This window comes from Ranitomeya variabilis, chromosome 3 (assembly GCF_051348905.1).
Source record: "Ranitomeya variabilis isolate aRanVar5 chromosome 3, aRanVar5.hap1, whole genome shotgun sequence".
Classification (NCBI taxonomy): domain Eukaryota; kingdom Metazoa; phylum Chordata; class Amphibia; order Anura; family Dendrobatidae; genus Ranitomeya; species Ranitomeya variabilis.
Window position 1 is genome coordinate 104,621,975 of NC_135234.1, and position 72,089 is coordinate 104,694,063.

The 72,089-nt window shown below is 43.5% G+C and overlaps 1 protein-coding gene across 1 annotated transcript; it reads right to left on the reverse strand.

Annotated features, from left to right (window-relative positions):
- Nucleotides 1-21,139: 21,139 nt before the first annotated feature.
- Nucleotides 21,140-50,959, reverse strand: PRPF8 (pre-mRNA processing factor 8). The gene is made up of 43 exons (XM_077294465.1): nt 50,827-50,959; nt 48,902-49,012; nt 48,629-48,797; nt 48,351-48,515; nt 46,534-46,752; nt 46,230-46,442; nt 46,018-46,143; nt 45,828-45,933; nt 44,959-45,149; nt 44,763-44,882; nt 44,487-44,676; nt 43,462-43,581; nt 43,223-43,357; nt 43,008-43,137; nt 41,778-41,974; nt 41,439-41,645; nt 41,201-41,364; nt 40,974-41,100; nt 40,133-40,325; nt 39,578-39,765; nt 39,213-39,451; nt 38,986-39,132; nt 38,694-38,904; nt 38,480-38,596; nt 31,805-32,052; nt 31,521-31,700; nt 31,305-31,440; nt 31,052-31,221; nt 30,735-30,864; nt 29,559-29,705; nt 28,615-28,775; nt 28,183-28,374; nt 27,835-28,072; nt 27,615-27,743; nt 27,377-27,490; nt 27,076-27,249; nt 26,748-26,941; nt 26,294-26,533; nt 25,252-25,393; nt 23,934-24,074; nt 23,702-23,841; nt 22,057-22,259; nt 21,140-21,951 (listed from the first exon to the last, which is right to left on the reverse strand). Exons 2-43 carry the CDS (start codon nt 48,999-49,001, stop codon nt 21,797-21,799), a joined length of 7,008 nt encoding a protein of 2,335 aa, XP_077150580.1. The 5' UTR covers nt 49,002-49,012; nt 50,827-50,959; the 3' UTR covers nt 21,140-21,796.
- Between the last annotated feature and the right edge of the window lie 21,130 nt (nt 50,960-72,089).

The window sequence follows — 72,089 nt, forward strand, 5'->3', positions numbered from 1 at the left end:
GCCACGTATATAAGTGCCACGTATGTAAGTGCCACGTGCCACGTATTTAAGTGCCACGTATGTAAGTGCCACATATACAAGTGCCACATATGTAAGTGCCACGTGCCACGTATTTAAGTGCCACGTATGTAAGTGCCACATATGTAAGTGCCACGTATGTAAGTGCCACGTGCCACGTATGTAAGTGCCACATATGTAAGTGTCACGTATGTAAGTGCCACGTATATAAGTGCCACGTATGCAAGTGCCACGTATATAAGTGCCACGTATGTAAATGCCACGTGCCACATATTTAAGTGCCACGTATGTAAGTGCCACATATGTAAGTGCCACGTATGTAAGTGCCACGTGCCACGTATTTAAGTGCCACGTAAGTGCCACATATGTAAGTGCCACGTATGTAAGTGCCACGTGCCACGTATGTAAGTGCCACGTATGTAAGTGTCACGTATGTAAGTGTCACGTATGTAAGTGCCACGTATATAAGTGCCACGTATGCAAGTGCCACGTATATAAGTGCCACGTATTTAAGTGCCACGTATTTAAGTGCCACGTGACACGTATTTCAGTGCCACGGATTTAAGTGCCACCTATGTAAGTGCCACGTATTTCAGTGCCACGTATTTAAGTGCCACGTATGTAAGTGCCACGTATTTCAGTGCCACGTATTTCTGTCATGTTTAGGGTTAGGGTTAGGCCCTAACCCTACCCCTAGCTATTTCTATTTATAGTGGGTTTTCTTGTGGATTTTGATGATTGGCAGCTGTCACACACTTCTCAGCATGCGTTTTAAAAACACAAACGCATGAAAAAACGCATGTAAACGCGGCAAAACGCCGCTTTTTTTTCCACATGCAAAAACGCATGCGTCTAAAAAACGCAGCGTTTTACCACGTTTACATGCGTTTTTTCACACATGCGGTTTTTAAAAAAACGCATGCAGATAAAAACGCAAGTGTGAAACCAGCCTAAGCCCCTCTCTTCCCACTCCCGTGTAGCGGTGGGATATGGGGTAATAAGGGGTTAATGTCACCTTGCTATTGTAATTAAGCCGGGTTAATAACGGAGAGGCGTCAATAAGACGCCTATCCATTATTAATCCAATACTAAAAAAGGGTTAATAAAACACACACACATTAGGAAAAAGTATTTTATTATTCTTCATTTAACTATACTTACCATACTTCAGCGCCTGCAAAAAACGTAACATAATAAACCGTATACTCCCTGTCCACCGTAGTCCAAATAATGAGTGTCCCACGACGACCTCCCCTATAGAACAGAGACATCGGGTGATGTCACTGCTCTATAGGACCCTCAGTGACACACTGACAGGAGACAATGGCTCCTGCAGTGCATTACTGAGGTTACTATAGTTCACTGGTCTCACTTTATGGCAAAAAGCTGCGTGGGAACTTTCTCATACAGCATGCCATAAAGTGAGACTAGGGACTATTTTCTCACAGGGGCGTAGGAATACATTGTGGGGAATACATTGTGGAAGGATACCTTCCTCCCCTCATTGTCTTCCTGGAGCCCCTGGAGAGTGGTTGCATCAGCAGATGCTCCTGTTCTCCACGGGAGATCGTCGTGGGACACTCGTTTTAACCCCTTCCCGACCCATGACGCCACGTAGGCGTCATGAAAACCCGTGCCAATCCGACCCATGACGCCTATGTGGCATCATGGAATGATCGCGTCCCTGCAGATCGGGTGAAGGGGTTAACTCCTATTTTACCCGATCTGCAGGGAGAGGGGGAGTGGTACTTCAGCCCAGGGGGGGTGGCTTCACCCCCCCGTGGCTACGAACGCTCTGATTGGCTGTTGAAAGTGAAACTGCCAATCAGAGCGATTTGTAATATTTCACCTAAAAAACTGGTGAAATATTACAATCCAGCCATGGCCGATGCTGCAATATCATCGGCCATGGCTGGAAATACTGAAGTGCCCCCCCCCCACGCCCACCGATCGCCCCCCCCGTCCTCCGTTATGGGGTCCGGTCCCCTCCGTCCGCCTGCCGGCTCCCCCGTCCTCCTGTCCGCTCCCTCCTTGCTCAGACCCACCCCCCCTGTGCTCCGTTCCCCCCCCCCGTGCTCCGATCCACCCCCCCACCACCCCCTCATACTTACCGATCCTCCCGGTGTCCGGCCGTCTCCTCGCTGGGCGCCGCCATCTTGGAAAATGGCGGGCGCATGCTCAGTGCGCCCGCCGAATCTGCCAGTCGGCAGATTCCTTACAGGTACATTTTGATCGCTGTGGTAGGTTCTATCACAGCGATCAAAATAAAAAAAAAAAAAATAACCCCCCCCCCTTTATCACCCCCATAGGGACAATAATAAAATAAAGAATTTTTTATTTTTTTTTCCACTAGGGTTAGGGTTAGAATTAGGGTTAGAACTAGGGGTAGGGTTAGGGGTAGGGTTAGGGTTACAGGTAGGGTTAGGGGTAGGGTTATGGCATGTGCACACAGAGCGGATCGGCCGCGGATCCGCAGCGGATCGGCAGCGGATCGGCCGCGGATCCGCAGCGGATCGGCAGCGGATCCGCCGCGGATTGGCAGCGGATCGGCAGCAGATCCGCAGCGGATCGGCCGCGGATCCGCAGCGGATCCGCAGCGGATCGGCCGCGGATCCGCAGCGGATCGACAGCGGATTGGCCGCGGATCCGCCGCGGATCCGCAGCGGATCGGCCGCGGATCCGCAGCGGATTGGCCGCGGATCCGCAGCGGATTGGCCGCGGATCCGCAGCGGATTGGCCGCTGCGAATTCGAAGCAGTTTTCCATCAGGTTTACAGTACCATGTACACCTAAGAAAAACCAAATCCGCTGTGCCCATGGTGCGGAAAATTCCGTGCAGAAACGCTGCGTTGTATTTTCCGCAGCATGTCAATTCTTTGTGCGGATTCCGCAGCGTTTTACACCTGTTCCTCAATAGGAATCCGCAGGTGAAATCCGCACAAAAAAACACTGGAAATCTGCTGTAAATCCGCAGGTAAAACGCAGTGCCTTTTACCTGCAGATTTTTCAAAAATCGTGCGGAAAAATCTCACACGAATCCGCAACGTGGGCACATAGCCTTAGGGTTAGGGTTGGAATTAGAGTTAGGGTTGGAATTAGGGCTAGGGTTTGAAATAGGGTTAAGATTAGGCTTGTGGTTAGGGTTACGGATAGGGTTAGGGGTGTGTTGGGGTTACAGTTGTGGTTAGGGTTGGGATTAGGGCTACGGTTGGGATTAGGGTTAGGATTAGGGTTGGAATTAGGGTTACGGGTGTGTTGCGGTTAGGGTTGTGGTTAGGGGTGTGTTGTGGTTAGGGTTGTGATTAGGGTTATGGCTACAGTTGGGATTAGGATTAGGGGTGTGTTGGGGTTAGTGTTGAAGTTAGAATTGAGGGGTTTCCACTGTTTAGGCACATCAGGGGTCTCCAAACGCAACATGGCGCCACCATTGATTCCAGCCAATCTTGCATTCAAAAAGTCAAATGGTGCTCCCTCCCTTCCAAGCCCCGACGTGCGCCCAAACAGTGGTTTACCCCCACATTTGGGGTACCAGCGTACTCAGGACAAACTGGGCAACAACTGTTGGGGTCCAATTTCTCCTGTTACCCTTGCAAAAATAAAAAATTACTTGCTAAAACATAATTTTTGAGGAAAGAACAATTATTTTTTATTTTCACGGCTCTGCGTTATAAACTTCTGTGAAGCACTTGGGGGTTGAAAGTGCTCACCACACATCTAGATAAGTTCCTTCGGGGGTCTAGTTTCCAAAATGGGGTCACTTGTGGGGTGTTTCTACTGTTTAGGCACATCAGGGGCTCTGCAAATGCAATGTGACGCCCGCAGACCATTCCATCAAAGTCTGCATTTCAAATGTCACTACTTCCCTTCCGAGCCCTGACGTGCGCCCAAACAGTGGTTTACCCCCACATATGGGGTATCAGCATACTCACAACAAACTGGGCAACAAATATTGGGGTCCAAATTCTCCTGTTACCCTTGTGAAAATAAAAAATTGCTTGCTAAAACATCTTTTTTGAGGAAAGAAAAATGATTTTTTATTTTCACGGCTCTGCGTTGTAAACTTCTGTGAAGCACTTGGGGGTTGAACGTGCTCACCACACATCTAGATAAGTTCCTTGGGGGGTCTAGTTTCCAAAATGGGGTCACTTGTGGGGGGTTTCTACTGTTTAGGCATATCAGGGGCTCTGCAAACGTAACATGATGCCCGCAGACCATTCCATCAAAGTCTGCATTCCAAAACGTCACTACTTCCCTTCCGAGCCCCGGCATGTGCCCAAACAGTGGTTTACCCCCACATATGGGGTATCAGAGCGTACTCAGGAGAAACTGGACAACAACTTTTGGGGTCCAATTTCTCCTGTTACTCTTGCAAAAATAAAAAATTCTGGGCTAAAAAAATATTTTTGACGAAAGGAAACACATTTATTATTTTCACGGCTCTGCGTTATAAACTTCTGTGAAGCATTTGGGGGTTCAAAGTGCTCACCACACATCTAGATAAGTTCCCTTGGGGGTCTAGTTTCCAAAATGGAGTCAATTGTGGGGAGTTCCTACTGTTTAGGCACATCAGGGGCTCTGCAAACGCAACCTGATGCCCGCAGAGCATTCCATCAAAGTCTGCATTTCAAAACGTCACTACTTCCCTTCCGAACCCCGACGTGTGCCAAAACAGTGGTTTACCCCCACATATGGGGTATCAGCGTACTCAGCAGAAACTGGACAACAACTTTTGGGGTCCAATTTCTCCTGTTACTCTTGCAAAAATAAAAAAATTCTGGGCTAAAAAATATTTTTGAGGAAAGGAAACACATTTTTTATTTTCACGGCTCTGCGTTATAAACTTCTGTGAAGCACTTGGGGGTTCAAAGTGCTCACCACACATCTAGATTAGTTCCTTGGGAGGTCTAGTTTCCAAAATGGGGTCACTTGTGCGGGAGCTCCAATGTTTAGGCACACAGGGGCTCTCCAAACGCGACATGGTGTCCGCTAATGATTGGAGCTAATTTTCCATTCAAAAAGCCAAATGGCGTGCCTTCCCTTCCGAGCCCTGCTGTGCGCCCAAACAGTGGTTTACCCCCACATATGGGGAATCACCGTACTCAGGACAAACTGGACAACAAAATTTGGGGTCCAATTTCTCCTATTACCCTTGGGAAAATAAAAAATTCTGGGCTAAAAATCATTTTTGAGGAAAGAAAAATTATTTTTTTATTTTCACGGCTCTGCGTTATAAACTTCTGTGAAGCACCTGGGGGTTATAAGTGCTCACTATGCATCTAGATTAGTTCCTTGGGGGGTCTAGTTTCCAAAATGGGGTCACTTGTAGGGGAGCTCCAATGTTTAGGCACACAGGGGCTCTCCAAACGCGACATGGTGTCCGCTAACGATTGGAGCTAATTTTCCATTCAAAAAGTCAAATGGCACGCCTCCCCTTCCGAGCCTTGCCGTGCACCCAAAAAGTGGTTTACCCCCACATATGAGGTATCGGCATACTCAGGAGAAATTGCCCAACAAATTTTAGGATCCATTTTATCCTGTTGCCCATGTGAAAATGAAAGAATTGAGGCTAAAAGAAATTTTGTGTGAAAAAAAAGTACTTTTTCATTTTTGCGGATCAGTTTGTGAAGCACCTGGGGGTTTAAAGTGCTCACTATGCCTCTAGATGAGTTCCTTGGGGGGTCTAGTTTCCAAAATGGGGTCACTTGTGGAGGAGCTCCAATGTTTAGGCACACAGGGGCTTTCCAAACGCGACATGGTGTCCGCTAACGATGGAGATAATTTTTCATTCAAAAAGTCAAATGGCGCTCCTTCCCTTCCGAGCCTTACCATGTGCCCAAACAGTGGTTTACCCCCACATGTGAGGTATTGGTGTACTCAGGAGAAATTGCCCAACAAAATTTAGGATCCATTTTATCCTGTTGCCCATGTGAAAATGAAAAAATTGAGACTAAAATAATTTTTTTGTGAAAAAAAAGTACTTTTTCATTTTTACGGATCAATTTGTGAAGCACCTGGGGGTTTAAAGTGCTCACTATGCTTCTAGATAAGTTCCTTGGGGGGTCTAGTTTCCAAAATGGGGTCACTTGTGGGGGAGCTCCAATGTTTAGGCACACGGGGGCTCTCCAAACGTGACATGGTGTCCGCTAAAGATTGGAGCCAATTTTTCATTCAAAAAGTCAAATGGCGCTCCTTCCCTTCCGAGCCCTGCCGTGCGCCCAAACAGTGGTTTACCCCCACATATGAGGTATCAGCGTACTCAGGACAAATTGGACAACAACGTCCGTGGTCCAGTTTCTCCTTTTACCGCTGGGAAAATAAAAAAATTGTTGCTAAAAGATCATTTTTGTGACTAAAAAGTTAAATGTTCATTTTTTACTTCCATGTTGCTTCTGCTGCTGTGAAACACCTGAAGGGTTAATAAACTTCTTGAATGTGGTTTTGAGCACCTTGAGGGGTGCAGTTTTTAGAATGGTGTCACTTTTGGGTATTTTCAGCCATATAGAACCCTCAAAATGACTTCAAATGTGAGGTGGTCCCTAAAAAAAATGGTTTTGTAAATTTTGTTGTAAAAATGAGAAATCACTGGTCAAATTTTAACCCTTATAACTTCCTAGCAAAAAAAAAAATTGTGCTGATGTAAAGTAGACATGTGGGAAACGTTATTTATTAACTATTTTGTGTCACATAACTCTCTGGTTTAACAGAATAAAAATTCAAAATGTGAAAATTGCGAAATTTTCAAATTGTTTGCCAAATTTCCGTTTTTTTCACAAATAAACTCAGAAATTATCGACCTAAATTTACCACTAACATGAAGCCCAATATGTCACGAAAAAACAATCTCAGAATCGCTAGGATCCGTTGAAGCGTTCCTGAGTTATTACCTCATAAAGGGACACTGGTCAGAATTGCAAAAAACGGCAAGGTCATTAAGGCCAAAATAGGCTGGGTCATGAAGGGGTTAATTGGATTTCTGCGGATCAGGGAGTATATTGGTTGTTTATTATTTTAATATTTTTTATGACACTGGCTTCGGGGATCAAAGTGACAAGTGATGGTGAGTATGTAATCTATGTTATATGTACTGTATGTCTGTATGTATGTATGTACTGTATGCGCATGTCGTCGCATGCCGCATGTCGTCGCATGCCGCATGTCGTCGCATGGCGCATGCAGTCGCATGGCGCATGCCGTCGCGTGGCGCATGCCGTCGCGTGGCGCATGTCGTCGCGTGGCGCATGTCGTCGCATGCCGTTGCATGGCGCATGCCGTTGCATGGCGCATGCAGTCGCATGGCGCATGCCGTCGCATGGCGCATGTTCTGTATGTGTGTATGTACTGTATATGTGTGTGGTTTTTTTTTGTTTTGCTTTTTTTTTACATTCAACACATTAGCCGGATGATGGGACTACTACTGTCCCATCATTGGCTAATGTGTCACTGACTGTCACTGTAGCAGGCAGAGCACGATGGGACTTGTAGTCCCATCGGACAATGCCTGCACACAGAGACACACACACACACCAAAGACCACCCCACCCCCCGCAGCAGACCCAGCACATACCGGCAGCAGAGCCCCGGCGCCGCCCCCCCCCCCCCATGCCGGCGCAGAGCCCCGGCGCCGTACCTACATACCGGCGCTGGCACGCAGAGCACCGGCGCCGGCACGTACATACAGACCCCAGCGCCCGCACCTTCATCATCCCTGCCTAGCCCCGCCCGCCCCCAGCACAGCCCCGCAGGCAGCCACCAGCCCCGCCCACAGCCCAGTCACTCTTGATGAGTGACTGCTCTGACTGTGCGGCTGGGACACACCTGCTGCTGACGTCACGTCAATTTCCAGAGCCTGGAAATTGACGTGACGTCGGCGGAAATAAGCGGCGGCTGCAGCCTGGGGGTCACGTGACCCGGACTCATCCGCCGCTACAGCGCCGCTCACAGGCGAAAACGGCAACAAAAGGTATTTGCACAATTCATCAGGGGCCCCAGGGGGATACATTGGGGGGTTAATTGAAAGTAGTGGACAACCCCTTTAAAGTGTTATTCTCAAGTTGTATCTTGAGAATAACACACTCTTATACTTCCTGGCTTAGAACTGTAGTATTAGTAGAACTCTAAAGCGCAGCACAAGTTCTGCTATAATATATTCACCTATTATTGGTTTGTTCTGGAGTTTACCCTATTACCACTTTATTTATGCAGCGCCCCAGAGTCCTGGTCGTTGCAGTACTGTGGCTCCGCCACTATGGGGAGCCATGGTGCGTCCGATGGCACTGAAGGAGTTCATCTGATCAGGTATCACAGACACCAATACATTTCACCGCAGGGCCTCCGGGGGGAGCTAAGGGTTCTATTCATTAGGCCACTCCCCACCATAGTGGGTAAACTGGGGGTCAGGCAGGAAGTTAGAGGAGAAAGCTGACTGGATTGAACGAAGCAACACCTTGTGGCAGAGGGTGTTGTGGAGGAAGAGACAGTAGGGTCTCTGTCAGGGGTGGGATCCTGACAGAGGCTTGGCATTAGAAAGAACGTAACGGGACCGTGCCTGCTCAGCATAGCGGCGGTGCCCAAGAAAGGACTAGAAGCGAGATAGATTGTGCTGAGTGAGAAACGAGATCAAGCAAAAAGGAGAATACCAGTAGGGGTCATGCTGTAGGACCGGAGCAACATCCTACTGAGGCGCATTACCGGTGGCCGGAACGCCGAGGGAGTGGAATAGCATACAGCTTCAAGCCATACTCCAAACAGCGGCAGGGCAGTCAGTTTAAGGCGGGCTGTCTACCACATATCACCTATGAAGTCTTGGGGGGCAATTGCAGGAGAGGGGCGTCTCTAGGGTCCCGGAAGAACTCCAGGCCTACCTGACAAACGGGTGCCGTTCCAACCTGAATAACAGGGAGGGATGGAATACGAGAAGAACATCAGTGAATCGAGTTGTGAGGGAACTTAAGAAACAGACACAACAGTTGTGGGGTACTTTCCGTGAGCACAGCAGGGAAGGACTACAACACATAGCGCTAAGAAGGAGGGCACTGATTTCCACCTGTGAGGAGAACTCTGGAAGTGCCATCGGACCGACCGGACTTGCGCAGCCTGGTGAACCGTATTCTGGACTGCGGACTGAGAGATCTCCAGTAAAGAGGTAAAGAGACTGCAACCTGGTGTCCTCGTTATTTACCGCGACCTGCACTCCACAACTGCACCGCTACACCACCGTTACTGCACCATCATCATCACTTATTCTACCGGACGTCCCCCACTGACAGACAGGGCCACGGACCGGGTCTAGCCACCGTGACAACCCCAGGACTGAGACCCAGAGGCCCGGCTCCGGGTACCCCTAGGCCCTGCGGCGGTGTGGGGGCGCTCCAATTTACACAGAGAGATAACAGGCCATTTAAACAAGCACACAGCTTCCAATAGTGACAGCCATAATTAGGAAAAATAATCTGAAAGCAGCCAATGCTGAGGGCTTGTGATTTTGCAAGATTGTAGCTGCTTGTCAGAAGCTGAGAGGATAGGAAGGGAGGTGAGCAGCCAATTACTGTATAGAAATTAATGGGCTGGAGAGAGATGACCTGGTATATTAGGCATTAACTCGTCTCTTGGAATATAACTACTTCATAGTTTCTAGTAGCCAAGCTACATGGAAATCAGCTGTACACTATGAAAGATAAAAGCTTTAACAGCCAGAAGAATTACAGCAGACAGAAAAAGCAATTCAATTGCAAACTTGCTTATTTTCATGCTAAGTAAAGCAATTTAATAATTTGAGAATACCCCTTCAAGCTTTATTTTAGAGTCTGGAACTTCTTTATCTCCTGGTGTAATCTTCAACTGTTAGCTTCAGGTTCCATTGTGCACACAATTATTAGGCAATTTGTATTTTTGATTATTCATTATGTTATTGAACAACCACAGTGCTGTTGGTCAATCCAAAAGATTAATCAACCTGAAACCTCAATATAAGAAAGTAAAATTGAGTTGTTGTCTTTCTTAGGAGAATATCTACAAATGCTTCTCACGAAGTTAGTATATCACCAAAAACTTAATTTATTTCAGTTCTTCAATATAAAAAGTGAAACTCATATTATATAGAGTCATTACAAACAGAGTGATTTATTTCAAGTGTTTATTTCTATTTATGTTGATGATTATGGCTTACAGCCAATGAAAACCCAAAAGTCATTATCTCCGTAAATTAGAATACTAGATAACACCAGCTTGAACAATTTTAAAATCCAAAATGTTCTGGTGTTTGGTGCTTTCTGGTTCCTACGGCCCTGCTTTTGCTCTCTGACTTCCTAGTTTGTTAGGTTTGTTTCTACCTTGCCTGTATAGTTATTGGTGTGTTTGACCAAACTGTGGCCAGTGGACTGTTAAATCCATTTCGGATTTTAAAATAATGTTTCAAGCTGATGTTATAAAGTATTCTAATTTACTGAGATAATGACTTTTGTGTTTTCATTGGCTGTAAGCCATAATCATCAACATTAACAGAAAAACACTTGAAATAGATCACTGTAATGTCTATAATATGAGTTTGACTTTTTGTGTTGAAGAACTGAAATAAATTAACATTTTGATGATATTCTAATTTTATGAGAACTTGTATATAGCAAAGTAACCCTTCCCCAACGCATAGCATTTCTAGACGTCTTTCCTCCCTCACAAAAACAATCTATCCTATTTTTCAATTATAAATCGGCTCCCGAGATCTCAAACTGCGCATGCGCTGCCTTCGGCTTCCATTTTCTTTAAGTCCACCACAGTGAAAACGATAGGAAGTGCGGCGACTCTGTCAACATTTTCTGAAAGTCTGGAGCCCCGCAAAGAGTCTCACCACCACCACCAGCTTCCTGTAAAAGCTACCATGCCTCCCGAGATGCCGCTCCTCTCCCCTGGCAAACATTTTTTCCTATTTTCATATGTTCCGGTGCATCTTATAATCCGCAAAATGCGGTATACAGAATCTCGCCTCCTCCACACATATTATTTACCTTAAAGGGAATCTGTCACCCCAAAATTCGCCTATAAGCTAAGGCCACCGGCATCAGGGGCTTATCTACAGCATTCTGTAATGCTGAACAGATATCTCAACAAACACATTTGCAGCATTTCAGAAAACAGTATAAATCACAAGAATCTTATTATAGAAGTATAGCTACTCATTATAATGCCACAAGTGATGGACTAGAATCATAGGCCAAATCGTTAGCAACATATGTAGACAGCAAAAAAGGGGAGAAAGAACGATCAGTAGGCCAAAAACATATTACAAAGTAGAAAAAGCTTTATTTTAAACAAATATAAAAGACAAGTGTAACAGTGGGTACTCCCACAGGGCATATGTACAATTTAGACAAAAACACGGGACATGGGAAAACTGTCAGAAATAGACCAAAAGGTATTCAAATTCATATTGTCTGATTTACAGACAAATACATATTAAATAACCCCTACAAATAATAAGGGGTAGTCCTGAATAATATTGGTTCACACATGGTCATTTCTAAACAACATTTCTTTGGTCACAAATGGACCATCAATAGTACAAAGAAAGCAAGGACTCTGCATCAGATGAAAAATATCAGCAATAATATAAAACGTCTCAGCTTATCATACCTGTGTGAACGACCAAAGGACCACCTAGACAGTAAGGAGGGGAACTGCCAGTGAAACCCACGTCACCCCAACGAGCGTTTCGGCAAAGCCTTCGTCAGGGGGCATGGCTGAAACAATAGTGCACGGTTTAAAAAGGAAGCCGGAACCAATAGGTGTCCACCCGGAAATAGTACCATGTTACCATAACAACCAATCGCGTCCTCAACCTTCACCTCATCACCCGGGATGCCCGCGAGAAAACCACACGGCACAAAACACCAGGGACGAGGGAGTCATGCAGGCTAAAGACGGCAAGCATATATTCACATAAGGAGATCAAACAACGCCGCTAGGCAACGCATGCGCTGCTGAAAGCCGAGCTCTGTCAGTCAGTGTCACAGGGAGGCAGAGCCGGAGCACAAACATGTGACCCGGCATCATGTGCCCACAAAGACGCCGAGAGAGACAGGACGGCACAGCACGCATGTGTACTCGGCAGATGATCGCAAGCATGAATAATATTATAATGCAGGCCACAATACCATCAAACCTATTATATATGGATAATAAATAAACAATATTATCAACTCAATTTAGAAAATATAATAGTATAAATATTTCCATATCCATATTACAAATTAACAATTACGCATAGAAGAGGTCGTATGTATGATCTTATATGGTCATCATATCTAGAATGGATGAAGAGGCATAGCGATGGTAATATTTAGAGGTCCAAAAAGAATAAGTCATAAGTCAGAGTCGTATATCTTCAAACATCCTAGACTCAAAGTAAGCATCAATAGTCAAACATCGGGGACACCAAAAGGGTTTTAGCAATCCTGGGGATATAAAATGTTAAAATGAGAAACATATAAAAACAAAAAACTGACATAGCACAGATGGACTCAACAATCACAGACATCAACGTCAGAGAAAAGGGACAAAACTAATCTGCTCATTCAAACCACTAGGATGAAACGTATTCAGGGTCCAAATCCAATGGGATTCTACTTGGGCAAGTTTCTGTGACATCTTGTCCCCCCCGAATATTCATGCCAAGGGAATCAATGCCCCTTACACGAAGCAAGGTAGCATCACAATTATGGCATAACCAGAAATGTCTGGGGATAGTTTTTAGAGTGGATGTGTCAGTATGTTCAGCAGCCGCCAAAATACCTAATACATGTTCTCTTATACGGACTTTAAGAGGACGTGTGGTAAGTCCAATGTATATAAGTCCACAGGGACATATAGCAAAATAGATCACATAGCGGGTGTAGTGCAAGCGATATATTTTTTGATTTCAAAAGTCCTAGATTTGTCGGCATTGAAAAATGAATCACATTTTTCCACATTTGGACAGGCCACACAGCGTCCACACGGGACACATCCACATGTTTTGGAATAGAGATCTAAGAATGTAGGTTTACAATTACCAGTGTATGGCTATGCACTAACATATCACGGAGATTCTTAGAGCGTCTGGTAGTGATGGCTGGTCTCTCCTGTATATACTTAGAGATAACTGGGTCGGCTTGAAGAATAGGCCATGATCTAGTAAGGGCCTCCCTCACAAGTGCAAAGCGATTATGGTTGTTGGTAACAAATCTGACCTTATCCACAGGCAATTTCCTTTCTGATTTATAAACCAAGTCGTGTCGAGAGGAATACTTAGCACGGTTATACGTTCTTTTTACCATTCGGCGACTGTATCCCCGTTCGTAAATTCTCAATTTAAGATCAGTCGCCTGTTTTTCAAAATCTGTATCGCTTGAACAGATTCTACGAAGAAACTGGCCCAACGGGACAGACTGGATCACGTCTCAGCTGTGAGGATGAGGCATGCAGCAAGGTATTTGTAGATGTAGGCTTTCTGAAAATGTCAGTCTGAATGATGTCTCTGTCATCACGCTTCACCAATACATCCAGAAATTCAACACTTCCTCTGTCAAAGTGATAGGTTAATTTAATATTGCAGTCATTGTTGTTCAGAGATCCCATAAATTGTTGTAGAAGATCGACAGATCCCTGCCAGATCAAGAAAACATCATCTATGTACAGCGTCCAAAGAGGGACGCGGTCCATAGATGAGGCCCGATCCGACAGGAAGAGGTCCCTCTCCCACAGCCCCAGGAACAGACTGGCATAGGCCAGCGCAAAGGCCGCCCCCATGGCTGTCCCCTGGAGCTGCAGGAAGAAGGACCCCTTAAATATGAAAAAATTATGAGTTAAAGTAAATTCCATGATCTCATAACACCAAATTTTTAAAATTAACAGGGAAGTTGGACATGCTTAAGTAGTATTTGACTGCACGAAGACCATCTGAATGCCTGATGCTCGTATAGAGAGACTCGACGTCTGCTACTACCATAACAGCATCATGATCTACATGCAGGTCATCAATTGACCTGAGGAACGCACCGGTATCCTTCAAGAAGGAAGGAAGACTTTCTACAAATGGCTGCAGTATCGAATCTATCTAGCGATTAACATGTTCCAAGAAATTCCCCGCTCCGGAGATAATTGGACGTCCAGAGGGGGGGGGGCTGATGGTATTCTTATGAATTTTAGGTAGTAGATAGAACGTTGAGATAGTAGGCTCTGCTATAATGAGTGCTGAAGCCAGTTCTTTTTTTTTTTATAGCAAATAGATCAATGGCTGCACTCAAAATTTACTGTGCTAAGGCAAGGAAATGTGCAATACATGAAATGTGAATAGCATAATGGCTTGGGAAATTTATGAAAAAACACATGAGATTCTTAGCACAAGATTTGGCCAAAAGTTGTGAGCCCATCCACCAAACGTCAAGGTAATCTCAAAACGGATGGGTACCTGAGCTGACTGCCTAGTGTGAACACTTACCTTTGGCTAATAACATGGTAAAGCCTGCATTTATAGGAAGCTCAGAACCAACTGTGTTTGGATGTAATTAAAATCACAGCATGGTGAAGGGCGGGGCGTTCAAGTCAGAAAAAATAGTACATAGTAAATATAAGAAAACTGACTGAGCAGCAATATAGTCTGAACTGGTGCATAACCAGAAAAGTCATATAGCAAATAGATCAATGGCTGCACTCAAAATTTACTGTGCTAAGGCAAGGAAATGTGCAATACATGAAATGTGAATAGCATAATGGCTTGGGAAATTTATGAAAAAACACATGAGATTCTTAGCACAAGATTTGGCGAAAAGTTGTGAGCCCATCCACCAAACGTCAAGGTAATCTCAAAAGTTCTTTTTTGATAACACCATCATCAACGGCTCTATCTAGGATAGGATTTAATTGTGATCTAAATTTTGAGAGAGGGTTGAAAGTTAGTTTTTTATAACAAGTTTTGTCATTTAAGGTACCGTTACACTAAACGACTTACCAACTATCATGACCAGCGATACGACCTGGCCGTGATCGTTGGTAAGTCGTTGTGTGGTTGCTGGGGAGCTGTCACACAGACAGCTCTCTCCAGCGACCAACGATCAGGGGAATGACTTTGGCATCGTTGAAACGGTCTTTAACGATGCCGAAGTCCCTCTGCAGCACCCGGCTAACCAGGGTAAACATCGGGTTACTAAGTGCAGGGCCGCGCTTAGTAACCAGATATTTACCCTGGTTACCATTGTAAAAGTTAAAAAAAAAACACTACATACTCACATTCTGATGTCTGTCACGTCCCCCGCCGGCGTCCACCGGCGTGCTCTGAATGTGTCAGCGCCGGCAGTAACAGCGGTGACGTCACCGCTGTGCTCTGCTTTATGGCCGGCGCTGACACATTCAGTGCAGGGAAGCTCTCGGCAGCAGCGCGTGCATATTACCAGCGCTCCTGCCGAAAGCAGTTTTAACCCTGTGGACACCGGGGGACGTGACAGACATCAGAATGTGAGTATGTAGTGTTTTTTTTAAAACTTTTACAATGGTAACCAGGATAAATATCGGGTTACTAATCGCGGCCCTGCACTTAGTAACCCGCTATTTACCCTGGTTACAAGTGAACACATCGCTGGATCGGCGTCACACACGCCGATCCAGCGATGGCAGCGGGTGATCAGCGACCACAAAAAGGTCCTGATCATTCCCATCGACCAACGATCTCCCAGCAGGGGCCTGATCGTTGGTCGCTGTCACACATAACGAGATCGTTAGCGGGATCGTTGGCTACGTCACCAAAAGCGTGACGTTGCAACGATATCGTTAACGATATCGTTATGTGTGACTCAGCCTTAAGTTGACGGTACACATTCTGTAATGCTGTAGATAAGCCCCCGAGGTATCCTGAAAGATAAGAAGAACAAGTTAGATTATACTCACCCAGGGGCAATCTGGGTCCAGCGCCTCCCATCTTCATACAATGTCGTCCTCTTATTTGCTTCCTGCCGCAGCTCCTGCGCAGGTGTACTTTATCTGCCCTTTTGAGGACAGAACAAAGTACTGCAGTGCGCAGGTGCCAGGCCTTTCAGACCTTTCCCGGCGCCTGCGCACTGCAGTACTTTGCTCTGTCCTCAACAGGGCAGATAAAGTACGCCTGCGCAGGAGCCGCGGCAGGAAGCAAAAAGAGGACGTCATCGTATGAAGATAGGAGGTGCCGGACCCGGATCGCGACACCCATCGGACTGGACCGCCCCTGGGTGAGTAGAATCTAACTTGTTTTTCTTATCTTTCAGGTTACATCGGGGGCTTATCTACAGCATTACAGAATGCCCCTGATGCCGATGGCCTTAGCTTATAGGCGAATTTTGGGGTGACAGATCCCCTTTAAAGCCCCATCCCAAAAATCTTTTTGTAAAGAAGCCCCTATAGATAGGATTTACAGTTCCACCTTTCTCCTATTCTCTTTCCCCGAGTCCTTTGACTCTAAAGCTACTGATTTAAAGGATTATTTCCTGGTAAAGAAGGAAAATGTTTTAAAGCTCATTAGGACTGTTAAATAGACGGTAAAAAATTGGATAAAGTTCATACAGGTAGGAAACAATCTTTTTTACCTTCCAATTTTTAATGCTAAAGCTTTTCCTGTGGATTTTATGTCTGACAAATTCCTGCTGAAGTGAGATAAATCTGAAAAAAGTTACAGTGTCACGGGCAGTCAAACCAAGCCCCTCCATTATCTGGAGGGCAAAGTATGTGAATTATAGGATGATCCTCCTAAAGTTGACTTAGCCGTAGCCAAGCCCTCTCGGAAGTCTTTATTTCCTTCTGATAAATCCTCTTTGTTAAGGAATGCCATGAACAGTAGAAATTATATTTCCCTAAATAAAGCTTTTTATTCAGGATTTGGTAGAACTTCACTCCTGTCTATTCCAGTTTCCAGAACTCTCAGAATTTGTATCAGTGAATTTTACATCTAGAGTTTACTGGAAATGTTCCGTTATGAAATTCTTCTCTGATTTTTGGTGACTTTCCCTTGGATTTCCTGTGCCTGCTAGTGATGAGCGAGCATGCTCACCCCACTGCTCTATACTAGATCGAGCACCGCGGTTCTCGGGTACACTTGTTACTTGATCGAGTATCACGGATGCTCGAGCGCCATTCTCGAGTCCCCCTCCCTGCATGTTTCGTACCGGTTATGTAGTAAATATAAACTTATATAAATATGGGGGAGTTGCCTGCCATACACGGTAATGCTGAAGCCATGTTGGCTACTAGCATCGCGTCATCAGGTCTTATATAAAAGACCGGGAGACTATGCTCGGCACACTCTCCTCTGGAAGCAGTTCAGGCAGAAGTGATCTAGGACGGAGAGCTTAGATTAGAGCAGGCATATAGGCAGTGTTTAATTTCTATTGCAGTACTTGTATACCGCTGCTGCACCATTAAAACAAAAGTCCTTTTCAGGGCTACATATTGCTGTTATATTTTTTCTAGTAAGGCAATAAACCCAACCTATATGCCTCTAATCTAAAACTATCCCTCCTCCACTTGCATTCAGTGTAGGGATAGCTGGTGGAGGAGGGATAGTTTTGGATTACAGGCATATAGGTAGGGTGTATTGCCTTATAGTCGTTCTAAAGGTATGCTGCGTTCTATAGGTTCTATAGTGCGGCTGCAACCTAAAAACAAAACTCCTTTTCAGGGATACATATTTTCTTTTCCTTATTAACACTGGGAAGTTTGCAGGCATATATTATATACCCAATTTAAAATGCGCAAGGCGTGCAGTAAGGGCCAGGCAAGTGGATGTGCTGCGATGGTGCAAGCAGAGGCCGTGGGCCTGGTGAAACTGTGCCTGCAGCGCTAGTGATGTGTCATGCGCGAGAGTCGGCTCCCTGCTGTGAACGATGGGAGCCGGCACCCCCGTGAGACACTGAATTCTCTGAATGCCTCTCACTGGGCGTAAAATCCCGGACTTCGGCAAGCGTAACCCCACCCACCTGAGCAAAACTCCACCCACTTATCAATTTAATTGGGTCCTAACAAGTGGGCGGAGTTTCTGCAGTAGGTGGTCGGGTTTCAGACCACTGAACACGTATTCAATAGGGATCCAAATAGAGCCGGCTCTTTTTGTTGAGCGGAGCCATGAGAGCTGGATCACCAAAAAGAGCCGGACTGCCCACCACTAGCGGGAGCACAACAAACACACTCATCCATGAGACCTAGCTTCCTATCTCTTTGCAGGGGGGCACAGGGCACCACTCTTAACCCCTTCATGACCTTGGGATTTTCCGTGTTCGTTTTTCACTCCCCTCCTTCCCAGAGCCATAACTTTTTTATTTTTACATCAATTTGGCCATGTGAGGGCTTATTTTTTGCGGGACGAGTTGTACTTTTGAACGACATCATTGGTTTTAGCATGTCGTGTACTGGAAAAAATTCCAAGTGCAGTGAAATTGTAAAAAAAGTGCAATCCCACACTTGTTTTTTGTTTGGCTTTTTTGCTAGGTTCACTAAATGCTAAAACTGACCTGCCAATATGATTCTCCAGGTCAGTACGAGTTCATAGACACCTAACATGACTAGGTTATTTTTAATCTAAGTAGTGAAAAAAAATTTCAAACTTTGCTAAAAACAAACAAACAAAAAAAAAAAAACAATTGCGCCATTTTCTGATACTCGTAGCGGCTCCATTTTTCATGATCTGGGGTCGGTTGAGGGCTTATTTTTTGCGTGCCGAGCTGGCGTTTTTAATGATTCCATTTCGGTGCCGATACGTTCTTTTGATCGCCCGTTAATGCATTTTAATGCAATGTTGCGGCAACCAAAAAAACGTAATTCTGGTGTTTCGAATTTTAATGCTTTTTTTATTGATAGATCAGGCAATTCTGAACGCGGCAATACCAAATATGTGTAGGTTTGATTTTTTTGTTTATTGATTTATTTTGATTGGGGCAAAAGGGGGGTGATTTAAACTTTATTTTTTTCCCATTTTTTATTTTTTTTTACTTTTGCCATGCTTCAATAGCCTCCATGGGAGGCTAGAAGCTGGCACAACCCGATCGACTCTGCTACATAGCAGCGATCTGATGTTCGCTGCTATGTAGCAGAATTGCAGGAGTGCTGTGAGCGCCGACCACAGGGTGGCGCTCACAGCTGCCGGGGATCAGTAACCATAGAGGTCTCAAGGACCTCTATGGTTACTATTCTGAAGCATCGCCGACCTCCGATCATGTGACGGGGGTCGGCGATGCGATAATTTCCGGCCGCCCGGCCGGAAGCGGTAGTTAAATGCCGCTGTCTGCGTTTGACAGCGGCATTTAACTAGTTAATAGGCGCGGGCAGATCGCGATTCTGCCCGCGCCTATTACGGGCACATGTCAGCTGTTCAAAACAGCTGACATGTCCCAGCTTTGATGCGGGCTCAGTGCTGGAGCCCTGCATCAAAGCGGGGGATCTGACCTCGGACGTACTATTCCGTCCGAGGTCAGAAAGGGGTTAAAGCCAGAGCAGAGCAAACAGGTAGTCAGTTGGATAGCAGAACATGTGTATGAGGCCTACCTCTACAATTCTCTCTCTATATATATATGCCCCAGGGTTAACTATTTTTCTGCATTTGCACTTAGTAGATAGGCTTTACCAGTTTAAGAGTCCTACTCCTCAAAAATGGGAAAAAAAATATTTTCTGAGGCCCTCCTCTGTGTCTTCCAGGGTATATTGCAGTCCCTCCTAATTTCTATCAGCCTTGCAATTAGTGCATAGGTTTTACCAGTCTAGGAGTCCCACTCGTTAAAATGGGAAAAAAATGGTTTTTTTTTAGGCCCTTCTCTACGTGTCTTCCAGGGTATATTGCAGTTCCTTCTTCTAATTTTTGGCAGCCCTTGAACTTGGTGCACAGGCTCTTTGTGTCTAGAAGTCCCAACTACCTAACAATTTTTACAGAATGTGTAGGAGTCCCTCCTTTATGTCTAATACATGGTGTATCGCAGTCCCTCTCCATTCTAATTTTTGGCAGTCCTTGCATTGTCCACATAGGTTTTATAAGTTTCAGAGTTTTCAAGAGCAGCAATGCAATTCATTTATCATATTTCACGTTTCAATGCTATAGTGCTACAAAGTGCTGCTTTATTGGTTGGTTGTGTATGGAGATGGCTACCCTTAGTAACACCTGATTTGTTTGGAAGCGACGAACAGGTGCTTACTAAGAGTAGCCATCTCCATACACAACCAACCAATAAAGTAGCACTCTGTAGCGCTATAGCATTCAAACATGAAATATATGATATATGAATTGCATTAATGCTCTTGAAAATAGGAAAAAACAAGAATACTTAGCGCATAAATTGGCCAATTCATGTGTACCTGGCAGCCACGATAAGGTGATTCTCGTTGCTGGGAACCTGCCTAAAGTGAATCTTCTCTTGGGCTAAAGCCTACAGTTATATGGGAAGGTAGGATCCTGCTGTATTAAGAGGGGTGGAGCGCTCAGTCAGAGACCCCATGTATACAAATATCAAAAGACTGACCACCAGCAATTCCAAAGAGAAATCAGGTGTGAACAGGTGCTTACTAAGAGTAGCCATCTCCATATATAACTAACAAATAAAGTAGCACTTTGTAGCGATATAGCATGGTTCTATTTGACACTGCACAACCTTACCTGTGGTGCGAGTTTATAGGCTGCAACAAGTCAATCTCTCTTGCGGAGACACTAGTCTCTGCAACAGAAATTTTCGCAATAGAATGTATTGGACGAGGTAAATCTGCATAGCTCAGTGATCACATGCAGATTTAATTGTGTGATTGAACAAAACTATTTCCTGATCATGGGCATGTACCTTTGCTGTTTGGATACAGCGTATGTAGGTTCATTCTGTGACTGATGACAACGCGGGACAACACTTTAACCCTTGGATTACTGTCAGACCAGTGGTGAGTATATTGGGTTAATTTAAATGATTAAAAAAAATGTGTGTTTTATTTCAAATGAAGAGTTGTGTGTTTGACACTTTACCTTCAGGTTTAGTAATGAGGGTGTTTGGCTGACAACTCTTCATTACTAAACCTCGGGTGGTTTGGTGTCAGCAACAGCTTCTGACAACCCCTAATCGCATTAGCTCAGAAATTAAATCACAAAACTTTTTTTTTTTTTAAATGTTTTTAAATGTTTACTTAGCTACAAAACTGCATGCAAAAACACACGTATTTTCCTTTGCATTTTAGCTGCCAACAAATTCCTAGAGATGCACAAACATTGTCATTTCGTGGCTGCCTCCAGCTCCTATTCATCATAGAATTTTAAAAGCACCAAATGTCATCTCCTATCTTAGTAATGGGAACATCTCTATTCACTTAATACAGATATTACTCATAAAATTTTAGTGAAAGATCAGTCCAGGAGGAGAAAGAAGAAGATTTCTCTGATAAGATATATTACAAAGTTTATTTTTTTCATATGCACTATTAACGGTTATGCTTTAATGCAGTATTACATAAAAACTGAAATCTAGGCTCTCGCCCAAGAGTAAATCTGAGAATTTAGCTATCTAAATGGGAGTCGAAAAAAAGGTTTAATAAAAAAAATCTTTATTAAATCAATATTGTCATCTACATTGCAAAGATCTTGACAATTCAGAGGTCCATACAGTTTCTACACAGTTGCAGTCAAACTACATAACAAACACTCATTTCTAGAAGCAAAATAGACAAGGGCTGCAAGACGGAAACTGAAGGGGTAGAATTCTGAGCACGAGCATAAAAAAGTCCCATGTTGAATATCAACAGAAGTTCTGATGTATCTGATTGACTGACTATGCGTACAAGTCTTCACGGTCAGCTGAGTAAACTTCTCCTTCCTGCAACAAGGCGAAGTTCAAAAAGTGCGATGGGCGATGAACTTCATGGTAAAATTCCTTGGGGTTAGCGAGCTGTAGTTCGTACTTCATGTTGGGATCGTGTCTGACACCTAGGGATTAAGCGAGAAAGTTGAAATCCATATTATGCACTTTATCCAACTTGTATAACTTGCATCTTCACTTAATACCAAGAATGCACAAGTACAATAACCTACCCATGAAGTTGTAGTTCCACGATGCCTGAGCTGGTACCATGAAGAAACCAAGGAAACGATCAGACAGCAGCATCTGCACTCTTTCATAGTGAGAAGGCAGGTAGCCTTTAGGATTGTTCCCTTTATCAGTGTTTTGCCTTCCCCACTCATAACCACTCGGTGTAAGTTTGTAAGCGGTCAGGGTGCACGATCCAGGAGTGAAGCTGTGGACGCACAACAGTCATGTCAGAAATGATTAAAAAATGTATGTTAACCCCTTCATGACCGTGGGATTTTCCGTTTTTCCGTATTCGTTTTTCACTCCCCTCCTTCCCAGAGCCATAACTTTTTTATTTTTCCGTCAATGTGGCCATGTGAGGGCTTATTTTTTGCGGGACGAGTTGTACTTTTGAACGACATCATTGGTTTTACCATGTCGTGTACTAGAAAAAGGGAAAAAAATTCCAAGTGCGGTGAAATTGCAAAAAAAGTGCAATCCCACACTTGTTTTTTGTTTGGCTTTTTTGCTAGGTTCACTAAATGCTAAAACTGACATGCCATTGTGATTCTCCAGGTCATTACGAGTTCATAGACACCTAACATGACTAGGTTGTTTTTTACCTAAGTGGTGAAAAAAAATTCCAAACTTTGCAAAAAAATAAATAAATAAAATTGCGCCATTTTCCGATACCCGTAGCGTCTCCATTTTTCGTGATCTGGGGTCGGGTGAGGGCTTATTTTTTGCGTGCCGAGCTGGCATTTTTAATGATAGCATTTTGGTGCAGATACGTTCTTTTGATCGCCCGTTATTGCATTTTAATGCAATGTCGTGGCGACCAAAAAAAAGTAAATCTGGCGTTTCGATTTTTTTTTTCATTACGCCGTTTAGCGATCAGGTTAATGCTTTTTTTTTATTGATAGATCGGGCGATTCTGAACGCGGCGATACCAAATATGTGTAGGTTGGGTTTTTTTTTTTATTGATTTATTTTGATTGGGGCGAAAGGGGGGTGATTTAAACTTTTATATTTTTTTTATTTTTTTCACATTTTTTTTAACTTTTTTTTTTAACTTTTACCATGCTTCTATAGCCTCCATGGGAGGCTAGAAGCAGGCACAGCCCGATCGGCTCTGCTACATAACAGCGATCATCAGATCGCTGTTATGTAGCTAAAATGCAGGTGTGCTGTGAGCGCCGACCACAGGGGGGCGCTCACAGCCACCGGCGATCAGTAACCATAGAGGTCTCCAGGACCTCTATGGTTACAATGTACAAGCATCGCCGACCTCCGATCATGTGACGGGGGTCGGCGATGCGCTCATATCCGGCCGCACGGCCGGATGCGGTAGTTAAATGCCGCTGTCTGAGTTTGACAGCGGCATTTAACTAGTTAATAGCGGCGGGTGATCGCGATTTCACCCGCCGCTATTGCGCGCACATGTCAGCTGTAAAAAACAGCTGACATGTCGCGACTTTGATGTGCGCTCACCGCCGGAGCGCACATCAAAGCGGGGGTCCCGACATGTGACGTACTATCCCGTCACATGTCGGGAAGGGGTTAAATGTCCTAAATTAGGAAATTTCTGGAAAAAAAACAAAACATTGATTGGTTTTGGCATAAGGTGGAAAAACAGACAAACAAAAAATATATATCACTATGACACACCTGCATGTTATAATAATGGTCTTCTCTCCATCCCAAGCTGGATTGTCAGCCATAACTTTAGCATGGGTGGTGACATCCTGTGGTGACAGCTGTGGAGACTCATTTGGCTGTGTGTGAACCCATCCCAGTGGCTCCATTTCCTGAAAAGTGTAAACAATTGTTCATAAGAGCAGTAATTAACAAAAAAATAAAAAAAAATAAAACGGAAAAAACTCATGTTCTTTAAATTTACCTTTAGATACTCATGTTGAGGCAGCTGACTTGGCAAGTGAACAGTCTGGTGAGTTCCCCACTGTGGCACCATCACAATGCATCGGATTTCCTTCACTTGAGGGTTATCAGGTGGGCTCACGCCATACAGATAGCCAGCAATCTTTAAGAATATAAAAGATCATATGCAAATGTATTAAAACAGTTTTGCTACTAAAAGGCAGCCTAAAAAACTAATCATGTGAGCTTAAAAAATGTGAATTCATCAGAGTAGACAAGTGTAGTAAATGACCATCTGTTCTACACAAATAAATCTAGTATTTCCTATATTTATGTAACTTGCCAGAACAAGTACAGTGTCAATTACAGGGCATTTAAACTAATGCATAAAATGGGTCTTTGAAATATTACTATAACAGAGTTTATTTTACACACACATACAGTACAGACCAAAAGTTTGAACACACCTTCTCATTTAAAGATTTTTCTGTATTTTCATGACTATGGAAATTGTACATTCACACTGAAGGCATCAAAACTATGAATTAACACATGTGGAATTATATACTTAACAAAAAAGTGTAAAACAACTGAAAATATGTCTTATATTCTAGGTTCTTCAAAGTAGCCACCTTTTGCTTTGATGACTGCTTTGCACACTCTTGGCATTCTCTTGATGAGCTTCAAGAGGTAGTCGCCAGGAATGGTTTTCACTTCACAAGTGCGCCCTGTCAGGATTAATAAGTGGGATTTCTTGCCTTATAACTGGGTTTGGGACCATCAGTTGTGTTGAGCAGAAGTCTGGTGGATACACAGCTGATAGTCCTACTGAATAGACTGTTAGAATTTGTATTACGGCAAGAAAAAAGCAGCTAAGTAAAGAAAAACGAGTGGCCATCATTACTTTAAGAAATGAAGGTCAGTCAGTCCGAAAAATTGGGAAAACTTTGAAAGTGTCCCCAAGTGCAGTGGCAAAAACCATCAAGCGCTACAAAGAAACTGGCTCACATGAGGAGCCCTGAGGAAGAAAACAGTTGTTTTCGAAACGCGTTGGTTTGTTTTGTTCCTTACCGCCTTCAGTGTGAATTTACAATTTTCATAGTCATGAAAATATAGAAAAATCTTTGAATGAGAAGGTGTGTCCAAACTTTTGGTCTGTACTGTACGTGTGTATGGTCTGTCCCTATAGTCTCTGGCTCGTGTATCAAACCTATGCTGCAGCGATTCAGAGAAAACATGTACATGACCCTTTAGGATAACATGTTTTAGAAGCAAATAGAAGCCCTATGGTTAGAACATATAAATCTATTATATACGGTTCTTTCTTTGGTATCATTTACCTGAGCTCGCAGGTCAGAAATGCAGATGAATTTCTTCAGCACATTCTTGGGCAAGATATAGGTGTAACCAGTTTCCTTGATGTCATCTGATGACACATAGATGTGATTGGTCCGAAGGTGAAGGTTAGCAGCAGAAATTGCTCTGAAAAAAAAAAAAAAAAAAAATGATAAGAATACCTATAGAGTGAAAACCAATACTGGTGACATTCGGATGGAAGGGAGTGCACCTTTATTTGCAAAAGGTTTCATCTTTGGTATCTAACACCATGAGGTATTTATTGCTTGTCATTTACAATTTCTATGTCAGAAACCTAACTGTGTTCTAAATACTTAAAGAGAATTGGTTACCAGGTTTTTGCTACCACATAAGAGGAGCCTGATGTAGGTAAGGAGAAGCTGAATCCATTGATGTATCACTTAGATTACTGGCTGCAGCCATTCTGACGTTTAGAATGAAGCAGAGCTGAGGAAGGTAACCCCGCCCACACCAGGCTCTGCATGTAGAAAGTCCATAGACAGTGAGCTGTTTATCACAGGGGGGGCGTTGCCAGACTAATGCAATAAATACTTCACAGTTAGTAAACAACAGCACATAATTTGACAAGTGACACATGAATTCTGTGTTTCAGTGTTTATCTCCTGCTGTCTTCAAATTACAAAGCAAAATCCTGCTGACAGATTCCCTTTAACTTTCAATAAGCTAGTCTATTAAAATTGTAATATAGTTATTAGCACAAACTTAAAAATTAACATCACGTGCACATATGCAAATGTGATAACTCTATGAACAAAAGGGCTCCTATCAACCATGAAGGAAAAAAAATCAAGATCATCCAATTATTCTTAAATTATGCATGTGGCCCACAGCTAGATATGGTAAATTGCAATTATACGAGGATCCGGTCTCATGAGCAAATTAGCTCCGAGAAGCTGGAACACATGCACATCTGTTACATAAGAGCAGTACATAAATCCTGGCAACGAGGGAAAAAGGCCTTAATAGCAAAATTATGATGAAACCAAGAAAATAATAATCTATTACCTGACTCGCCATTCTGTCTTGGATGAAAAGGTCTGGGTCTCATAGTTGCTGGTGGTAGAGGTGATGATCTCATCTCCATGCTTGTTGACGGTGCGGGTCTGGGTAGCAGTGAGCTGAGACTGTTCTTTGGTCTGCTTCTCTATCTCCGCAATCTGCTGCCTCTGCTGGGACGGGGCAGAGATTTCCATGCCCAATATGATATCTCGGATTTCAGACTGTGTTAAAGAAGCCACATTTACACTGAAATGAAAAAAAAAAATGGGACACACTTTTCATTAAAAAGTCTATAGAAAGGCTGAAGCAAATAATGAAGCCTAACAACTACACAAAATTTCAGGTCTCTTTTAGAAAGATTGTTGAAAGCCAACATGCCTGATCATAAGATATCTGGCTAGTCTCTACAAAATAAGCAGGTTCACCCAATGTGTCATTTTAATAGAGAAGTAATTCTTACTTGTTCTTCTTGCCGTAGTCTGCCAAGATGAGATCCTTCAGCTGAACTTCCACCTTAATCCATTCCTCATCTGTTAGTGTGGGCCAGATATGATGAGGCTCAGTAATGGTTGTCTTGTCTGGCTTTAGGATCACCTTTGCACGGTCATTGTTCACATGCAGTGCTCTCAGGATCAAAATCAGTCGAGAGAAAGCCTGCAGGACAAGTGACAAGAATCAGATCACTGGGAAAATATTCTGCAGCTAGTACTGGTCCGTCACCAATTCACATGGCTTCAGGACCAAACTACATTAAGCTCTTATGTGCCCACAAAAGCACTGCTAAGTACCGTGTATGAAGAGATCGTCTTCAGCCAGTCGTCGTAGAGATTGAAGAGAACCATTTGTGGCTCTGTGGCCTTCAATATCAGGTCTCCAAACTTCTCCACCTTCAGACAGGCTTGGAAAGGCAACTGCAGCTCAGATCCTTTGATTACAATATTAGGGAAATCCAGTAAATGTACCTAAGGTTCAATGGAGGAGAACACCGAAACATCACTCAAGTCCACAAGCAAATAAATGCTTAAAAGATTTCACAAAATGAGAAAGGCTAAAAAAGGAATATAATAGATGTCGAATTGATTTTCTTACCTCAAGGGGATCCAACATGCCCTTTCTGGTGACAATAATTTGCTTGGGCTGCTCTTCCACTGGCAAGGAACGGATCAAAGCGGCAACTTCTTCTGCAGTTTTCCACTTGGCGAGCTGCAAAGGAAAAGTGTTACAGTATTTGTAGAGCGCTTACGGTAAAATTATAATATAAATATATATATTTTTATTTATTTATAGGATAGCAGGAGTAATTTTCCAACTTGACTTTAAAACATACCTGACCCAATCGTTTCTGTCCTGCCCATACGGATGTGTGAATAATTTTCAGGAACAGCTGCCCAGTCCTTGGGTTAAAGATGAAAATTGCTCCATTGATGGGTTTTGTTGTTAAGTTGCCTTCAAAGGTCTAAAGACAGAACAATATAAGAAAAATCAGAGATTTTTTGCCTTTCACTCCAAGGCTAGAAAATTTCTACGAATCTTGCCATATGCCGTACCTTGTGAATTGTTACTCTGTACACGTTGGTGTCATCCACGAACCATATGATTTGATTGGAGAAGAGCTCGCCATAATTCTGGGAGGACAAGTATGGCTCAGTCGGCTCAGAAGAATACAACTGCAACCCCTTACGGATGCGCTCACGCAGCACATACAAGGCAGGGTTAGCCTTCATGATCTTGGCCATGGCTTGCTGTATCAGTGGTTTTCCTCCAGGGAACCAGTTTCCATAGGCACTAGCAAGACAAAGAACTTTTCTGTAACATCCAAATACAGCAACACTTCGGGATGATTTGTGTGCAAAATAAAAAATAAAATAAATAAAATAATGGTCAGAGATTCTTACCTATGGAGGTTATATGCCAGGTCAATGGCAATCAGGACACCGGTGGGCGATGGGTAAATACTCATGTTATCAGTAGTGTAGTCCAAGAACTTTGCACGAGCATACCGCTCAATATCGTGAGAATCATAGTCTCCCCATCTCAACTGGATATCAATCCAGTACTTCTGTGTCGTGGTGCTGTCCATTACATCCCTACAAGGAGGAACAAATGTGTTTAATACAAAATTGCTAGAAGTAATTGTCTTATCCAGGAGTTGTGGGGGGTGTAAGTAGAAGGTAAGAAGTGGGTTGTACAGGATCAGAAAAACAAGGCTGCTTTCTTCCAAAGACAGCCCCACACCCATCCATGTGTTGTGTATTGGGTGAGAAGCAAAATCACAAACATGGACACGTGTGGCACGGTTACTGTTAGGGGGAAAGAACAAAACGTACTTTGAATCAGCAAGCAGAGATGGTCTGGACACATTCCACTTGTAAGAGGCAAAAAGCAAGATATCCGCACAAGATGAGTTCATCTTATAAGACTTCCTGGGGTGGATGGTTTCCTTCTGAACAGTTTCAATTTCCAGAGCATCAAGTTCCTGATCAAACACCTGAAACACAACAGTAATAGGAAACAGAATTAATCAATATGGTTGCCTCAGACAGTGGATCACGAATGAAAATGATACAAGACATTTTCAGTCTAAAATCACACTATTTTTAAAGGGAATCTGTCACTAAGATCAACACCCCATCACTCACCACATATGTATATGCAGGTCTTTGAAATGTAAATATATGGACACCTTTATATCTCCTATCTGTTGCTGCATTTTCAAGTAATTAGTGTTTTCATGCATCCTGCTAAAGCATTTGCATTGCGATTTGCTGTAAGGCCGCTTTTCTGTGTTCTTGAGATTCTGTTCTTCGTTGGCATTAAGTGCTCTGGGTGTGACAAAGCACCCAAGAAGCCACTATAGATTGTTTCCTCAGCAAGCACAAGTGTCTTTAGCTTACCTGAAAGCTCATGGTGCGCATTCATTTGCCAGAAAAGGAAGAGACACAGCGAGCCATCAATCAAGCTAAATAGGCTGGTGCTGGGCGGGAAATCAACCTCAGGAGGCAGAGGGCTGGGCTAGTAAGGTGCTCTGCCAAGAGCACTTCGCGTTTTCATTCATACAAGAATAAGGCATTAATTACTTAGTAATTCAGCAACAGATAGAAGATATGAAGGGATCAATGGATTTACATTTAAAGATCTGTATTCCAATACTTATGGTTTGGGGAGAGGAGTGAGGAGGATGATCTTACTGACAATCTGCAATTATCATAACTGTTTTTTAAACATTTGTGAAAAGTGTTTAAACACCGCTGGAAGAGTGTATCTGACTTACTTGACACAGATCCATGACAATGCTTTCATGGATCTTCTGCCACAAGTGGGCTCTGAATATCTGAATCAATGAGATCTTCAATGTTGGAATCTTGCCATGCATGAAAATGCCAGTCAAATCCAGTTGGACCTGGAATCCAACATACACCTGGAATGTAGAAACCACATGTCAGTAAAACCTCTTCAAATACAGCAGGTACAGGCATTTTAAAGAGAACCTATCAGTTAGTTCACGCTGATCAGACCACAGGCAGCATGAATCAGAGGCCGGCGACATAACTGCAGCCAAGTAAGTACTTTGAAGAGTAAGTGTCCTAGGAAGAACGGAACTGCAAAGGACCAGTAGTGGAACAGAAATGGAAAATGATGATCCAAGCTTTGTTAAATAACGCAATGGATGTTTGAAACATGTAGCTGTGTCTACACCTATGATGGAATCTTTTAAATCATTACATTTTTGCCTTTGGAAGCTGGATCATCTTTCCATTTAAATAGTTTGAAAATCTTGCTGAGGCCTATAGAAATAGATGAGACTAGTCTAGTGGCGTCCCTGGCCGGCCTCTCCTTGCATTGGCATAGTTGATTGTCAGGTGTAGCCCATCTGTGAACATCGGGAGAGACCAGTCATTGAACTAGAATGGCGCAGGGCAATACCAGCTGGGAGCGGCGCTGGACTAGTCCTATAAGCTCACAGACACAAAAAGAGGACTTAAAAATCCTCAAAAAAATTGAAAAAAATCATAGAGAAAAAAGCAGAGATGATTACCTGCTAAAGCCTCCAAACAAATGCACTATCAGGGTGCAGCGGACCCGATAAATGATGGCAACAACACAGGTGCAAAAAATACCGATGAAACAACCACTTTCAATCCAGTGTTGGCTGTTTGGCAATAGTGCACAAAAAGATAAGAGATAATAGTCTGTATGTGGCATTGTTCACACAGGCAATGCAGAGCATCTGGTTTACAGCCTATTACTAACGCACATACAGGCGGGCCGCCCAGTGCCACAAAATGCATGCTGTGTGAATAGAGGCCTACAGTTTACTAGTCCTATAGTCCCCAGCCAGGAGATCTAACCATGTTTACTCTGAAACGCCTGCAGCCAGACTGATGCTGCCTGTGGTTTTGGCAGTGTGAATTGACTGACAAGTTTCTTTAACATTTTCTGCACGTACATTGGCTCTGTTAATTGTGGGTGACCACCAAAGAGTAAATCTTCTGTTAGGAATCTGATTCAGACCAGATCTCTGAGCATTGGTCAGCTTCTTCCACTTCATAGATTCTTCAAAGCCACTGGCTTTTTCCCTGATGACAAAAGCAACAAAACTTTAGGTGCTGAAGAGTAGCATTTCAGTATTTACTGTATAGACAGCATTGAACATAGAACAGTTACATGCAATGTTCAAATTCACCCATGACCATAGTAAATGATAAGTCAAAATCAGTGAGGTCTACAAGAGAAATTTTCTATAATGAAATCCTTGTTCCTTACCAGAAGAGACCCTCCCATGTAGGGAAGTAAGTGCCTTTAAACAACGTGTGCTCCAGGATGCCTTCCACTCCTCCGAGGGCCTGGATCATGTCTGTACGGTAGTTATTCAGATTCCAAAGTTTCCCGTCGTGTCTTTGATGTGTCCACCAGAATGGGTTTTGTTTCAACACCTAAGGAATAAGAAGTATGGATAAAATATTATGCTCAGCACAAACAATGGCCAAAATATTGATACTAAATTAAGCCACATTACCTGGTATTGTTTGAAATCTGTACGGACTCTCCAGCCTTTGTCATAGGCCAACGTGTGCCTGTCCTTCTGGAAGAGTGTGTTGATGCGTGGGATACCTCTATCCCATGAATCCTCCAAATCTTCCAGGGTAAGACGTCTGTAACAAAGGAACATATCTCAACTTGCTGAATCGCAACCACAGAACGTGTCCGTACAATTATGGAAGGGTAGAAGTACCTGTTCTGAGCAATGGCTTCCTGCCTCTTCAGAGCATATTCAGCCCATACTCTCTGAGAATCGATAAACTCACTCTCCCAGGGCTGGATGTAGCGATACAAGTTGGGGATGAGCTGGTCCTCTTCATGACTCATACCTGAGCGGAAATGGGTGATTCCAACATCTGTCTGTTTAGACCACCTGTAAAGAAATGCAGGAAGAGGGGACCAGGAAATGATTCCACGCACTGGAGAATAATAAATCTATATAAATAAAAGATACCTAATGACTTCTTCGTACTTTACCTGAGGTCAGATTGTGGGATAAGCACGTGCCCCATAGACAACATCCCCAAACCACCAAGCTCTTTGGGAGTGTAGAAGACCACTGGTGGGAAACGACTTGGCATTTTGGAGTTCAGACCAATCTTAATTCTGGTTTGAATTTTGTTCTCACATTTCACCAACAGATCAAGCAGCTCCTGGGTATTTACCACAGCCTCACGGAAGTAAGTCATGAGCCCGATCAATGCAGTGTTCCATTTATTCACAATCTGGAGAAGAATGGGATGGCAATCATCAGCGGGAGAAATGTTAGTTACCCACACACAAGAAATGGACAATTATCCTTCTGCCAATGCCCTACACAAAAACACCACCAACATTTGTCTATCTAAAACCGTAAATTAATTTTGGTGCATATATATTAGTTTGAATCCAGCCAAAGTGGAGAATAATGCAATTTAATGGAAGGGATATTCCCAAACCACAATGTGGGCTTTAATAAAAAGATCTGTATATTTCATAAGGGGTACTACCAACTCCAAGATCATATCTTAATATGTAGTAGGTGTAATATTAATATTGTAAGCATATACCTCCAATTAGAAATGTAGTATAGTTCTTCAGATTTGCTATGTTGCTTACCCCATGTAGGGCAAGAACTTAGGTATCCATAGTTACGACCACTAAGGGTTGTCTGTCACTATATGAATGGTCGTAACCATGCATACCTAAGCTACTGCAATACCCTATATGAGGTAAGCGACATAGCTAATCAGAAGAACTACACTTTATTTCTAATTGGAGGTATTCGCTATCAATATTATACCTACTACATATTGGGTTAGGTCTTGGAGATGACAATACATACCCCTTTAATTTGTGCCAATGTAATTCATTTTTACATTTGCTCCAATTTGCACATATCACCCCCTAATGATGCCAATCCTGTCTTTTTCAGCTCCAATTGCAACTGGATCCATCCTGCTGTAGTTCCTCTGCCCCTTGTTGATCGTGTGCAGTGCTGGCTCCCCTCCCAGCATAGCTCTGACATGGCTCCACCACTGACACAGAATGTACTCTACATTTACAATATACCGTATTTTTCGGACTATAAGACGCACCGGACCATAAGGCGCACCCCAAATTTGGGGTGAAAATTGCAGAAAAAAAGATTTTTTATAAGATGGGGGTCCGTCTTATTGTCCGAATTTACAGTATCTTACCTGAAGGCTGGCGGTGGCAGAGCAGGGTCACAGGAGGCATGGTGTCGGCAGAGGTGGGGTGATGCGGTACGGTGTGCACCTGAGCAGGGTCTCTTCCTGCTTAGGTGGGCGACGCCACAGCCTGGTGTCCATGGGAGGGTTGCAGCACTGGTTACCGGCAGAGGTGCTGGGATGAGGAGGTGCTGGGATGAGGAGGTGCTGGGATGAGGAGGTGCTGGGATGAGGAGGTGCTGGGATCAGGAGGTGCTGGGATCAGGAGGTGCTGGGATCAGGAGGTGCTGGGATCAGGAGGTGCTGGGATCAGGAGGTGCTGGGATCAGGAGGCGCAGTGACAGGTATGGTGTGAGAGGGTCCCTTTCCCCGGTGAGGTGATGCAGCAGCCCGGTAAGCAGCAGAGCCGGGTGAATACTGTTGTTATCGGTGGTGGCGGCCATCTTCCGGGGGCCGCGCGTGCGCAGATGAAGCGCTCTGCTTCCCGGGGCTTCAGGAAAATGGCCGCGGGAGGCCGCGCGTGCGCAGATGGAGATCGCGGCGGCCATTTTCCTGAAGCTAAGAACTTCAGAAAAATGGCCGCCGCGATCCCCATCTGCGCACGCGCGGCCTCCCGCGGCCATTTTCCTGAAGCCCCGGGAAGCAGAGCGCTTCATCTGCGCACGCGCGGCCCCCGGAAGATGGCCGCCACCACCGATGACAACAGGATTCACCCGGCTCTGCTGCTTACCGGGCTGCTGCATCACCTCACCGGGGAAAGGGACCCCGCTCACTGCGCCTCCTCATCTCCGCACGTCTGCCGCCGCACCTCTGCCGCCACGGGTAAGCCTGCATTTCGACTATTAGACGCACCCCCCATTTTCCCCCCTTTTTTGGGGGGGAAAAAGTGCGTCTTGTAGTCCGAAAAATACGGTACTTGCTTCATGTGATTCTACACCACTTGATCTGTTAGTTCTGCGCTCCAGTCTGCGGTGTCTCCACAATAAAGCTTAAAATAACCATAGTGGAAACAGAGCTGAGCTGCTTTTAAGGAGTTCTACAGACAAAACAATGAAATAAAACTGAAAAATGACACTCCATTGATGCACATGGCAGAGGATTATTATTTGCCATGGGTAGCAACAGATCAACATTTGCAGTATTCCATCATTATTATATTACCTACAGATGAATGTGCCGATTTTCCTTTTCTACTGCCTATTATTGCTGCAAACTGCCAACTGAACATTGCACCTGCCGTATTGGATTATTTCAAGCGGATATCCCTATTAGCAATGTTAGTGAGGTTTCCACCCTTCTTGTTTTTAATCCATCATTGATCAAGTTTTACGTATTGTGATGTAGTGACCCCTGGTACAACTAGGGGGCGCTGCATGTGCTCCTCAGGATATGCATGGAGGCATATCTGTAGTTGTAATGGTTGAACTAGCCACACACACTTCCCACCTATGGGAGTGGCTTTAAGTATATAATGTGACTGTGTGGGTCACATGGGAAAGAATGGATGCAGGCTCGGACTGGCCCACCGGAGAACCGGAGGATTCTCCGGTGGGCCCTGGCACCTGCTGGCATACTGGCCAGCAGCTGCCTAGGGCCCCCACTGCTCCAGGGGCCCCCCCCGGCCGCCCGCCTCCCACCCACCCTCCTTGAAGACGATACTAACCCTGTTCCAGCAATGCCTGGTCTCGGCGTCTGCACTGCAGCTCATGCATACGGGGGGATATGAGCCATGCATACAGGGGGGGGAATATGAGCCATGCATACAGGAGGGAATATGAGGCATGCATACAGGGGGGGAATATGAGCCATGCATACAAGGGGGGAATATGAGCCATGCATACAGGGGGGGAATATGAGCCATGCATACAGGGGGGGAATATGAGCCATGCATACAAGGGGGGAATATGAGCCATGCATACAGGGGGGGGGGGGAATATGAGCCATGCATACAGGGGGGGGGGGGGGGGGGGAGAATATGAGCCATGCATACAGGGGGGGGGGGGGGATATGAGCCATGCATACAGGAGGGAATATGAGCCATGCATACAGGGGGGGGAATATGAGCCATGCATACAGGGGGGGAATATGAGCCATGCATACAAGGGGGGAATAGGAGCCATGCATACAAGGGGGGAATATGAGCCATGCATACAGAGGGGGAATATGAGCCATGCATACAGAGGGGGGAATATGAGCCATGCATACAGAGGGGGGAATATGAGCCATGCATACAGGGGGGGAATATGAGCCATGCATACAGGGGGGGAATATGAGCCATGCATACAGGGGGGGGGGGGGGGGGAATATGAGCCATGCATACAGGGGGAGGAATATGAGCCATGCATACAGGGGGGAATATGAGCCATGCATATGGGATGGGAGAGAGATGAGCCATGCATACAGGGGGGGAATATGAGCCATGCATACAGGGGGAGGAATATGAGCCATGCATACAGGGGGAGGAATATGAGCCATGCATACAGGGGGAGGAATATGAGCCATGCATACAGGGGGGAATATGAGCCATGCATATGGGATGGGAGAGAGATGAGCCATGCATACAGGGGGGGATATGAGCCATGCATACAGGGGGGGATATGAGCCATGCATACAGGGGGGGGGATATGAGCCATGCATACAGGGGGGGATATGAGCCATGCATACAGGGGGGGATATGAGCCATGCATACAGGGGGGGATATGAGCCATGCATACAGGGGGGGATATGAGCCATGCATACAGGGGGAATATAAACCATGCATACAGGGGGGAATATAAACCATGCATACAGGGGGGAATATGAGCCATGCATGGGGGGGGGGGGATGTGAGCAATGCATGGGGGGGGGGGGGAAATATGAGCCATGCATACGGGGCGGATGTGAGCCATGCATACAGGGGGGAAAATGAGCCATGCATATGGGATGGGAGGGAGATGAGCCATGCATGCAGGAGGGCATTATACAGTATTGAGCATCATGTGGGATCATTATACAGTATGGAGAACTGTGTGTGGCCATTATACAGTATGGAGCATCATGTGTGGCCGTTATACAGTATGGAAAACTGTGTGTGGCCATTATACAGTATGGAGAACTGTGTGGCCATTATACAGTATGGAGCATCATGTGTGGCCAATGGACATTATACAGTATGGAGCATCATGTGTGGCCGTTATACAGTATGGAGCATCATGTGTGGCCATTATACAGTATTGAGCATCATGTGGGATCATTATACAGTATGGAGAACTGTGTGTGGCTGGTATACAGTATGGAGCATCATTTGTGGCCATTATACAGTATTGAGCATCATGTGGGATCATTATACAGTATGGAGCACTGTGTGTGGCCGTTATACAGTATGGAGCACTATGTGTGGCCATTATACAGTATGGAGCATCATGTGTGGCCATTATACAGTATGGAGCATCATGTGTGGCCATTATACAGTATGGAGCATCATGTGTGGCCATTATACAGTATGGAGCATCATGTGTGGCCATTATACAGTATTGAGCATAATGTGTGGCCATTATACAGTATGGAGAACTGTGTGTGGCCATTATACAGTATGGAGCATCGTGTGGTGGCCGTTATACAGTATTGAGTATCATGTGTGGCCATTATACAGTATGGAGCACTGTGTGGCCATATTTTTTTGTTTATAATTATTGTATATAAAACAGTGTGATCAGCAGTGCTAAATGGCTGTGGTTGGGACGTGGATATGGGTGTGACTAGTTGTGAAATGGGTGTGGTCAGAGGCGTGGCCTAAAATTTGGCAACTTTGTACCTCCTTCCCTTCTTCGAAAGTTGGGAGGTATGGTACCACATTTGCCACATCACGGCAAGTGCCGCAAATCCCATAGGGAATGAATGAGGCCAAACGCAGTGTTGCTGTAAGTGATCCGTTACGCGGCAGATGCAGAAAAACTGCCGGATCTGCTGCAAAAGGCAACTTTCACATCAGCGATTCTTGCCAAAGTCACTGCCGATAGTATCATACTCACCAAAGGGGAGGCAGCACTAAAAGTGCCTAGGGCAGCAGAAACTCTAAATACGGCCCTGAGGGGGGCTACATTATATTCTGTTGGAGGACTGCATTATACTCAGGGTACTACATTATATTATGGGGGGCTGCATCATACTATATGAGGGGGCTACAGTATACTCTATGGGGGGGCTGCATTATATTCTGTGGTGGGTTGCATTATACTATAATGAGGGGTGCTGCATTATACCCTATGGGGGTGCTACATTATATTCTATGGTGGGGACTGCGTCATACCTGAGGGGCTTGCATTATATTTTGTGGGGTGCCGCATTATATTCTATGAGAGGGGACTGCATTATATTTTATGAGGGGGCTACACTATATTCTGTGAGGGGGCTACCCCAACCCTTGCTACATAATTAAGACGTGAACTACCTTATATTATACCCTGATATTAGCGCTTTTTACCGCACAATTGGTGGTCTTGTATCTATTTCTATGTAGCTACATAGTGGGCCCCAAGAATGATTTTCTCTGGTGGGCCCAAGGTGCTCCAGTCCGACGCTGAATGGATGGACCTGAGTGGTCTGTGTGCCAGGTCCTGGAGGGCCTCTGTGTTGGGAGGTCCTGGGAGTAGGACTAGATCTCTGAAGAGCACATGGGGGAGGCCTGGGACCTGTGTGTTGGATGGTCCCAGATGGGGATAGACATCCTGAATAGCGCACAGAGAGGACGCGTGTGCAAAGTCCGTGATGACACTGCATTTGGGGAAGCTACAGCCAGTCTGAGGATCTGGACTGTCAGGTAGCCTGGTGAGCAAGGCATTGCCCAGGACCGTGATCCCAGTTCGGCAGCTTCCCTGAGAGAGAGAGTACTGACAGGAGCAGGAGCTCCTGGAAGGTAACCCAGCGTATGGGGAACCGTGCAGTCACCCATGGTAACTGGACGGAGTAAGGTTAGCATGATTAGAGACTGCAACCGTAATGTCGTATGTTGGTGCCTGTTGGGCTCCATGGACATTAATGAATGTATGGCGTGCGGCCACCCACGATAACTGGACACAGAGGTTCGGCGTGTTTAGTGACCGCATTTCAAAGCCGTATACTATGTTGTGAAGATTGATGTAAAGACTGTTTGCTTGTTGTTCATATTTCTGTGGCTTATGACTCCATAATAAACCACATGGACTGTTAAAGTGAAAACCCGTGCCTAAGTGCTTCAATCCCGTGCCAAGCGAGTGTCCCCCAATACACTCAGTAAGTGCAGTCTTACAGTATACATTAGATTTTTTTAATCTAGACCAGTGGCAACATCTTGTTGCACATTTTCAGGCTAGACACTCCAATTGTATAGAAAGAGCGAATGTCTGCTCGCTCTGCCAGAAGTCACATGTAGGTGAACATTAAACTACGCAGCTAAAACAGATCATTCGCACAACAAACTATTCCACAAAAACGATGCAAAGTTAACAATTTATAAAACGCCAACCTTGGTAAATGTCGTTGAACCTGAAGCCATAAGAATCTGCCGCACTCTGTTGTGAAACCTCTGCATGGATTCATCATCAACCCGCAAGAAACACTGGGCAGTGCGCTCTTTGGTCACCTACAAAGATTAAGTCAATAGCAACTTTATTCCTAGAAAAAAACCTCATAAGTCTCTTCATTTCTTTAAAAAAAAAAACCCAAAACACTATTCATACCTCATTCTGCAAATTCCAGACACCGTCCTTATGAGTGAATTCCTCATAACTTGTACGACACTTGGGGAGAATCCTGCACTCAAAGCCGCACATATTGAACAACAGATTGGGATTGTCTTTACTGTACACGGACACAAAACTGTTTTCCCACTGTACGGTTGTGACAGAACGAGGCAGGCGGTTTTTAATGTCCCAGAAAACAGCGCGACCACTAGAAGAAGAAACGTAAGGTTGAATGATTACATTGCAGGAAAAAAAAAAGTGGGTATAATCAAAGTACATAAAAACTTACAGATTGACATCGTGCTTCATGAGCCGCATCCTGGCATCTCGTGGCCAACATTTCTTATTATTGTAGCCCACAATGTTCTCGTTGTTGGGATCTGGATGCTCTGTAAGGTATCTCTGGATGAGATCTCTGGCCTCGTCAGCAGAAAACCTACGAGGGAAATACATGTTAGCGTCTTAATGAAGATTATCTAGTTCTTGCCAAAAATATTGGCCAACCTTCACACTTACCGGAAAAATATGTGAATGCGATCGATGTATCTGCAATACAAGCGAATAGGATGAGCGGCTTCTGTGGCCACATCTTGGAAGCTTAGGAAGTCGTTTGGCATCTGAGGTGGGCCAGCCATCTCGCTGGCTCTGTGCAAGCCCAGAACTAACAGGTCCATCACCAACCCGTAGTACTGCACAATGAAGGAAGCAAACTGCAAGCCACGAATGATGCCATACGAGTTTGTGTGATTCATGTCCTGCACAAAACAAACACTCGTGGTGAGAGCCCTTCAAATCCAAGATCATTATAAGAGGATACAGCATTGTGATCACAAATGTCCGCACATATCTGTTTCAGCACATGAAGGGAAATCCATACTTACTTTGTAATTTATCACCACGTTATTTTTTGCAGTCATGTAATCAGCAATGTTGTGATCCACAATGAGACGCAGGAGACGATTCAGCAGAGTCAAGTCGATCTTTTCATACATCTTCTCAAATCGTGACTCAAGCATCACATTGCATTCTCCTTCAGTGGTTTCCCACACATCCTGCAGGTTGTTGATACCTAAACAAAAAAAAATAAATATTAACATGATTTATGGGATTAAAAAAAACTGTACAGTTTATAATTAGTGTTGAGCGAACATGCTCGGATCAGGTTATTCGACCATGCTCAGGTGCTACCCAAGTGTCTTCGGCGTGCTTGAATAATATGCTTGAGTCCCCGCAGCTTCATGTTAGGCAATCCCTGCGTGTATTGCGGCTGTCTAAGACATGCAGCTGCGGGGACTAGAATATTTATCGAGCACACCCAAGACACTTGGATAGCACCCGAGCATGCTTTGAAAACCTTATCAGAGCATGTTCGCTCAACATTAATTATATATACATAAAAACTTTAGAACTCTAACACAAACTATCATTTTTCATACCTTGGCACCATTTGTACACAAGCAATGGAGGTGGCTCTGTGTCTGCAGGTTTGATCCAAGGAGGGAAAAGACGTCTTTTGTCAGCTTCGTACCACAAGTACTGATCCAGGTAAGCGTCTGTGATCTTCTCAAGGGGCTCCACATCATAAACTGGGACCAAGTGACTGTAAAGATCCATGAATTCAATCCCCACCTATAAAAGAACACAGAAAGGGTTAGGGTAAAGCCTGCACCAGTGTGAATTGGATAAAGAATGAAAGGGGATATTTAGTAGCGGATTGCGAGGTCACATCTAGAATATGGGATCCAGTTTTGGGCTCCACATTTTAAAAAGAAGATCTTGGGAAGTTCGCGTCAGGTCAAAGGCGGGCAACTAGATTATTACAAGGGATGAAAGGCCTCCCATATGATCAGAGGTTGGAAAAGTTTGGCTTGTCCAGCTTAGAAAAAAAAGACATCTCAATCGAGATGTGTGGTCAACACAAGGGACTGGCACATGACCTATTCTTTCCAAAGATCAGAGGGACATTCATTACATATGGAGGAAAGGAGATTCTGGCAGCTAAATAGGAAAGGGATATTTACAGTTAGAGCAGTCAGACTGTGGAATGCCACAAGAAATAGTAATATACAGTAACAGTTACTATATCGGCATTATAAAAGCGCTACTTTTCTCAACAAATGACACCATGGGTTATAAATAATCTAGAGAGAGGTTGAAAAAAGAACAAAAAACGACATGGGTCTATGTTACTATAAAAATTAAAAAGCGCTGATGCAATATTTAACCCTTCATGCAAGTAGTCATCTAATTGCCTGATGATACAGAACTGAACTTTACCTCCTTGAAGGCTCTTTGAGTGAGCAAGTGACGCTTTATCCTAGACAAGGCTTCATGAGGATTGTCGTAAGCTTGTTCGATTAAGCCCAGCTCTTCTCTCTGGGACTGATTTAGACGGGACTTCACACTAACATGAAAAAAAACACAACACAAGTATAACTCAAGAAAGAGCCATTACAAACCTTAAAATTAAGCAGATTTAAGCAATCACTATAGAGCCATTTTACCTGTACGCCTCCTTCAGTCTCTCCAGAGCAAGAATGAGAAGTTTGGTGTCATGCTTGTATGAAAGCGGAGGGAATGGAATAGGAGAAAACCTCCTGCTCTCCAGCCAGTGGACTGTGGTGGTGTACACAGCTACAGCCTCTTCTGCGGTGATGTATGGCCCATCCTGCAAAACAGGGCAAAGATTAGCACAGATACGACAAAAGTGATGAAACAAATATATTGGGGACAGGTGCTCACCTTCAGGTAGTTGTGCTGTCTCTCTTGCTCTGCTTTGAGATAAAGTCGTGTCAATCGGCCCAGATTCTTTTTGCAAACAGTTTTGTCCACAGTCGCACCGCGGCGAATGCGCTCTCGGTTGTAATGAGCAGTATTTGTCCACCAGTCGGCTTTAGCCTTCACGTAACGCAGAATCATATTCTCAATGGGTGTTGGAAGACCTGGCACCTAGAAGAAATAACACCAAAATAATTTAATTCAGAAACTAATAAAAAAAAAAGGTCATCAACACGCAAACAAATACATTTACAGGATTTTTATTTTTTTTTAATAAAAAAGGTAAAACAATTTTGCACTCACTTTCCAAGGAATGTTTGCCTTCCAGCATCTCCAGGCTTCACTCAAGTGCTGCAAGATGGTCCTCGCCTTGTTCTGCTTAATGCCTTCTGGCATCATGTCCAAGATGTCATGCATGACAGCAGCTCGGAGTTCAAGGTCAAAATGAGACTCTACTCTTTGTTTTGTCACAGTTTTTGCTACCCCTTTAGAATGACGACCTGAAGGAAAAGCATCACAAAACAGTCAATTAAAAAAAATAAAATAATAATCAAGACAATTGTTTCAATTCACTGATCACTGTCACCAGGATATATACCCTAATACTGACTGGGCACTTCAGATCATCAAGTCATAAACTAACTCCAGATCTTTGGACTCTAACCCAGGGGTGGGGAATCTTTTCTGCCAAGGGCCATTTAGATATTTATACCATCCTTCGGGGGCCGTAAAATTTGTGCGCTAACACTGCCCACCAAGTACCTCCTGACCAAGGGACTGGTGTCAAGACCTAAATGTTTCATTGCACGCACCTCAGCATTCAGCAATGAGCACTGCATGTGCGTGCTCACAGGGCCAGTGGCCGTCAAAATACAGCTGCCGGCCCAAGCACTGGGAATCTGCTTAGAGGCTGGATAAAAGGTCATCAAAGGCCGTAAACAGCCCGCGGGTCTGAGGTTCCCCACCCCTACTTTAACACATATACACACACACTATAATATATATATATATATATATATATATATATATATATATATATATATATATATATATATATATATATATATATATATATATATATATATATATATATATACATACATACATACATACATACATACACACACACACTCATATATATATATATATTTGTTTATTTATTTTTTTGACTCATCACTTGTGTCCTGCATACACACTCCAAAAGTAACATCAACCTAAATGCCAATTCCCATTAAGTAGGTATACAATATAGGAATGAGTGGACCAGTCTCTCTCACTCACTCCCAAAGTGTAAAATGGACTACCAGGAGAAGTCCGTGTTCGGAGTTCAGCATCGGAGACTAGGTGTCCGATACGAGCCCCGGACTTTACAGTTCAGGTTTACGCTACATACAAATAAATTACCATTCTCATGAAATCTTGCAGTTCTATTTGCCTGGTTAGACCACATTTATTACTATAATATTTTTCCCGCTACCCAACAGCATATAATAAAATTAAAAGTCACAAATACAAAGTAGGATAATGACTTACCCTCAAATTGTCTGGCCAGCAGATTTCCAAGCCACCTTTCCAGCAAAGGAGTGATCCCGCGCATGAAGAACAGCCAGACTCTCCAGCCTGCTGCCCAGAAGCCGCAACCAGGTCCTTTTCCAACAGGGCCCTAAACAGGACAAAGAAAAAGGTTTTTACATTGTGACACAGATAAAATATTTTTAGTAGAATTGTTATTAATGTGCAAAACTCACTGTATTGAATCTGTAGTAGATCAGATGTTTCAAGTCTTTGCACATTCGGATTTGTCTCATGAGTTTGTACTTGTATCTGTACATTCCCGTCAGCTGCCCGACATGAGCAAAGATGTACTGCAAACCGTCTGCTAGCTGTTAATGGAAAGAATATATTTAGTACATTTCTATTTCACCCATTTATCATAGGTAAGATGTCACAAGAAAATTGCTTGTTACAGTGCACTACTAATAATTACCTGGAAAGCGTCCACATTTCCCAACCTGTACTGCACATGGCTGTCTACAACCAGTTTGGTCAGACGCAAAACTTCTCGGCACAAGTGGAAAGCATTGCCAAACCGAGATTTCTTACGTTCCTAGATGGAAAAAAATGCAAACAATCACTAATTGTTTTAAGAAGTAAATGTACCTTCCAGAATAAATTATCTTGGGTGCAAATGAGGAATAACACCATTTCTGGCCATTTTATGACTAGTATTCTGCATTTTCACCAGTTTTTCCCTTTGTGGGCCCTTCTCTCTTTATTTACAATCAACTCTGAGCTGGTGGGAACAGGTTAACTGTTGTGATCACTCCCATACACAGCCATGAAGGATTCCTGCTATTCATTCCTTTTTTAGCACACAGAAAAGCAACAGTGGCACGGAGGACATAATACTGCAATCCTCAACTGTCTGGATGTGAATCATGGCTCTAATGGGAGTTAAGACGTGTCTGAAAGCTCAGTATCCTTTTTCTCTGTCTCCCTGTGCATGTTTCCTCCCCTCACCTTAGAGTATAGTGGGCTGTGTGCCATAACACTCCATGAAGCTAGAAGACCACCTTGTCAGAGCAAAATGGATTTGAGCAGCTTTTTTTTTTTTTTCAGTGTGGATGACAAGATCATGAGGCAGAGGCTAGATTAAGAGGTGGCGAATGAAGCAGATTTCTCTGATAACATATTAGTGTCTGTACTATTGATTTCTGCAAAGTTTATTTAAAGCACGAATGCATTTTTTAAAATTGTCTCTGAACTTGACTTTAAAGCCCTTTCATTCAAGCAATAAAATACCTAAAATAAAAGTTATTTTCTAGAAATATAGAAAACAGGGACTTTCAGTAAGTTAATTAATAAGCTGTGAATAGTTGGAGGTCATCAGATCTAACATTTATGGACCAGCAGTGGGTAATATTAGGAATAATTTGCACACAGTTTATGTTGCATATAAGTTAGGCTTTCAGAATTAGTACGCTCATCAGGTGATAAGTAAGGAGACGCTACCTTTGTGGTCAGTGTTTTCACAGGTTTCAGATTGAAGTTATAGTCCAAATGAAGATAATTAAGGTTCTTTCTGTGAATCAACAGGTTTAACATGTTGTAGCCCTGCCGGCACACCTGTAGCCCCACTTCAACCCAGTCAAGCTTTGTGGACTGGAAGAACTTTGTGGCTTTGAATGAGCGGAAAAGATATCTGAGAAAAAAAAAAATTGTAATATTAATAAATAATGCAGTTTAAGTAAGAAATAAAAATCAATTAACTAAAACCGGTTTGCATACCTCTTCTTCTGTGCTTTGGGTGGTCTGTGTTTGAGAGCGTTGAGAACATAATACTTCAGAAGTTTTTGGTAAGACACTCTGACCTTGACTGGCTGACCTGCAGGGCAATGCTCACGATACCTGAGGATAAATACATTATTAAATTACATGTATAGAGTACAACCTTTTTGCTTTCTAGAAGACTTACAGCACTTACCAATTCTTTACAAGTGGTATGTCAACAGCCCGCCGAGTTCGACCAGACCGGAGATTGAATGGACGAGGAGCCCAAAGTAATGCAATGCCATTGGCGGTGTTGTCTGTATACAGAGGTGTTTCCTTGAGGAAGGGCTCAACATATTCTGGCAACTCAAACTCTTCATCATCATCTGGTAAGGGCTCTTGACTCTGAGAAGACAAAGATAAGAAACCGCTCAGTCCATATGGCATTATAAGAAATGGTGACAGAAAGCTATAGGAAAAAAAAACAAGAAAAAAAAGTTATAATTGTCCTTTAAAAAATACATATATATACATTTTCACTGCATTTTTTCCTCATATAAATTGACATCTCTTCTTGCCTCTGCACCACTGAATCTGGAACAGTTTTTCGGCTGTGCCCTTGCATTGTAATGTTATGTCCTCTGATAATAATGCAGCACATTTTTCCTGTACGGCATCAAACTTGTGGGTGTTTATTTTTCCTCCTGTTTGAGGTTGGCCAATCAAAACTCAACCACGCCCACAGAGTTCTATGGTATACGCCCAGTTTTTGGGAGGAAAAATTTGCATCTACAGTATATTTCCAGGGAAGGTGCATAATTTTGAAACGAAGGGGCACAAAAGAAAAACTGTTCCAAAAACAGGGGAGCAGCAGCAACTGGGTTTAAATTAAAAGCCCAGTGAAAAGTTCTCATTTAATAAGATCAAATGCCAAACTGAAGTGCAATATTTGGGAGCTGCAGCGCAAGCCAATGGTAAAGAAAAAATGTTTTTATAAACGAAAAAAAATGGTGACATGATTACTATTAGTGAGAACACAAGTTCACAGAAATGACAGATTCTACAACATTTGAGGTTGCGTACCTTTACAGAGTGTCTGTGTGATATAGGATTAATGAGGGGATCGAAATAAAACGCTGGAAGGTCAGGATCCTCCGTTTTAATGAACACCACATTTGGAGTGTGGTACCTGTAAGATACCAAAGAACACGGTCAGCAGCAAGTTTCTTGCAGATGTGGTTAAGCTTCACATAGGAGGTGGCTGGTATCTTACCAAGTCAAGTGCACATGATGGGGCAGATTGTTGTACAGATAGGGGAATGCAATCTTGTACTCTGTGCGGATAGGCTGGCGAATAATGATTTTATTGATGTCATTGAATTCATTCCAGTCTTCATCCCTAAAGATAAATAAAAAAAGGGTCAATTACGTAGAAATCAGTATATTAAGTCACAAAACCACAGCGGTAAACAAGCCTTCTCTTACTGTAAGTTAATGTCCCGAACCAAAGGCTCAAATTTGGGACCACCAGGAATCGCCATATTCAAAGCCTTCGATGTGAAGAAGGCTTTCAAGTCAAACAAATAAAAGTAGTTATCATCCACTAGATCCGTAAGCAGCTGATTGGCCAGCCGGTACAATGTAGACATCATCGGAAGAGTGAACTGCCAGCGCTGGTATGTTGTACCATTTACATATCTGTAAGGAAAACCCAATAATAAGATGGCTGAACATTAGGCCTCAAGTAACAGCACATACTCTAGAAGAGGACACTTAATAATACGCTTACTTTCTGTTGTCTCTAAGTGGCTGGTGATCATAGAACCAGTCCATGACCGGAGCGTCCTCCTCATTGTCCAGCTCTAGTTGAATGGCTTCCAGGGGCTCAACATCAAGGATGTTATCAGCGTAATCCAGAGGGGGCTCCTCATCATCAAAAGGAGGGAATCTCATCCTCTTAAAGTGTCGTCGGTCTCGCTTTTCTCTTCTCATCATAATCCACATTGACCTGAGAGAAAACATCAAAGAAAAATGCAACAAGACTACAAAAGGTGTAAACTAACTTCAGTGATTTGCTTCTAGCAATAGGTGGCGGTATAAGCTCATGGACAATGACATTCATCATCTAATGACACGTCTTCCACCTGAAATCGGGTTGTCATGCCTCAGTAGAAAAGTCTGAAGACACACACTCACTATTCATTCCAGCGATAAGGGAAAATAATATTAAAACTTCACATTTACTGAAGTTTGTAAAAAAAAAAAAAAAAAGAAAATACGACTTGGATGTCCATTTAGCGGGATCTTAAAGAGGTCTGACCACTGTCAGGGACATCATTGTGACTGATCCACAAAATGATGGTTTTTTATTTGAATTGTGTATGTACATTACATTACCTGTCTTTGATCAGTTACTACTATAAGTAGGGATGAGCGAATAGCTTCGGATAAGTCCTTATCCAAATAGCTATGGCGCTTACCGAATAGCTGCATCAGGAACCTGGATACCTGGAGCGCTCCCGATAATCAGCTGTTCGATGCCACAGCTGCATGTGTCGTGACTGTGTGACAGTCACAGTACATGCATGGAGAGAGCTTGTGTGTTGTGACAGTCACAGTACATGCATGGAGAGAGCTTGTGTGTTGTGACAGTCACAGTACATGCATGGAGTGAGCTTGTGTGTTGTGACAGTCACAGTACATGCATGGAGTGAGCTTGTGTGTTGTGACAGTCACAGTACATGCATGGAGTGAGCTTGTATGTTGTGACAGTCACAGTACATTCATGGAGAGCCTGTGTGTTGTGACTGTCACAACACCGCGACACATGCAGCTGCAGAGCCGAACAGCTGATTATCGGGAGCGCTCCAGGTATCCAGGTTCCCGATGCAGCTATTCGGTAAGCGCTATAGCTATTCAGATAAGGACTTATCCGAAGCTATTCACTCATCCCTAACTATAAAGGTTACATAACCTGATGAGAAGACTTTTACATTTACACTGTTCTTTGGATATCAGCACCCTTCTTCTAAGGGATGATCACTATGGGGGTTTATTCATCTGCTATTCGAACTAATTGCAGCTTTGATTTTATTTGTTAATTCAGTAAAGTTTCATGTTATTGCACTTCTCACTAATTGCCAATCAGCAAATATCCCAACATCAAACCCAGAAAGTCAATCAATGCAGCGATGATCCCATAAGACAAGTACCAGAAAATACAGGAGCCTATGAACTGGCCTACATGTCTCGGCAGGTTATGTCTGAACAACAGGTTCTTGATCACATTTAAATGTCCATACTGATTATTATACATCATTACTCGTGATTATCGGAGCACGTGCTCCGATAAGGTGTAATCCAAGTAACTCGGGTTTGCTCGAATAATATGTTTGAGTCCCGGCGGCTACATGACTTGCGGCTGTTAAAACAGACGCAACACATGCAGGGGGATTGCCTGTTTGTTTCTAACAGCCGCAAACCATGCAGCCGCGGGGACTTGAACATGTTATTCTTGAGCATGTGAAGATACTCACATAACACATTATCCGAGCACCTTCACTCATCGCTAATCATTACCAAACACACAAACCTCCAAGCTCTTACCCCCATTGTGCTATGTAGACCGGCTCAATAACCCAGGGAATCTCATTGACAAATGAAATGGCTCCTGTGATATGGTACAGCACTGGCACATCTCTGATCTGCTCCCATGGCATGGGCATATTCTCCAGCAGTTTCAGCACGGCATGAGGCATGTACTTCAAAGCTCTGGAAACAAAGACATAGTATTTTCTTGTCATGTAATTCAAGTGATGGAATTCTATTTAATTTTGTATTTATCCACATACTCTCCATGCATCAACCCTTTTATGGCCACTTACCCAAGATAGACTCTCTTATCATGCCGGAACTTTCTGTTGGTCATGTCTCCGTGGTCGCGGATGATTTTACGGACATGTTCGGGTGGCATGTCCTCCTTCTGAGCATCCACAAAGCCAAATTTTCTTTTTTCTGCATAACGCTTGGCCTGTAACTGCTGCCATTTCCGGGCTAAAAAATGTAATTGAAGATAAATGATTTTGGGGTTTCCACACCTTCTCTTTTACACCAATAGATCCATATGTCTGGTTCACTGCTAATGCTTTACTGCTCACCCTTCTCCTGCAACTTCTCCTCAGACATGTAATCAGGTGCTACAGGTGGGATTCCAGGAATTGGGGGTAGCCCCGGCCTATAGGGAAACACCCCAGCCATGGTGTGTCAAACTGAAAAAAAAAGAAAAAAAATGACAGGTCCAATGAATAAAAACAAAAAACAACATACAAAGAGTAAATAGATGACACCCTAGCGCAAAGCCATCACCTACGAAAGCAGAGTCTAACTTCTTGAAAACCCACCAACTTTGAGCATGGAGAGATCACAGTGCTAATTTAGCATTGCGTCGTCCTCATGGTGCTACCCAGATCTGCAGAAAAATTAGCTCAATTCACTTAATTAGGGCAGCAGTAATGCAGATCAATAGCAATGCCCCTGTGCAAAGCTATTAAGGTGACTAAAGGGACGCTATCATCAGAAAATTCCAAATATAAAAAAGCTTTTAAACAGGAAAACTTAGACAAAAATGAGACAAGTTTTAAAATGAATGTGCTCTATGGGTCAGTACACGACTCTATGAGCGATAGGTGGCATCTCAGGACATAGACTGATCTCATGCACTTTGCAGCCCCTATATTTTCAGATGATCGGTTACACTGTAAAACTTTGCATCAGTCCTACACATTTATAACATACATGGTGATAAAGTTCTTTGAAACGGAGAAGATTGTACCTGCCTTCTTCCTCCTGTCCCTCTGCCCCATTAATGCTTATCACTGGCCATGTCCGTCATTCCTTCTTCCTCCTGTCCCTCTGCCCCAGTAATGTTTATCGCTGGCCATCTCTTCTTCTCCTCTGCCCCATTAATGCTTAACACTGGCCATGTCCGCCATTCCTTCTTCCTCCTCTGCCCCATTAAGGCTTATCACTGGCCATGTCCGCCATTCCTTCTTCCTCCTGTCCCTCTGCCCCATTAATGCTCATCACTGGCCAAGTCCGCCATTCCTTCTTCCTCCTGTCCCTCTGCCCCAGTAATGTTTATCGCTGGCCATCTCTTCTTCTCCTCTGCCCCATTAATGCTTATCGCTGGCCATGTCCGTCATTCCTTCTTCCTCCTCTGCCCCAGTAATGTTTATCGCTGGCCATGTCCACCATTCCTTCTTCCTCCTCTGCCCCATTAATGCTTATCGCTGGCCATGTCCACCATTCCTTCTTCCTCCTCTGCCCCATTAATGCTTATCGCTGGCCATGTCCACCATTCCTTCTTCCTCCTCTGCCCCAGTAATGTTTTCCCTGGCCATGTCCACCATTCCTCCTGTCCCTCTGCCCCAGTAATGCTTATCACTGGCCATGTCCGCCATTCCTTCTTCCTCCTCTGCCCCAGTAATGTTTTCCCTGGCCATGTCCGCCATTCCTCCTGTCCCTCTGCCCCAGTAATGCTTATCACTGGCCATGTCCGCCATTCCTTCTTCCTCCTCTGCCCCAGTAATGTTTTCCCTGGCCATGTCCGCCATTCCTCCTGTCCCTCTGCCCCAGTAATGCTTATCACTGGCCATGTCCGCCATTCCTTCTTCCTCCTCTGCCCCAGTAATGTTTTCCCTGGCCATGTCCACCATTCCTTCTTCCTCCTGTCCCTCTGCCCCATTCAATAGAATTAAGCTGCACTGCAATGTTCTCTGCAGGAGATCATTATTGTGCAGGAAAAAGGCAGAGAGGGGCTGCAGTCCGGGGAAGGGCAGGAAACAAGCTATGGCACCTCCTGACCTGCCGCCAGCACCCCGGCTATAAGAGCACAGCACGCTACTAACACGGAACACCGCTCTCGCTCCTAGTGATCCAGGACACAGGTCCCCACCGCGTCAGGTCCAGGAGCTTCTCCCGCACATTAGGCCTGAAGCCTCTGCCCACACATGTCCAGGATCCAACATGGCCGCAGGTGACACATCATACAGACGTAACCTGCAGCGCTCCCTGCGGTACGAACCTGCTCGTCCGCCTCCTCTCCTCCTTATCGGTCAGATCCGCAACCCGAACAACTACGATGGCGGATTATCGCAGCGCACACGATTCGGACGGTGACCCGGATGTAGAAAGATGCAACAAGCGTCAGCACACAGAGCTCTGCACCAATAGGATGACGGCGCGGCTGCGAACCCGGAAGTGATAACATCGGAAGGAGGCGGTGTCGTGTGTGCCAGCAGGGTAGATAGAGTGCGCCTAGTCGTGCTTGTCTGGCCTGGCGGTCACAGTCGGCGATGTTGTGCCGGTTGGCAGGGTCCGTGCTCTCCCCGTTATTAACCCTTTCACGGGCACAATCGTGTTCTTTTTATTTTTTCCTTTCAAACAAATGTTATTTTCTCACCCTCACTGCCGCATGAGGGGTATTTTTTGTGGGACGACTTGTTTTTAATGACACCATTCATTTTACCATATAATGTGCTGAAAAATGGGAACAAATCCAAATAAGAGGAATTGAACAAAAAGAGAAACTATTTTGCTATTGTTCTTTGGTTCCTTTGTAAGGAGGTGATTGTGTGGTAGAAATGATCAGTACCCCTGATTGTCCGGGCCAGAGCGATGGTGGCGATGCCAAACATATAGGGGTTTGTTGTATTTGTGGCTTAAAGACATTGAGCTTTGTTAAAAAAAAATACCCAGGTTTGTGCCTCCGGCCTCAGCCTGCGATTTGCTTTCTCAACGCTGCCTGAACGGGGACTTGTTACTTGTTGGTGCGTCCAGAGCCGCCGTCTACCTGCTGCCACCCCGACCTCGTATTTACTGCTTTGTATTGTCATTATTACTGAGGTGAAACGACCAAAAGAAAAGCCGCAGCTCTGGTGTTTGTGGCCTTTTCTGTTTGTTCACCTCATAGGTAATCATTTTTTTTATAGTTTGATTATTTGGGCTTGGATGACCTCGGAGACAGAGCTGTGGAGTCGGTAAGCCAAACCTTCGGCTACAGGACCCCGACCCCACAGCAGTGGTCATTACTGAGCATGTACATAAAGTGCAGCACAGATTCATCTCATCTATGACCCCACAGCCCTGATCACTACTGAGCATGTGCAGAAGGTGCAGCACAGATTCATCTCATCTACGACCCCACTGCCCTGATCACTACTGAGCATGTACATAAAGTGCAGCACAGATTCATCTCATCTACGACCCCACAGCACTGGTCACTACTGAGCATGTACATAAAGTGCAGCACAGATTCATCTCATCTACGACCACACAGCACTGGTCACTACTGAGCATGTACATAAAGTGCAGCACATTCATCTCATCTACGACCTCACAGCACTGGTCACTACTGAGCATGTGCATAAAGTGCAGCACAGATTCATCTCATCTATGACCCCGCAGCACTGGTCACTACTGAGCATGTACATAAAGTGCAGCACAGATTCATCTCCTCTACGACCCCACAGCACTGGTCACTACTGAGCATGTACATAAAGTGCAGCACAGATTCATCTCCTCTACGACCCCACAGCACTGGTCACTACTGAGCATGTACATAAAGTGCAGAATATGAGACACTAGCGCACTACCTATATTCTATGATAGAAGGTGAGGGGTGCAGCACAGTGGAAGTGGAAGGACTAAGAAAAATCAAGAAAAAGAACCACTGGAAAATGCTGCACACCACAATGTATATCAATAATATAAAAGGCAAACTTTATTGACACAATAAAAACATTAAAAACATGTAACACACCACAAAACCCCACAATGATCCATGGTGATTATAATGGCCAAACAAGGGCGAATGCCCTGTAATCAAGAACATGTGCATATAACTTGAGATATCATATATCTGAGCAATATCCGCATTAAAGAATATAAAAAACACACATAGATGTAATGTTCACGCGTAAAACATGCTGAAGAGGATCCTGCGATATGTCATCGTTAGGCACCGCCCCCCCTCTCTCCATTCACGTCGGTACTTGTGGCCGCATCTAACTAACTGGAACCTAGTTGACCGCAGCATGTTCCCTCGCCACAGACACACTGTGACACGTCACTTCCGCCGGCTTCTGACATTCTGGCATACCGGCTTCCCAGCCGCACACTGTCTTGACGGACACATCCTAGTGGGATGAGGTCACTTCCGGTTTCACGAGCGCTATTTCGTATTGGAGCAGAGCGCAACATGGACCCCCCCAGGGCCTATTAAATAGCGGTTTTTACACCCCCACATCAGACCAGCGGTGGACACCGCGTCTGACAACTGCATACAACGCCAGGTCTCTATCAGGTAATACGCTTTAGTGCGGCCCCACACCACTCTAATACAGCTCCATTGTATAGCGCTCACCCCATGCTTGTTTTCTTGTGTCCATAGTTTATTACACCAATCCAGCGCTCTGGTAAGGTACTCCTATCTCCTCACTTCCCAGCACCTCTAGTCACGTTTCTAAATGTACCTTTTATGTGACCATAGGCGCTGCATGTATGTGTGCCCAGAGACACTTTGTCTCTTTATGCCCAAGCCACAGTTCAGTACGGTACGTGTCTCACATCTCTACTCTCTATTATATCACCTAGTGGACAAACGATGCCTCTATATATCGCAGGATCCTCTTCAGCATGTTTTACGTTTATTCATGTGACCTGTTACCTCATAGATGCTGTACTATGTTTGATTTCCATTCTTGTATATACTTCTGTTGTTCACATTATTTTGTTATATTATTATTTTGGTTTTTTTCACCTGTAGTAACTGATGAAGGTCCGTGTACAGGACCGAAACGTTTTGTTGGGTATTACAAATAAAATTCACATACGCATCAAGTTGAGTGCTAGGTTTTTTCTTTATTGTATTAAGGTGTGGGAGCCTACCTCAGCACCATCCATACAGTAGTGCACACGGTCTTTTCTAATAACCAGTTTCCCTTACGTGTTGCACACTGTCGGGTCATGACGACTTTTTCTTACAATGCAGAAGAGACCTCGAGTATTCTGGCACGCTCCACTTTTAATAGTGATTTCCTAAAAATCCCACCGAGAGAAATTAGGGGAAGGGACCTGGAACGAGAACTTCGTCACTTCACGAATATTGAACTCCACTGTGCCACACTCACTGAATATCTCCGAGCACAGCGGATACCTAGGGGCCTGCGTGTACCACTACGTCCCACACTCTTTCGGGACTCTTCCGATTATTGTATTAAATATGAACAGATACTTAACAAATGTTCTTTCGATATTATCACCCTAACAATTGAGCACCTGCAGAAGGCGATTACCACAAGTTCCGAGACCATCAAATCCATCGAGGCACAGCTATCTTCATCTGGCCCGCCGGAAGAACTTTCAGCCCTCAGAGACCAGATCTCTAAGAATATTGAGAAACATCGACGAGAGACGGAGGAAAGGAAACGTATCAAATTTAACAGGGACACGGAGGACTACGAACGGCAACAGGTGTACAGATGGCAGGACACTTTCTTCGCTCGACAAAGCTCATCACGCCAGGCTCCTCGACCCTCCCTCGACTATTCAACATCTGGCTCGGAACAAGAACGAGGTACTTCTTCGGCCATCCCTCCTCGTTTTTTAGGACGACAGCGTTACCCGCGAAGAAGACCACGAGGCGCGGTCACGGACACAGGAAGGGACTCAGATCATGCGAGAATAACGAGATCACAGGTACTACTCCGTTGGTAATAAATATTTCAGATAGATCCCTGGGGGTGGCTGAATATAAGGTATTACAGAAGGGTCTATCTTTTTGCCCTTCATATCAATGCCACACATTTGATCTCGAAATGGATCTTCAACGGTTTTTCCGTTCCCTTAGACTGAAGTCTTTTCGCAAATTCACCAGACTCCGCCCCGACACAATTTCAAACAGAAATTCCAAGCCATACCCTTTCATCACGAAGTCTGGGGCTTTATACCAAAAGCCATTTCAGGCCCCCCCATGGCTCACATGCCATGGAGACCTTTATAGGCTTCATACAAAACTCATTTAGAACATTACGTGAGAACATTGGCAGGGGTAAACTATCTTATCCCCCTAATCTCTCCACCACAGAACGTCAGGCCCTTAACGGCCTACAAAACGATAACAGTCTGGTCATTAAACCGGCAGACAAAGGGGGCGCCCTGGTAATTATGAACAAGACGGACTATCTAAACGAAATTAGACGCCAGTTGGATAACACTACCATCTATGTAAAACTACAACGTGACCCTACAGCCACCATTCGACAAGCCATTTCTGAAACTCTTCTAAAATACACAGAGCTAGGAATCCTTGACAGCAAAACATGCGAGTTCCTTACAAACCCACACCCGGTGATTCCCGTTTTCTATACTATTCCCAAGATTCACAAAAGCTTGGAGAAACCACCAGGGAGGCTGATAGTAGCCTCCACTGACTCCATCCTTTCCCCACTGGCAGTTTATCTTGAAAAAATCTTAACCCCATTGGTACGAACTTCCAAATCCTACATTTTGGACACAGGCTCCTTCTTAAACATTTTGAAAGAACTAGGACAAATTCCTCCACAATCTATACTCGTAACCATGGACGTCAAGGATTTATATACGTCAATCCCACATATAGAGGGCATCAACTCGGTACACAAACGCCTCACTCAGTCCGGCCTACAACCTGATGAAGTCAGTCTATGCATTGAGCTGCTAACCATTATTTTAACTCGCAATCATTTCATGTTCCAGGATGATTTTTACCTACAGGTACGTGGCACCGCGATGGGCTCCAACGTAGCGCCCCCCTATGCAAATTGCTACATGGCAGACTTTGAAGAAAGTCTGATATACCTCCACCCCATGTTCTGTGACAATGTACTTCTCTGGAAACGTTACATAGATGACGTCTTCTGCATATGGGGGGGCACGTTGGAAGCCCTCGCGTCCTTTTTCGATTGGCTCAATACAGCCTGGCCTGGCATCTCTTTCACTATGTCACACGACCCTAATAAAATCAATTTCCTGGACACAATGGTTATCCTTCATTCCGATGGCTCTATCTCAACTGACCTCTATACTAAAAGTACCGACCGTAATAGTTTGCTACACTTTACGAGCTTCCATCCCACAGCCACAAAAAAATCGGTACCCAAATCCCAATTCCATCGGGTTTCAAAAATTGTGTCTGATGTAAATCAGCGACCCGTCCGTTTGCAAGAAATGGCCACTAAATTCACCCAACGTGGGTATCCGTCATCTATCCTTCAAGAAGCCATCTCACCCTCGCCTCCACGTCCCAATAGAGCCAAGAATCGTATCCCATTCATCCATTCGTACCACCCATTTGCTTACATTCTACACCGATCTATACGTAAGCATTGGCATCTATTATCGGAGGCCCACCCTAACGTTCAGGAATTCCGTAATCCATTTCTTCCTTGCTTTAAGCGCCCTCCAAATCTAAAGGATACACTAGTCAGGGCAGATGTGGGATCAAACAAACTATCCTCAAGACAACGTTTCCTACACAATCCCCGTACAGGGACATTTCCATGCCTCAATTGCTCACAGTGCCATAATGTACTCAAGGGCTCCACTTTTCATCATCCCCGTTCTGGGAAAACATTTCACATCTCTGATTACTTCACTTGTACTTCCTCATCGGTTATTTACTTGATTAAATGCCCATGTGGCCTCCTATACGTAGGAGAAACCACGCAACCTATACGCGATCGGATTTCCAAACATAAATCCACAGTTCGCTGTAAACATCTTCTACTACCCATCCCGTCACATTTCAACACTCAGGGTCACAACGTTTCACAATTACGGTTTCAAGTAATTGAGCATATTCCACCCATGAGACGAGGGGGGGATCGTGTGGCTCGCCTAAAACGTAGAGAGGCCTTTTGGATTCATACATTGGAGACCCTCCATCCGTTAGGCCTCAATAGGGAGTACGACCTGGCCTCATTCATCTGAGTTCCCCATTTGATCAGTGATATTATATTGTGTTATATAACATCATGGCTTAGACTCCTTAGCCACTAGTAAGCGGACTTTAAGTGACTTCCAGGATAAAGTGTGGCAACCTCACACATCTAATACTGTGACTTTGCTCCCTGTGTCTGTTTTACATGGCCGTATCTTTTATAAAATATATGTGTGCCAGTGTTTAAACATTTGTACCATTATACCATGTTATTTTGCATTCTCTTTCACAGGTGAAGTTCTATTATTATGAGCTTGCAGTTACATGTTATAGATGCCATGTTTGTAATTATATCCTCTCTCTATTACTAGAGCCGCTTATACTGATGTCACCACTGCCTCTTTATGACCGCACTGGACCAAGCTCTTCTTCCTCTCTCACCATTCCTAGAACGTGCACGGCTGAACTCAGCACTGAATAATGGCATACAGCGGAGCTCATCCTCCACTTACAGGATCTCCGTTAGGCACCGCCCCCCCTCTCTCCATTCACGTCGGTACTTGTGGCCGCATCTAACTAACTGGAACCTAGTTTACCGCAGCATGTTCCCTCGCCACAGACACACTGTGACACGTCACTTCCGCCGGCTTCTGACATTCTGGCATACCGGCTTCCCAGCCGCACACTGTCTTGACGGACACATCCTAGTGGGATGAGGTCACTTCCGGTTTCACGAGCGCTATTTCGTATTGGAGCAGAGCGCAACATGGACCCCCCCAGGGCCTATTAAATAGCGGTTTTTACACCCCCACATCAGACCAGCGGTGGACACCGCGTCTGACAACTGCATACAACGCCAGGTCTCTATCAGGTAATACGCTTTAGTGCGGCCCCACACCACTCTAATACAGCTCCATTGTATAGCGCTCACCCCATGCTTGTTTTCTTGTGTCCATAGTTTATTACACCAATCCAGCGCTCTGGTAAGGTACTCCTATCTCCTCACTTCCCAGCACCTCTAGTCACGTTTCTAAATGTACCTTTTATGTGACCATAGGCGCTGCATGTATGTGTGCCCAGAGACACTTTGTCTCTTTATGCCCAAGCCACAGTTCAGTACGGTACGTGTCTCACATCTCTACTCTCTATTATATCACCTAGTGGACAAACGATGCCTCTATATATCGCAGGATCCTCTTCAGCATGTTTTACGTTTATTCATGTGACCTGTTACCTCATAGATGCTGTACTATGTTTGATTTCCATTCTTGTATATACTTCTGTTGTTCACATTATTTTGTTATATTATTATTTTGTTTTTTTTCACCTGTAGTAACTGATGAAGGTCCGTGTACAGGACCGAAACGTTTTGTTGGGTACTACAAATAAAATTCACATACGCATCAAGTTGAGTGCTAGGTTTTTTCTTTATTTTAATGTTTTTATTGTGTCAATAAAGTTTGCCTTTTATATTATTGATATACATTGTGGTGTACAGCATTTTCCAGTGGTTCTTTTTCTTGATTTTTCTTTGTACATAAAGTGCAGCACAGATTCATCTCATCTACGACCCCACGGCCCTGATTACTACTGAGCATGTACATAAAGTGCAGCACAGATTCATCTCATCTACGACCACACAGCACTGGTCACTACTGAGCATGTACATAAAGTGCAGCACAGATTCATCTCATCTACGACCACACAGCACTGGTCACTACTGAGCATGTACATAAAGTGCAGCACAGATTCATCTCATCTACGACCACACAGCACTGGCCACTACTGAGCATGTACATAAAGTGCAGCACAGATTCATATCATCTACGACCCCACAGCCCTGATCACTACTGAGCATGTACATAAAGTGCAGCACAGATTCATCTCATCTACGACCACACAGCACTGGTCACTACTGAGCATGTACATAAAGTGCAGCACAGATTCATCTCATCTACGACCCCACAGCACTGATCACTACTGAGCATGTTCATAAAGTGCAGCACAGATTCATCTCAGCTACGACCCCACAGCACTGGTCACTGCTGAGCAGGGCCGGACTGCCCTTCTGGCAAATGCCAGAAAGGCCTGTCTGATCATGGGCCGCCTTGTCTGCTACGTTGTTAACTGTTCTCAAGATACCCATACCGTTAAGAGTTGTGATGGAGCACAAAAGTTGCTGACTCCGTCACTTACCACAGCAGGCCACGGGTATCATTAAAAATATTGGTCTTGTAGAAAATCTTCCTTTTCTCCATCCAGGGTAATATTAGTAATATATCCCATCTGGTTCTTCTGAAAACATTTACATCATATCCTCCATTGTACTGTACCCAATTTATTATATATTTTAGGAGTCGGTGTTGGTGCATTTTATACCGACTCCACCAACATGGACACCAACGCCACAGTGCTGCTCGGAGATACCAAATACATATCTTCTTGTGTCATTATTATGGGGATGATTCAAATTTCCATGTTTTTTTTTCAATCATGTTGAATATTATTTTTCACTTTCTTTTTTTTTTTTACTCCCGAGAAGACTTGAACCTGCAATACCCAACTATTACAGTTTTTCAGCAGCTTGGGCATTCATAAGACCGCCAACTACCATAGAAACCCATAGGGAGAGTGGGATGCAAAGGTCCTTGGACAGACTCTCTACTGAGATTGTGTCACTTAAGTGCCACTGTCAGAGATCAAATGGTTTAACACAGACGACATCTGCCCTGTACAGTATAGGCTCAGCTCCAAAGACATTTTTCTTAAAGGGGTTGAACGGTCCAAATTGATAAGTCTGCTCTGCAGTCCCTCTGTGTGACTGCAGACTAATGCATAGCCCCCAGCTCACGCCCTGTGTGAAGCAGGGATTCGCCAGTTTCTAAGCCAGGACCGGAGGGTATGAATGCGTTAAATGTTCTCCCGGCCAGTAGACATGGGCATTGCTCCATACACTAGTATAGAGCGAGGTCACGGCCCAACTAATGACACAGCCGTCCACTGGACATGGCTGACTGGAGGACGTTGCTTTGCTCTATACAAGTGTATGGAAGCAAGACCCCTCCCACTGGCCAAAAGTATGTATAAGGATAAGTTCACACGTTACGTATTTGTTGCAAATTTTAAGTTGCGTTTTACAGTACCAGCAAAGCCTATGACATTTCAGAAATCTCATGCACACACATTGGTTTTATTTTCATGACTAATTTGGAAAACTGCGTTTATTAAAACTGCAGCATGTCACTTCTTTCTGTGTTTTTTTCTGCATATATACAGTGGTTTTTTTACCCATAGCAAACATGGGTAGTTACAAGATCACAAGTATCAGTTTTAAGTGCAAAAACCTAAGTTAAATCTGGCTTTTTTGGGCCACTAAACTTTATCAACATACTGTACACAAGAGACATCAAAAACTCAGCAAAACCTGCTTTTCTAAGAAGCAATAATATAAAGAACTCTAGGCGCGGTACACATAAAAGATCGTGTGGAGAGGGGTAGCATCACCAACAATGTGCACCAATGGAATATTATGGTGGACAAATCGGAAATTAGACCAAAAACACAAAGAAAAAAAACGAAAAGAAGTCCAATAATAGGGTATATATAACAAAATTTATTAAAATATATAATAATGTAGGGTGGGAACAGACACCAAAAATAGGCACTACACCAGGGACACACAAAATTAAAGAAATAATGGCAAACATAGATAACTAATTGATATACCTAAAGTGAAAGTTCAACATGTGTGTACGTATCTATGTATAAATACCATAGAATCAGTGAAATAATAATAACCATAATACACATAATAAACTAAGCAAGAATACCAAAATGTGTATGGCTAAATAAGGTGCATGTGCATATTTGCTGGGGTGGCAAGAAAATAAATGGCACAAGAAAATGTTCAAAACATAATGTAAACGGTGATCAAAGTGATGTCAGCGTGATATAGCCATATAGCCCATATACAATGAGATGGGCCCAGAAAAAGGGGAGAAAAAAGCCACCTGTTATTTACCTGCTGAGGATGGTGGAAGTCCCTAGGATGTGCCTTGCCCCGACGCGCGTTTCTCACACAAGAGACATCAAAAACTCAGCAAAACCTGCTTTTCTAAGAAGCAGCAAAAATATCTGTGAACATAGCCTTACTCATACATATCTTTGGTCCTGGCTCAGAAACCGACAAATCCCTGCAGCGCACAGAGCTTGCGCTTGGGGGATTCATAAATCTACAGTCACAGAGACTGCATACTTATCGATTTGGACCTGAAAACCCCTGAGCCTGAATTCACCTTCCTGACCAGGCCAATTCTTTAAATTCTGACCACTGTCACTTTATGAGGTATAATATCTCTGGAACGCTTAGACGGATCCCACTTATTCTGGGACTGTTTTCTTGCGACATATTGTACTTAATAATAATGGAAAATATTTGTTCAATGTTATTTGTATTAATTAGTGAAAATATTGGAAATTTGGTGAAAATTTCTAAATTTTCAAACTTTTCATTTTTATGCCCCTAAACCAAAGTTATATCACACAAAATAGATAATAAATAACATTTCCCACATGTTTACTTCACATCAGAACAATTTTTGAAACATATTTTTTTAGGAAGTTATGAAGGTTAAAATTTGATGAGCGATTTCTCATTTTTTGAAACAAAATGTACAAAACCATTTATTCTTTAGGAACCACATCACATTGGAAGTGACTTTGAGGGGTCTATGTGACAGAAAATACCCCAAAGTGACACCATTCTAAAAACTGCACCCCCTATAGGTGCTCAAACCCACATTCAAGAAGTTTGAAAACCCTTCAGATGCTTCCTTGCAACTGAAGCAATGTGGAAGGAAAAAACTAACATTTTTTTCACAAAAATTTTACTTTAGACCCATTTTTTTTTATTTCGACAAGGGTAACAGGAGAAAATGAACCCAACTACGTCAATAGCAGCAAAAAAATAAAAAAATGAGTCCGCACCAACAGCACGCTAGGCTGGTTTCACACTTGCGTTTTGATCTGCAGCGTTTTAGCGCTAAAAAACGCATGCGTTTTTTTCCTATACTTAACATTAAAAACGCATGCGTTTTTAGCATGCGTTTTGACGCGTTTTCGGCAACGCATGCGTTTTTTGACGCGTGCGTTTAGTTGCAGAAATGCAACCTGTAGTAATTTCTAGCGGCGTTTTTTTGCCGCAAAAAAACGCATGCGTTTATTCGCGGCAAAAAAATGTATTGCTGTCTATGTAAACGCATGCGTTTTTAAGCACATGCGTTTTTAAACGCATGCGTTTCTATAGAAAAACACAAGAAAACACAAACAAGAAAACCCTAACCGTAACCCTTGGGTTACTAGGGATCCTAACCCTAACGTTAGGATCCCTAGTAACCCTAGGGATCCTAACCCTAACCCTTGGGATCCTAACCCTAACCCTTAGGGTTAGGATCCTAACCCTTAGGGTTAGGGTTAGGATCCCTAGGGTAACGGTTAGGGTTAGGATCCCTAGTAACCCTAGGAATCCTAACACTAACCCTAGGGATCCTAACCCTTAGGGTTAGGGTTAGGATCCCTAGGGTTATGGTTAGGGGTAGGGTTTGGATCACTAGGGTTAGGGTTATGGTTAGGGTCCCAAGGGTTAGGGGTAGGGTTAGGGTTTGGATCCCTAGGGGTAGGGTTAGGGTTTGGATCCCTTTATCACCTTGATGGTGAGGGGTGGCTTATCAGTGACCTGGTGACCAGGACATTCTTCTAATAAAATGCTACCCCTAACCCTAGGGATCCTAACTCTAACCCTATGTAATTCTATTAATAGTGGGTTTTCTAGTTGATTTTGATGATTGGCAGCTGTCACACACTTCTCAGCATGCGTTTCAAAAACGCAAACGCAGGAAAAAACGCATGTAAACGCGTCAAAACGCCGCATTTTTTTTCTGCATGCAAAAACGCATGCGTCTAAAAAACGCAGCGTTTGCATGCGTTTACATGCGTTTTTTCACCACCTGCATTTTTTTTAAAAACGCTGCAGATCAAAACGCAAGTGTGAAACCAGCCTAAATCATCAGCACATACTGATCACAGCTGACTTTGCGTTATTTTGCCAATAGCGGAATCCGGGTGCTCATTCAAGAAAAGAGTAAGTCCAAACAAATATACTGGTATTGAAGAAGAAGAGCACTCACCCTCCGCAAACTTTTTCAGTCTTTATTCTGGCATCACACAAATAGCAGGAACATATAGGGAGAACAGTGGATCCAAAAGGCTACAGCCGTTTTGCGCTGCTGCGCTTCTACAGGTCTAGGGGGCAACTGACAGTGGGGGGGGGGGGCCTTTATAACCATATCCACCCCAAAGTTACCACCCCTCTCTCAGCGTCATCAGCATCATAAAATATCCTACTAATCAGATAAAAATAATTATAAAAACATTGCAATATATCAACAATGTATGAACAACAATAACAATACTAAAAATTTCTGCACCATGATAACCAACTAACATCACAAAAACACTGACATGTCTATTCTTTCGTTTAGTCCCATGGGTCCCATAGCGTTAACCCGTAAGATCCACCTGCCTTCTCTTCTCAACAGCATTCTATTATGATCCCCTCCTTGCTCTGATAGATTGACTCTTTCCAACCCAGCGAACCGCAACAGAGACGCATTGCCTTCATGATGTGTCCGCATGTAACTAATAAGGCGAGGAACTCCCTTTCCCGTACTGATTGATTTAAAATGCTCCCTGAACCTGATGAACAGGGGGCGAATGGTTTTACCGACATAGTAGAAACCGCACGGGCAAAATAATGCGTATACTATGTAAGTAGTCCTGCAAGATATAAAGTCCCGGACTTTATGTTGAACGGGGCCAATTGTGATTACCTTGTCCGTTATGTGGTACATACAATAATTGCAGTGACCACACTTGAAATTCCCTTGTGGCACCACCGTTTGTAACCAGTTACTACGCTTAGTGTCTACGCTGTTACGCACCAAAACATCTTTTAGATTTTTACCTCTGCGGCACTCAAACAGCGAACCCCTGCTAGTAACCTCCAATAAAGCAGGGTCCTTTTCCAAAATATGCCAACTTTTCCTGATGGCCGATCTTACGTAACTGTCCATGGGTCCGAATTTAAAACTAAACGTGAACATTTTTTGTGCTGATTCTTTACTCATCGCTCCAACCCCTTGATCAACCACTGCCAATTCCCCAGCCCTAACAAGGGCATTGTCCAATACAGTACAAGGATAACCTCTAGCCCTAAATCTGTTGTATAGTTCTTGAGATTGTCTCTGACAACCTTCCTGGCTACTGTTAATCCTTTTAACTCTTAAAAATTGGCGATAGGGAAGAGAGTTTTTGATGTACTGTGGATGTGCGCTGCTGTAATGCAATAAGGAGTTGGTGGCTGAAGATTTTCGAAACACCTCTGTTTGTATTGACCCATTACTGATCCATACCTTGACATCTAAAAATTCCAATTTTGACCCACCAAATACTGACGTAAAACTCATATTCATTGTATTGATCTGTCCCAAGTATTCAACAAAAAGTTGGAACGTTTCTTGGTCACCATCCCAAACCATAAAACATCATCCACAAATCTGATGTATAATTTTATGTGTTTCATGAAGGGATTATTGTCAGCATATATTTATATCGATTTTCAAAAACCGCCAAATAAAGGTTAGCCAGGGTACAAGCGACTGGCGTACCCATGGCGGTTCCCTCCGTTTGTAAGAACCACGAGGATGCCAATTGGAAAGCATTGTGTGTTAGTACAAATTTTAAACCGTCACAAATGAATCTGATAGTATTCCTGTCCATTTGTGTATAGGACAGAATTTCTCTTACTGCTTCCACTCCTAAATGCTGCGGGATGCGAGTATATAAACTCTCTACATCTACTGAAGTTAAAGAAAAACTCTCCTGCCATGTAAACCCCTTGAGAACTTCCCAAAAATTTTTTGTGTCTCGTATATAGGAGGGAATATCAGGGAGCAACGGATGCAGTAACCAGTCAAGATAGCGTGGCAAGGGTTCAGTTAGTGATCCCACCCCCGAAACAATGGGGCAGCCCCCCTCTGTCAGTTGCCACCTAGACCCGTAGAAGCGAAGCAGCGCAAAACGGCCGTCGTCTTTTGGATCCACTGTTCTCCCTATATCTTCCTGCTATTTATGTGATGCCAGAATAAAGACTGAAAAAGTTTGCGGAGGGTGAGTGCTCTTCTTCTTCAATACCAGTATACTTGTTTAGACTTACTCTTTACTTAAATGAGCACCCGGATTCCGCTATTGGCAAAATAACGCAAAGTCAGCTGTGATCAGTATGTGCTGATGACTTAGCGTGCTGTTGGTGCGGACTAATTTTTTTCTTTTTTGGTTGCTATGTATTACTGCCCTGTTCAGCACACAGCTTTTGCTTAATCAGCCATTAAGTTGCACACGTGGACTTTAAATCACAAGCTTGTAAAAATCCACAATGGATTTGACTGCGTTGCCATTGTCTTTTGGACTATTAGCAGGCAGGGAGAACGTGGACTCCTATTTTTCGGAAGTTGAACAACGAAATGAGATTTATTCTCTCAGCATGAAGACTTTGGAGTACAAATTATTCAACTTAGCTGAAAGAGAGGTTAACCTCTTCTGGACCAATAACTCCCTGAAGTCCTATTCAGATTGTGGAAGAGTTCCACAGGGACTGAGAGTATACAAGGAAATGTCCCAGTTTAAGAATAATGCACAATTCGTCAAAGAGTGGGAGAAAATTTTATTAAAATTTTCTCAGGACCTCTTGCAGTTGGTCTTGCAACAAAACATTATGAACTATGATATGGTCAATTCTGAACTGATTAAAACTAAAGAGGAGATTAAAACACGATTGACGGATAATCAATGGACTTTATTGGACAAAAAGTTGGACAGTAGAATGGTTGTTATCCAGTCTGATATAAAACAAAAAAAACGTGATAAATTCATACGTGACAAAACTGACTTTGATTTAGGACAAGTGTTTTCATGGAATAAAAATAAGAATGCACAGAGTTTCCGTAAATTTTCAAGACCCAGGTTGAATAATAAGAATAGGAATCCCAGAAGGCAGTTTAAGAAAGATTACCTCACCACAGACTCTGATTCCAGTAACAATGAAGAATCCATACCAACAGCCAGTATGCTAACGTGATCTTTCATCAGATAGTGCAGTCCCTTTAGGAAGAGGACCCGCCGAGGCGGCAGGAGGAATAGAGTCCGACAATCAGCGGAAAAGGAAGCAGGTGTCCTGGAAACAGACTCCCCAGGAGATGCACCGTTAACCACAATTATCAATCTTTCTACCCATGAACTGAGTGCGGCACACTGGTCGGTTCTGTCAAAGGGACTCAATTTTGGTTTACCAGAAGAATTTGATTTGGTTGACTTTAAAAAAGATTTGTTAAAAGCAGTAAGAAAGATTCACTTGTATAAATCTTTTTCTTCCTCTGCAGGTACCGACACAGGTAAATGTCCAGGTGAGATCCCTTGTACAATAGGCCCTCTTGGTTTTATGGTTGATCATGACACTGATACTGACATACATGATGATAAACCTATTATTACTTGGTCTCACAAACTCTGAAGGCACTTATAAAGTACCCCATGTTCCACCTGCTGCGCCTTTCACGAGGGGTGTGCAATCGACATATATGCCTCCTGTTATTCCAGGTAATCTTATAGATGTGTTTGAGAACCAGGTTATCAATGATGTGGAAGCACTGCTTTATCGGAAATTACCATCTAATTTATGGTAGAGAAACGGGCATTGTTGAAGATAAAAAGTTGGCCTGATGTAATAGTTCGTACAGCGGACAAAGATGGTAATACGGTTTTGTTATCTAAAGAGTTCTATATGTCGGAAGCCAATAGGCAGTTAGCAAAAAACAGAAACATATTTGGCATTAAAATCGGATCCCACAATCAAGTATAAGAATGAATTGCGTTTGTTATTAAGATCATATGTAGAAGGTGGGGTTCTATCGACAAAACAGGCAGAAAAATTATTCCCAAGTTTTCCAAAAAACCGTATTGGTACCATGTACCAAAAGTCAATAAGTCGCTAACAGAGCCACCGGGCCACCCATTGTTTCGGGCGTGGGATCACTAACTGAACCCTTGCCACGCTATCTTGACTGGTTACTGCATCCATTGCTCCCTGATATTCCCTCCTATATACGAGACACAAAAATGTTTTTTGGAAGTTCTCAAGGGGTTTACATGGCAGGAGAGTTTTTCTTTAACTTCAGTAGATGTAGAGAGTTTATATACTCGCATCCTGCAGCATTTAGGAGTGGAAGCAGTAAGAGAAATTCTGTCCTATACACAAACAGACAGGAATACTATCAGATTCATTTGTGACGGTTTAAAATTTGTACTAACACACAATGCTTTCCGATTTGCATCCTCGTGGTTCTTACAAACGAAGGGAACCGCCATGGGTACGCCAGTCGCTTGTACCCTGGCTAACCTTTATTTGGCAGTTTTTGAAAATCGATATATATATATATATATATATATATATATATATATATATATGCTGACAATAATCCCTTCATGAAACACATAAAATTATACATCAGATTTGTGGATGATGTTTTTATGGTTTGGGATGGTGACCAAGAAACGTTCCAACTTTTTGTTGAATACTTGGGACAGATCAATACAATGAATATGAGTTTCACGTCAGTATTTGGTGGGTCAAAGTTGGAATTTTTAGATGTCAGGGTATGGATCAGTAATGGGTCAATACAAACAGAGGTGTTTCAAAAATCTTCAGCCACCAACTCCTTATTGCATTACAGCAGCGCACATCCACAGTACATCAAAAACTCTCTTCCCTATCGCCAATTTTTAAGAGTTAAAAGGATTAACAGTAGCCAGAAAGGTTGTCAGAGACAATCTCAAGAACTATATAACAGATTTAGGGCTAAAGGTTATCCTTGTACTGTATTGGACAATGCCCTTGTTAGGGCTGGGGAATTGACAGAGGTTGAACAAGGGGTTGAAGCGATGAGTAAAGAATCAGCACAAAAAACGTTCACGTTTAGTTTTAAATTCGGACCCATGGACAGTTACATAAGATCGGCCATCAGGAAAAGTTGGCATATTTTGGAAAAGGACCCTGCTTTATTGGAGGTTACTAGCAGGGGTCCGCTGTTTGAGTGCCGCAGAGGTAAAAATCTAAAAGATGTTTTGGTGCGTAACAGCGTAGACACTAAGCGTAGTAACTGGTTACAAACGGTGGTGCCACAAGGGAATTTCAAGTGTGGTCACTGCAATTATTGTATGTACCACATAACGGACAAGGTAATCACAATTGGCCCCGTTCAACATAAAGTCCGGGACTTTATATCTTGCAGGACTACTTACATAGTATACGCATTATTTTGCCCGTGCGGTTTCTACTATGTCGGTAAAACCATTCGCCCCCTGTTCATCAGGTTCAGGGAGCATTTTAAATCAATCAGTACGGGAAAGGGAGTTCCTCGCCTTATTAGTCACATGCGGACACATCATGAAGGCAATGCGTCTCTGTTGCGGTTCGCTGGGTTGGAAAGAGTCAATCTATCAGAGCAAGGAGGGGATCATAATAGAATGCTGTTGAGAAGAGAAGGCAGGCGGTTCTTACGGGTTAACGCTATGGGACCCATGGGACTAAACGAAAGAATTGATATGTCAGTGTTTTTGTGATGTTAGCTGGTTATCAAAGTACAGAGTTTTTTAGTATCGTTATTGTTGTTCATACATTGTTGATATATTGCAATGTTTTTATAATTATTTTTATCTGATTAGTAGGATATTTTATGATGCTGATGACGCTGAGAGAGGGGTGGTAACTTTGGGGCGGATATGGTTATATAGGCCCCTACCTCTGTCAGTTGCCACCTAGACCCATAGAAGCGTGGCAGCGCGAAACGGCCGTCGTCTTTTGGATCCACTGTTCTCCCTATATGTTCCTGCTATTTATGTGATGCCAGAATAAAGACTGAAAAAGTTTGCGGAGGGTGAGTGCTCTTCTTCTTCAATACCAGTATATTTGTTTGGACTTACGTCAATACCCCATATGTGGGGGAAACCCACTGTTTGGGCGTATGGCAGAGCTTGGAAGAGAAGGAGCACCATTTGACTTTTGGAAGAGCACTCCAAACGTGCGATGCAGTGTGGTGACTGAAAATGGCGGCGCCGTATGGATTCTTTTATTCCTTTAATAGCACAGTGAAGATCAGTTGGTGTTACAATTGCCTTAGAGAATGCAGATGCAAAATAGGAATTTAAAAGTTTGGCCTTCTCAACATAATTTTTGAGCACTTCACCCTTTTCAGCCTTTAAAAATCCTATAGCAACTTTGATTTTCCTTTTTGCTTTTGACAAACGCCCCAAATCCTATTTTACTGCTTTTGGTCTCCCTTGCAAGCCTCACTTCATTACTGACTTTAGCGCTTCTAACGCTTACCCTACATTCCCTGCAGACAGTATTATATTTTTCTTTAGATATGCTCCCCTCTTTCCATTTGATATACATTTCTTTTTTCCTTTTAGCAAGTGTTTAACCCCTTTCTGCCCTTGCAGAATAGTACGTCCGAGGGCAGAACCCCTGCTTTGATGTAGGCTCCGGCGGTTAGCCCGCATCAAAACCGGGACATGTCAGCTGTTTTCAACAGCTGACATGTGCCCGCAATAGGCACGGGTGCAATCGCCATCCACCCGCACCTATTAACTAGTTAAATGCTGCTTTCAAACTCTGACAGCTGCATTTAACAAGTGCTTCCGGCTATACGGCTGGAAATGTGTGCAGCGGTGACCCCCGTCACGTGATTGGGGGTCATCGACGCGTTGGCATAAGAACCAGAGGTCTCCTTGAAACCTCTATGGTTGTTGATGCCAGATTGCTATGAGTGCCACCCTGTGGTCGGCGCTCATAGCAATGAAGTAATTCTGCTCATAGGGGCGATCTGAGCATTGCCTCTATGTAGCAGAGCCGATCAAGTTGTGGCAGCTTCTAGCCTCCCATGGAGGCTATTGAAGCATGCCAAAATAAAAAAAAATGTTTTAAAAAATATAAAAGTTTAAATCACCCCCCTTTCACCCCATTCAAAATAAAACAACAAATAAAAATCAAGCCTACACATATTTAGTATCAACGCTTTCAGAATCGCCTGATCTATCAATAAAAAAAAGGATTAACCTGATCGCTAAACGGCGTAGCGATAAAAAAAGTCAAAACACCAGAATTACATTTTTTTGGTCGCCGCGACATTGCATTAAAATGCAATAACAGTCGATCAAAAGAACTTATTTGCACCAAAATGGTATAATTAAAAACATCAGCTCAGCATGCAAAAAATAAACCCTCACCCCACCCGAGATCACGAAAAATGGAGACGCTACGGGTATCGGAAAATGGCACAATTTTTTTTATAGCAAAGTTTGTAATTTTTTTTCACCACTTAGATAAAAAAGAACCTAGACATGTTTGGTGTCTATGAACTCGTAATGACCTGGAGAATCACAATAGCAGGTCAGTTTTAGCATTTAGTGAACCTAGCAAAAAAATTGCACTTTGTTTGCAATTTTCACCGCACTTGGAATTTTTTTCCCGTTTTCGAGTACACGACATGCTAAAACCAATAATGTTGTTCAAAAGTACAACTTGTCCCACAAAAAATATGCCCTCACATGGCCATATTGATAGAAAAATAAAAAAATTATGGCTCTGGGAAGAAGTCGATCGAAAAATGAAAATGCAAAACTGGAAAAAGCTCCGGTCATGAAGAGGTTAAGTCCAGTTTTCATCCATCTTGGTCTCTTTAAATGCTTCCTATTTTTCGTTCTTTGTGAGATTGTTATGAACTGTGCAGTGAGAATTTCATTAGCAAAATCTCCTATCCTTCTTAGACATTTCTGTCCTTTAGAACATCCAGCCATTGGACCTTTTCTACCCACTTTCTGAGTCCACTAAAATCTGCCTTTCTGAAGTCCAGCCTTAAATCTAAGTCCTCGCAGGCCTTCCTCCTCTTGTAATCCAAAATTTGAGGATAGCATGATCGCTGTGTCCGAAATACACTGACACTTTTACTTCCTCAACCATTTCCTCCCTGTTGGTAAGAATGAGGTCCAAGACTGCAGATCCTCTTGTTCTCTCTTCTACTTTTTGAAAGATAAAGTTGTCAGCGAGAGAAAAGAATTCTCTAGACCCATTACTTTTGCCTGAGATTCCCAGCAAATATATGGATAGTTAAAATCTCCGATGATCACTATGTCACACTTTTTTGAGTACAAAGATATCTGATGTAAAAAAAGTTCATCCATATTTTCAGTCTGTCCAGGTGACTTATAGTAAACACAAAAGTGTCCTTTCTGTTCTTCTCTCCTTGTATTTTTACGCAAACATTTTCTGAAGTGCTACCATGCTCTGAAGCTTGGATCTCTTTGAAAGTATACACTTTCCTACCATACAATGCAACACTTTCTCCCCCCTCTTGTTAAGCCTGTTCCTTTTAAATCAGTTGTAGCCTTCGAGGTTGGTATTCCAGTTGTGCATCATCCCACAAAGTTTCAGTGATTTCTATGACATCATATGTTTGTTTCCAATGCTCTGTGCATTTGATTAGATACAGTTTAGTTTGGATTCAATTTCGCTTCCTCCTCTTTCTTCATTCAGAATTATTTTTTTGTTTTTTATTTCCACTTCTAAGCTGGTAAAATATGTCCAGGCAGTTAATGTCGTAACTTTGAGATTCAGAGCGCTTCTCTCAATGCAAATTGGAAAATTGTCAGACTTTGGTGGGCAAAAGTTTGTTCTCAGCATATACTACCATGGAGAACATTGAGGTCTATATGAATTATTTTCTAGCTTTCAATGTAAATTATTTGTTGTTTTTTTTATAGAAAAGATCACAACCTTTCTTTTTTGTAAGGGCAATGAGACTGTTTGGGTTATGCAGTTTGATGACCGCACAGTAGAGTGGAATAGTGACACCTTGTGGCAAATGTTTTATTACAGCCTTGTTCAAAACTAGATGCGTGTCATAAGTCTGCTGCTACATGGCCTCAATTAGAGCGGCAGCATCTCTGCTGCCCATCCAGTCCATGTACAATCATTTCTATACCTGAACTTCAGGTACTGTTTTGTATATGAGCTTTATCTCCATATTGCTTTACGGTTATACATGGAAATCATAGAGGAAACACACAGAGCAATTATTTAAACCCACCCGCATGCATTTCTATAGATCTACCGTAGTTTTGATTGCAACCAAGACTGATGAAAAGTATTTCCAGAGGGTATACACTGCCCTAGTAAAGTATGACTGGTGCATCCATTT

What these genes read in the sequence shown, in the direction of transcription:
- PRPF8 (XM_077294465.1), bottom strand. Translation starts at nt 49,001, where the DNA reads ATGGCTGGGGTGTTTCCCTATAGGCCGGGGCTACCCCCAATTCCTGGA. An exon ending in GAAATGTGGACGCTTTCCAG is followed by an intron (nt 43,358 to 43,461) that starts GTAATTATTAGT and finishes TTCCATTAACAG; the next exon opens with CTAGCAGACGGTTTGCAGTA. An exon ending in ACCATTATTATAACATGCAG is followed by an intron (nt 22,260 to 23,701) that starts GTGTGTCATAGT and finishes GTGCGTCCACAG; the next exon opens with CTTCACTCCTGGATCGTGCA.